The sequence below is a fragment of the Trachemys scripta genome, chromosome 12, assembly GCF_013100865.1.
Source record: "Trachemys scripta elegans isolate TJP31775 chromosome 12, CAS_Tse_1.0, whole genome shotgun sequence".
Taxonomy (NCBI): Eukaryota; Metazoa; Chordata; order Testudines; family Emydidae; genus Trachemys; species Trachemys scripta.
The window spans coordinates 19,411,997-19,483,879 of NC_048309.1; the positions used below are offsets into that span (position 1 = coordinate 19,411,997).

Genomic DNA, 71,883 nt, shown 5'->3' on the forward strand with positions numbered 1-71,883 from the left:
AGTGCTAATTCCGGGAAAGCAAATGGTTGTTGTGTGTGAGATCAAACATCGAAGACTTTGTTAAGTGCATGAAGAAGGGCCCTGCATGGGGACTGTTGCTGTCAGCTTGGTTTCTGTGAGAAGAAGCTATAAATATGGACACAAGGAAAAATTCTTCATCTCTGAACGGTTTGGATTCTAACAGAGCATTGTTGGAGACTCACCTGTACATATACTTTGACCTGCTTTAGCCTCTCAATAACTCTCATTCCTTTTTCTTAGCTAATAAATCTTTAGTTAGTTTACTTTAGAATTGACTACCAGTGTTATCTTCAGTGTGAGATCTAGGAAGCTAGATCCTGGGTGAGCGAATGGTCTCTTGGAACTGGGTGTAACCTGAATATTTTGTGATTTTTGTGTGTAAGTGACATTTATCACACAGTCCAGCTTGCCTGGGTGGCAAGATAGTCTGCAGTGTCTAAGGGGACTGTCTGGGACTTCATTATGAGACTATTGTAGTACTTTGGGAGTTCACATGTGGTACTGGGTTAGTGAAATCTAATTATAGAATGTATCCCCAGTTGGGGTGTCTGCCCTGAGGTAGGCACTCACAGTCATGAGCCACTCCAGACAACGTGACATATACCAAGCAACCTGGTGAAACTAGACCATTGCCGATGAAGGCAGTTGCTGGCTACAGCTACCCAGACGGCTGATCTTGTCCTGGGAAACAGACTAAGGCCATGTCTACACTACTGGCTAAACCACCACTGCTATGATCGATGCAGCAGTGTCGAATTAGCAGGTCTGGTGAAGACATGCTAAGTCAATGGGACAGTGCTCTCCTGTCGACGTCTGTACTCCACCTCCCCGAGAGGGGGAAGCACTCTCCCATTGACATACAGCCGTGTCTACACTGCACTAAGTCGTCCTAAGTTATGTTGACTTCAGTTACATAACTGAACTAGGATAACTTAGATCGACCGACAGCGTTAGTGTAGACCAGCTCTAGAACCCACCAATTCATTTACATGGAAGCCACCAAACAGCCATCAGATAACAGAGCTCTCACTCCCTATGAAGCTAGGTTAGATTTTTGCCACTGCCTTACAGAGGAAGATGCTCCACCTCCTATTCCCTCTCCCTTAGGCCACACAGTCCCCACATAGCTGGGTTCTCCTTTTAAATACAGGTTTGTGGAAAGCCACATTCAGCTCAGTGGCTATTTGCTGAAGAAGAGAACAAGCAGCAGAAATACCATGTGGTCCCCATTCTCCTAAGGTTGTTGCAGTAAAATGTCACTCCCCCATCCCGCCAAATCTCTTTTCTCTTTGGGGTCTGTTCTGCCACCCATCAGGAAAAAACAGCAGCACTCAGAGGGACCACTCTGCAATATTCCCTTCAGGCTTGCACTGGATGGATAAAATGACAAGTGGGAACTTGCAATGAGCCCAGATGGTGGAGAGCAGCAATCGCATGAGCTTGGAAACCCTCATTCTCCTGAACTAGCCCAAGAACAATAATGCTTCTGCAGCTGGAGCCAAGGACAGGAAATAAAATCTCTTCCCCAAGTGGCTGACTTTCCAACACCACCCCATACATATCTCTTGTTCTCCTCTTTCCCTTTCCTGCCCCTACTCTGAAAAGCCTCCTGTTACAGTGTCCTGCCAGGGAGAGCTGCCTGCGTCACTTTCTTTTTAACATCTCCACTAGATGGAGTATCACATCAGGAGCTAGGGTCACAATCTGCAAGGAGGTAACTGGATTGATTCACCTTTGTCAATTTAGGATACGAAATTAGGTGGATTTTATAGAAATCAATTTTATACAGTCGATTGCGTATGTCCACACTAAGTGCATTAAGTAAGCAGAGTGCATCTTCACTACTGTGGCTAGCATCAACTTACAGAGCGGTGCATTGTGGGTAGCTATCCCACAGTTCCCGCAGTCTCCGCTGCCCATTGGAATTCTGGGGTAAGCTCCCAATGCCTGATGGGGCAAAAACATTGTCGTGGGTGGGGTTTTGGATACATGTCGTCAGTCGCCACTCCCTCCGTGAAAGCAACAGCAGACAATTGTTTCGTGCCTTTTTTCTTAGGTTACCCATGCAGACACCATACCACGGCAAGCATAAAGCCTGCTCAGCTCACCGTCACCGCTGCTGTTGTGAGCATTGTAAACATCTCGCACATTATCCTGGAGGATATGCAGAATCAGGCTAAGAGACACCAGCATGAGAAGGATTTTGATGAGGACCTGGACACAGACATTCCTGAAAGCACGGGCTGTGGCAATTGGGACATCATGGCAGCAGTGGGGCTGGTTGATACAGTGGAATGCCGATTCTGGGCCAGGCAAACAAGCACAGACTGGTGAGACTGCATAGTGTTGCAGGTCTGGGATGATTCACAGTGGCTGCGAAACATTCGCATGTGTAAGACCCACTTTCCTGGAACTCCGTGAGTTGCTTTCCCCCACTCTGAAGTGCAGGAATACCTATATGAGAGCTGCCCTGACAGTTGAGAAGCGAGTGGCGATAGCCCTGTGGAAGCTTGTCACGCCTGACTGCTACTGGTCAGTTGGGAATCAATTTGGAGTGGGCAAGTCTACTATGGGGGCTGCTGTGATCCAAGTAGCCAAAGCAATCATTAATGTTCTGTTATCAAGGGTAGTGACTCTGGGAAATGTGCAGGTCATACTGGATGGCTTTGCTGCAATGGGGTTCCCTAACTGTGGGGGGCGATAGATGGAACACATATCCCTATCTTGGCACCGGACCACTTTGCCAACCAGTACGTGAACCGCAAGGGGTACTTCTCAATAGTGCTGCAAGCACTGGTGGATCACAAGGGACGTTTCACCGACATCAACGTGGGATGGCTGGGAAAGGTGCATGACGCTTGCATATTTAGGAACTCCAGGCTGTTTGAGCAGCTGCCAGAAGGGACTTACTTCCCAAACCAGAAAATTACCATTGGGGATGTTGAAATGCCAATAGTTATCCTTGGGGACCCAGCCTACCCCTTGCTCCCATGGCTCATGAAGCCATACACAGGTAGCCTGGACAGTAGTAAGGAGCAGTTCAACTATAGGCTGAGCAAGTGCAGAATGGTGGTGGAATGTGCGTTTGGATGTTTAAAAGCGCGCTGGCACTGTTTGCTGAGTAGGTCAGAGCTCAGCGCAACCAACATTCCCATTGTTATTGCTGCTTGCTGTGTGCTTCATGATATCTGTGAGAGTAAGGGGGAAACGTTTATGGCGGGGTGGGAGGTTGAGGCAAATCGCCTGGCATCCAATTTTGAGCAGCCAGACACCAGGGCGATTAGAAGAGCACAGCAAGGTGCGCTGCGCATCAGAGAGGCTTTGAAACCAGTTTCATGACTGGCCAGCTTCGCTGTGTCAGTTGTGTGTGTTTCTCCTTGATGCAAACCCGCCCCCCCTTGTTGATTTTAATTCCCTGTAAGCCAACCACCCTCCCCCCTTTGAAATAAAGTAACTATTGTTTTGAAATCATACATTCTTTCTTTATTAATTAAAAAAATAATAAAATAATGGACAAGGTAGCCCAGGTGGGGTGGGAGAGGAGGAAAGGACAAGGCCACATTGTTTATTGTAGCCACACTAAAAATCAAACTGTTTGAATTACAGCCTTCTGTTGCTTGGGCCATCCTCTGGAGTGGAGTGGCTGGGTGCCTGGAGTCTACCCCACCCCCATGTTCTTGGGCGTCTGGGTGAGGCGGATACAGAACTTGGGGAGGAGGGCATGCATCTATACAGTGGATGCAGCGGGGGTCTGTGCTCTTGCTGGCTTTCCTGCAGCTCCAACAGACATGTCATCATGTCCGTTTACTCCCCCAACAGATGCTTCATCATGTCCGTTTGCTCCCCCATTAGCCTCAGCATCGCGTCCTACCTCCGCTCTTCGCACTCACTTAATTCTTTCCTGTCCTCTGCCACTGAATGCCTCTATGCATTAAGCTGTGCCATATCAGTGCGGTAGGACTGTATGAGCTCAGAAAACATGTCATCGCGAGTGCATTTTTTTCGCCTTCTAATCTGCGATAACCTCAGGGATGGAGATGATAGGGGGAGCGTAGAAACATTTGCACCTGGGGGGAGATAAAAAGGGAGAGTAAAATTTAAGATAATACATTTCTGAGAACAAAAGGGAGACCCTTTCACAGTGAATCAAGCAATTCACTGCAGACAGCATATGTGCTTTAGGTACCAGGTCACATTTTGCCTTTTGTACTGAGCACCTGCCGGTATGGTGACACATCACACATGGATGGGCAACATAATTCAGTTTCCAGGCAGCCATGGTAAGCCTTTTGGTACGCGAGGTTGGCTTCTTATGCCTTCATAACATGTGGGAATGTTTTCAAACTGCAGCACCCTCCTTTCCCAAAGCAAGCAATGGGTTGGGTTTCACATTTAAAACGAGGGGCTGCGGTTTTTGGGTGGATGTGCAGCACACACCTACCTCCACCCCACCGCGTGGGTATTCTCTGGGATGATCCCTTCTCCCCTCCCCCCGCCACGTGGCTATTCTCTTTTAGCTAACAGCAAACAGCCCAGCATGAACGGAGTCCTTTTACTGTTCCCTTACAAAAATTCTCCTATTTCAACCAGGTTACCATGAACGATATCACTCTACTGAGGCTAACACAGAAAGATATCGACCGAATGTTGCTTGAATGTGACAAAAACCCAGGACCATTCGCTGCCATGCTTTGTGCTGCAATGATTCCAGAATACTTGCTACTGGCTTGGCGTGGTAAAGTGTCCTACCGTGGAGGATGAAATAAGGCAGCCCTCCCCAGAAACCTTCTGCAAAGGCTTTCAGAGTACTTCCAGGAGAGCTTCATGGAGATGTCCCTGGAGGATTCCCGCTCCATCCCCAGACATGTGAACACACTTTTCCAGTAGCTGTACTGGCCGCAAATGCATCCCAATCCTTCAGGGCAAATCAAACATTAAATACTATTGCTTTTAAACCCTGTAGTGTAGTTGCAAATGTGCACTCACCAGAGGGGCCTTCTCCAGCTTCAGGGTCAGGGATCCCGCCTTGGGAGGGTATTGGCTCCAGGGTGATGAAATGGTCCTGGCTGCAGGGGAGAACAGATTCACCGTTTGCCTGCTGCACATTCTCCTCCTCCTCCTCTTCCTCATCCACAAAATCCTCCTCCCTGTTGCGTGAGACTCCCCCCTTCCAGGTCCACGAACAGTGGTGGGATAGTGGTAGGGTCCCCCCCTAGAATGCCATGCAGCTGATCATAGAAGCGGCATGTATGGGGATCTGACCCAGAACGACCGTTTGCCTCCTTCTTTTGGTAGGCTTGCCTGAGCTCCTTAACTTTCACGCGGCACTGCTGTGTGTCCTGGTTGTAGCCTCTGTCCAACATGCCCTGTGAGATTTTGGCAAATATATTTGCATTTCTTCTTTTTGATCAGAGTTTGGCCTGCACCGATGCTTCTCCCCATACAGCAATCAGATCCAGTGTCTCCCTTTCGGTCCATGCTGGAGCTCGTTTGCGATTCTGGGGGGACTGCATGGTCACGTGTGCTGCTGAGTGCTGCTGAGTTCGCCACGCTGACCAAAGAGGAAATGAAATTCAAAAGTTCCCGAGGCTTTTCCTGTGTACCTGGCTAGTGCATCGGAGTTCAAAGTGCTGTCCACTGCGGTCACAATAGAGCACTCTGGGATAGCTCCTGGAGGCCAATACCGTCAATTTGCGTCCACACTACCCCAAATTCGACCCAGCAAGGTCGATTTTAGCGCTATTCCCCTCGTCGGGGAGGAGTACAGAAGTCGATTTTAAGAGCCCTTTAGGTCGACGGAATGTGGTTGGTTGTGTGGACGCAGTGATTTTTAAATCGACCTAACGCAGCTAAATTCGACCTAACCCTGTAGTACAGACCAGGCCTAAGAGCTCTTTGATTACTTGTTTGTGTTCCAGGCCCTGCTGATGGCTGCTAAGAAAGCCCTATGTGCTGGCTTAGCTCTGAATTATGTACATTGAGAATGTTAGGCTAGCTCCTGAACATAATGCAAACAGCCAAAAAATAAAAATAGAGAAAAAGTCTTACATTAATAGACATACTCCATGTACCTATCTCTCATCCCAAAGCTCTTTACCACGTAGGCATCTGGAGTGCACCTACCTCTGGAATGGGACACTGCAGCTGTTTAACAGCCCACAGTAACGCAACATGCTAGATTATGACAGGAAGTGAAGAAAAATACCCTATGTAGCTGCAACTATAGGAAGAATCGCAGCAGGCAGAAAGAACGGCAATTTGATCAAGAGACCCGAGTTAATAATGCAACTCCTGCGAAAGTTACCATGGGCTCTTCTGTCACCACACAAGGCCAGGACCTTGGTTTTACATCTCAGCTGAAAGACAAAACATATATTAAGATTTTTTTAAGGCGCTTACGTTTGATGATGTTTGGTAACAAAAATAAATTCTCAGAGGACTATAGCGTTTGAGATTTGAAGATTCCTGACACTGCTTACCAAACAATAGTGAAAAAGCCTCCTCTGACTGAAGTCTACAGGCACAAAAGCTTTGTTATACAAATTCCTATTCTTTGGAATATCTGAATATTGAATTTATGGCGACAATTATAATTATTTTTGTCTGGCCTCTAGCAAAAATCACACAGAATTACTGCCAGGATGAAATATCTACTCAAAACATTTTTATTATCCTTTCACAATGGTTGATCTATGGTTGGCTACACTGTAGCAGTAATAACAATAACCCCCCTGGGTCTGAATTATGAAATTTCTCCATGTATTTGGCTAAGCGAACTATTTTTTCCGTTTGCATTATTGAATTTTTTTCCCCAGTACAATCTCTTGGCTTCTTCTCCCTGGACATTTTAGAATTTGACAACAGACAATTGGAGCATGGGTACAGAGAGCCATTTTAAATATTTTTGTAATGGTGTCAGTTTAGTGCCTCTGACAGATGATGAACAGACAGCGCTGAGAAAAAAATACCTTCTCCACAGAATAGGGAGAGTATGAGCACTGGCAGGGCAAGCTAACCCTATCACTGTCCCACCTACGTGCCTCAAACCTGATCTGCCAGGACCATCTTTGGGTAGGCGGGGGTAAGTCACTGTCATTGCTCACTCACTCCTCGGCCTCTGCTAACATAGAGGGGGTCAATTGGTCCCAGATGAGCTTGTGGTTTTATGATGTGGTCACCTGAGCATTAGAAACTGGACTAAGGCCTACATTTTTTTCTCACAAGTCATTTGAACAGCCACCAGATGGTAAATACTTTCAGTCTCTACTAGTTTGGGCCTGGATTGGAATCAGTGAACCAAAGATAAAAGACTCCACATCCCATTCCCAAGCCCCTGGACTAGCCAGTCCTCCAACCCCAGACTTTATTTTTTAAGTGATGGCAAAAGAACTGGAAGAAGCAGAGGAAAGTTTCCAGCCCTGGGTGGAGATGCCTGTTATCGTGGCTAGTCTTTGCAATGCAAAATAGAACAGGATGGCCAAAGTGAACACTTGGAGCTACAGGACATAACAGCTCTAAACAAATGAAAGGTATTAGGGGAAAATGTGCTATATTAATCACAGATGTATGTGATTTCAGTTGAGTACAATGCCCTGAAAATATATGTGATGTTATCAACGATGGTATGTTAAATGGCTTTGATGTGAACAATAGCTGCATGAAATGTCAATTCATTGTGTCCATTTCTTCATTTCTATAGCAACAGCAAAACCTGCCAATGTGTTTCAAAGGAGTTTTATTCAGATCTTTGTATCAACTATTTTCTTGCACAACTGACTGCAAGAAGAGGCGCCAACTGTTTAATACCATGGAAAGTGCAGAGCATAACATATGGATTTAATTACAAATGATGAAATCATATGCATGGTACAGAACACATACGGGGCACACGCTCCAATGGGGAAATATTACAAGGACTTTTAAAACAAACCACCAATCTCCTTGTGTGCTGCTGGAGGTCCCTTTGTGTATCAGAGTCTGAGCATGGCCCATGTCATTCTCATGGGGATGAAGATCCCCCTCATTTTTTCCCTTAGACCCTTTATTCAGATGCCTCTGGTGGTCCAAGCTCCAGTTGCAGGCAGCAAGAGAATACTCAGCTTCACCCAAGGCTACCATGACTGACAGTCTAGGAATCAGACAGCAGAGACAGAGTGTGTCACTCATGAGAAATGCTATATTTTCACATGTCTATGAAGACATCTCAAGGCCACCCCCAATCAGCAGGGGCAGAGTCAGCATGGACCTTACAGGTACTGGAAACAGTTCAGCTGGGGCGGTTCAGCCATCAGCAGAAAATATTTTTACCCATGAAAAACCAATTTTTCCTTCCTAAGTCTGTAGTTGCGAGTCCCACTGGAAGTGAAGTGGGAGGCTGGGTTGGAATGCAGGCTTGTCCCATTCACGCACTAGGATTCCACTTCTGCAACTCAGGACAATCGTTTAGTGCTTAGGAAAAACTGACTGCCCTTTGCAGTACTACTAGAAGAAAGTACTGTCTTCTAGTCTACAGGCTGGTGCACCTCCCTAGAGCTGCTAAACAACTAGTCCTAGCCCCATCTCCAACAAGCATCACCAGCCAGTTGGACTTCCCCCTTCCATGCACAGGCCGGCAGCATTCAATGCAGTTGTAACAAGAGCCCTGCTTGGATCAACTGTAGGGATTGAAGCCAGGACCTCTGAGGCTGTAAGCATAAGCCACTGCCAGAGGAGAAAGTAAGCCGGTACGCCCCAGTATGGCGTACCGGCAAGAGCCGGTGCACCGTACCAGGGCGGACCGGCTTCCCCTGGTGGCAATTTAAAGGGCCTGGGGCTCCCAGCAGTGGCTGGAGCCCCGGGCCCTTTAAATTGCTGCCAGAGCTCTGCTGCCGGAGCCCTGGGGAAGCAGAGGCGGGGTTCCGGCGGCTATTTAAAGGGTCCAGGGCTCCGGCAGCTGCTACTGCCCCGGCCCTTAAAATAGTCGCCAGAACCCCGCCACCGCTGATAGCTGGTAGCTCCGGGGGTGTTTTAAAGGGCCCGGGGCTCCCAGCTGCTGCTACCACAGCCCCAGCCCCGGGTCCTTTAAATCCTGATTTAAAGCGCCCGGGGATTGAAAGGCCCCGCCTCTTCCGGTTGAGGCCCCTCCCCCTCCTAAGGACTCTGGAGTACCGGTAAGTCCTTTAAGTTACTTTCACCCCTGGCCATTGCTGTTTGAGCTAACGGGCCTAGTCCATTAGCACAGAGGCCGTAGCAGACTCATAAACCTCTGTAAATGGTCTAGACAACAGAAAGGCACCTGATGTTAGCATGGGTGACACAGGCATTTTAGCAAGTTTGCAGCTAACACCCAGGTTCATGATGTCGCCTGTTTTCCCTTTGACTATGTACATTAGATAGTTGCTCTAGTTGCTATGTAGCATCCAGTAACTGGCCGAGTTGTGTAATATGGTCAGCAGTGATGGGCACATATCTTATTAAAGTGTCTGATCACCCAGCTGCTTACTACCCAAATCTCCTCCTTCCCCAGTTCTTAGCTTCCCCAACATCTTTAGCACGGGAGCAGGCGTGATTCAGGTATTCAGTACCCAGCAACCACTGCAGCCTAAAACAGTGAAATAATCAGACATTACTGATGCTACGAAGAACCTCAGTCGAACTTCTCTGCCTGCCAATGTTCTCTTGGTGTTTTGAGTTTCTCATTCCATCTTACTCAGGGACAGATGCATATCCCACTGAAGTCAAAGCAAAGACTCTCGACTTCAGTGGGCTTTGGATCAGCTCAAGAGGTTTCTGAGCCAGTGTATTAAACTAAAGGCTAGACTACTGTAAGCATGTCTCCAACTGCCTAGCTCCCCCACCCCCTGTGCCCGATCGCCTTTCCTTTGCAGGATTTATTTCTTCGGGCACTTCTCTAGTTGGCAGGACTCTCCATGAGCAGCTGTTGCAGCATGTGGATAAGATCTCCAGAACCAGATACGGAGACATACATCTTTATGGATATTAATAAAATGCTGCCTCCCTTCATTCTTCAGTTTCATTAGGTAATTCCTGTGCTAATGAGTGGTGCCAGGCTGATGGTGCTGGACTCAGAGTTAGACTCAGAACAGTTACGACACGCAGCGGGGAGTAATAGCAGTGCAGGCTTTCCCTGCCTGCCCAGTGTCTCTCAGCCCAGCCCTGGAGAAGCCTCCTGTGTATGCTGGAGGGGAGTTCAGTTTCCATGGATCATTCCTTGCTTGGCGTCTCTGTGAGCACCAATGGCGAGGGACACCTGTTGCACTGGCGCTCTCTCTGTAGAAGATTCTGGATTTTTAAAAATCGTTTTCATTTTTGGGAGGAAATGACAGCTATGATCAGCTGGAACCCTACATTCCTGCTTTTCACACTCCACCCTGATCACAGGGGGATCGCCTCCAAGAGAGGAAACAGGACACCAAGGGCTAATCCTTGGCTATCAGTATATTTCTCCTACTTTTCAGTGCACCTGGAAAGGGGGCACAGTGTTTTGGAGGATCATTCATCATGGTCTCCTAGGTAAGATATGTTTCCCTCACAGGAGTGGGTGGCTCTCCCAATGCTATAGCAGGGCTGGAGTTGGTCCTTAGCGTGTGCTCCTTGGGAGCCCGTGATGCCATTGTACGCACTGCAGGAATCTCACTTCCTTTCATCTGAGCCTTTTGTGCTCACCGACAACCCCCTCTAATGCTCTTCAGAGCAGGAACCATAGGCGCCGACTCCATGGGTGCTCTGGGGCTGCAGCACCCACAGAAAAAAAGTAGTGGGTGCTCAACACCAACCAGCCAGCCGCCGATCCGCTGCTTGACAGCAAGCAGGAGGCACTGGGGGAGGGGATAGAGGCGGGACGGGGTGGGCTGGGAAGAGGTGGAGCGAGGGTTGGGTCTTGGGGAAAGGGGCAGAGCAGGGGCGGGGCCTCAAGGTGGAGCACCCGGAAAGAAGAAGGTCAGCACCTGTGGCAGGAACCCGCCACAGATCAGGGCCAGACGAGCAGAAACCTGCCAGGCCAGTAGATGTGGTGTTTTCTCATCGTGATCCTTTGGCAACACAAAACATCTCCTTTGGGGAATGTCTGACATCCCTGCAAAGCATGGGCAAGCACTTCCTGTGCCTGCTGCTGGGGCGCACGTGGGAGAAAACGCCAGCAGATGCTGGGGGGACAGGGAGAGGGAGAGGGAATGGCGTGCCAGGGGGTTTGCAGAGTTGTCAAAGGGAAAAGTACTGAGACTACTGATGCGGGATGTAGGGAGAGTGCGGGGGATGGGGGCGAGGCCTGGAGTTCATCCAGGTGCTGGGGTGGAGGAGTGGGAAGGCGACAGGAGAGGAAGGTTGAAGCAAACTGGGTCAAAGGGAAAATGGCATCATCCTCGAGGGGGAGAAGCAAGGAGCTTCAAAGCCAGATGCACCCACCCTGTTATGTGCTGATCTGATCTGACCAGGCTCACAGAGCAGAAGGTGATGGGAGCTGCTTAGTCACGTCTCTCTCTCAGACGCACCTTTTACACTAACTCCGTCCACTCCACACTCCCACATGGGCCCGAGGAGAGGAAGGCAGGCTGCATGCTCGCTCAGCCCACCCTCCCCCCAGCACAATGGCACCAGGCAGATGGCAGCCTCTGCACCACCTGTGTGCCTGGAGAGACCCTTCTGCAGAGCTGAGCATGGGAGCAGCGAGTCCTCCTCTGAGTGGCGTTTCACTGGGAACCAATCCAGCCCCTTGTCTCCACCAGCTCACCCTCCTCCTCACTGACACCTTGGGTGGAAGTTAACGGCATGTATCCCACTCCCTCTGCCAGCTCATAAGCAACCCAGCCAGTGCGGCAGCCTCCGTAAGGACCGGAGCCAGTGGGGTTGTGGGGAAGAAGCCCAGTCCCTGGACTGGTTCCCTCCAAGCAGCCAGGAAATCTAATGATGTTGGAGTGGCTCCTCTGCGGATACTTGTTCAGTAAACAGCCCTGATAAAATCCTAAGTATGGGCAGTTGGCTGCGCTCGGATTTGTGGTTTTGGCCTCCTTCATCCCTTGCTATTTTCTTTAACGCTGCAGCTTCCTCTCACTGCCTGAGCTCACCTGGGTTCCTAGTGACGTCACTTGTTATGGCAATTTCAAACTCTCCCTACTCCTTGAAGGGCTCTCTTCACATGTTACTTTGCGAACCAGCTCAGAGAGAAAGCAGGGGAAACTGCCATCCACTGGGCATTATTTCCCTATATCCACCAGCGACAGATGACCCAGGAGCTTCACAAGCAGGGTTTGCAGTTCAGCTCACTGTATATGTCGTTAGTCTTGAGAGGGAGATGATCATAAAGAGAACAGAAGACACTGTGTCTTGGAGTCAGGCATTCACCAGTGAACATGTCCTGATCGTGAGTGCCAGGCATGGTCACGTGGCTAGAGCAGGGGGCCTGGGAGCCAGGACTCTTATTCCAGGTTTTGCTAGTATCAATGATTTATATTGCAGTAGCACCTGCAGCGCTAAGCGCTGTGCACACATGTAGTAAGAAACAGACCTGACCCCCCTCCAGGCGTACTAGAGAAGCCAGACAAAGAACTGAGAAAGTAAGCTTTATTATCCTCATTTAACTGAGGGGGTACCTGAGATTAAGTGACTTGCCTGCAGTAACACCAAGAGTCTGTTACAAAGCCAGGAACTGAACCTAGCTCTCAGAAGTCCCAGTCCCCTGCCCAAACCACAAGCCCATACCACATTGCCAGGTCTCCCAGTCACTCGGACAAGCCACCTTGCTTGTCTGTGCCTCCCTTCCTCCCTGTGTAGCAACAACGCCCTACCCCAGGCAGGTAGCAATGATCACTAACGTCCAGAATGTGTGCTGGGGTGCTTGGCTCACAGGGCTGTATTACTGGCAGCAGCTCGCCTGTGCACAGTACAGCTATTTCCTCATTAACAGCAATACACGGAACATGGGCTGACTTTTATGAGGTGGGACACGCTTGATCCAGGAGAGGATCGTAAATCTACCACAGACAAGGGCAGGCTCCCCCTCCTTCTGTTGGCATCATAGCGAGTCTACACTCTGTGGCACGGTGAAGATGGGTGGAGGGGGAGCTTCACTGGCTCCCCAGCCTTTTCCATGCCTCTCTACTCTAGCATACCGAGGCAGGAGCACTCTTTAGCCCTGTCAGAAATCCAGAGGCTTTGTGCAGCCTGCTAATTGATTCATTGTAAGGAGTTGCTCTTGAAGCTGCTAATTGAAGAGAGGTACTGCAGAGATCGCATTTCCATTAACGCAGCTACAACTTAATTTCTCCATTGCAGCTGGACTTGTTGCCAGTTATCAGCCTCCCCAATAACGAACAGAGAGACGGGAAGAATTAATTAACTCACTGCACCTGAGCCAGGAGCAGACCAACCTTTCGGCAACTCTCAGGGAGTAATTGATGTGGGGTCCTCCTTCTGATGCCATTTCCAGCTGCCTGCCTGGGGCCCTGTGACGCTCAGCGCAGCGTAGCTTCTAGCCCACAGCATGTTGTTTTCCTGGAAGCTTTTGAGGCTTCACCAGAACTGCTCCCTCCAGACAGCTAGAAACAGGAGACAAGGGGGAACGCTTCACTTGGCTAAAGCCTTTTTACTGCAAGCTTCTACTGAAGGGTGCTAATGGAGCAGCACCCTTACTCCACCAAGTAACCTGGCTGCTTGTAAGGAGATAAAGAATAACTGGAACAAGAGCAGCCCAAGCCTCTACTGGACACTATGTGGTCTTCAACCCAACCTGCCCAGTTCACTTGAAAAAAGTGTCTCTGAGTGATGACGGATTTGAGAAAGAGACCCTGATTGTCTGACGCATCCTCTCCTGAAGTGGAGAGACTATCAGTTTTGCCCAGAATAATGGAAATTCCTGCCCTCTGTTCTGTACCATTTTACAGCAGCCTTTGGGAGGTGGGGTCATATCTGCACAGAGGACAAGGTCTCATCAACACATTGCTTACAATTAATGCTTTGCTGAGCTAGAATGTTGTACTACCACAGACAGCTGGGTAATAAGGAGGTGGAGAATCAAGTTGGCAACTGAAAATGTCTAAATCTTTTCTTGATCCACTCTCTCCATTCCTGCTCTTAAGTTTTAAAGAACAGATATGTTCCTGGTGGCGATTGTTTGTATATTCTTTGTAGCATCTGCTTTCAAGTACCAAGGAATGCAGAAGGCTTTTATAGCAAAGAGAGAGGAGCAGAGATCTAGGACTGACGTTACAGTGACAAAAATTTATTTTATTTTTCTCTTCCCTTTCAGGCAATCTCAGTGACACGAGGGCTTTGACAGTTTGCACCCAGGAAAATAAAGAAAAATGTCTTTTTCCTGCTAATTGTCATTTTAGTCCTCTACTTCACTTTAGAGTAAACACTGATCCAAAGACATACAAATAAAGGTTCCAGTGGTTTCCATCAGGCGCAGAGCTAGGGAGAAATCTCACCAGCTCCATAACATGACTGCAATACAGGGCATACCTAGAAGTAGTTAACACATGCAGCCCACACTGGAATTAGAATCACAGACCTTGAGGCCAGAAGGGATGGCCAGATCATCCAGTCTGTGTATCACAGGACCTCAACACCACCCAGCGCCTGTCCACTAAACCCAACAACCAAAATATCACAGCCCTCAGAAGAATAGGAGGAACCAAAGTGCACTAGTGTCTGATGCCTGTGCAATGGCAGGGAATTTATTAGGTGAAATACACCTAGATAATCCTGGCAAGTGACCCGCACCCCATACTGCAGAGGAAACCGAAAATCCCCCAAACTCACTGCCAGTCTGACCTGGGGGGAAATTCCTTCTCAGCCCCACATACGGTGTTCGGTTAGACTCTGAGCACGTGAGCAAGAACCAGCTAGCCAGCACCTAAGAGAGAGAATTCTCTGTACTACCTCAGAGCACCGGCCCACCCCATCCAGTGTCCCATCTCCAGCTGTGGCCATCTGTGGTGCTTCAGAGGAAGGAGGCAACAAAACAAAATAAAACCCCAGAATACAATGGGGGGGGGGGAATCCTTTCTTAACCCTGCTGTACCAGTGTTCCTCAATCAAAGGTAGGATACAGACTTTAGGAGATGTCCCCTACAAGCAGTAGTACCAGACTGAGGGCAACATATGACCCCTGGATGGTCCTCAGTGGGGTCAATGGGGCAGGAGTGGAACTATGTGGTTAGAGCCACAGGGGACTCGGTGTCATGGTGTATCTATGGCAGATTGCCTTAATCCAGTCTTGGTACGGTGCCCTCCCCTTTGGATTGTGGAGAAAATGCCATCATGCCCATCCCTCTATGCAAGGTCCTGTTAGAGGTGGCAAAGGGAAACACGGTACCCCCCTCCCCCGCAGTGTTGCCAACTCTCATGATTTTATCCCAAGTCTCGAGATAGTTGGTATTTTTCTTAAAGCCCCACCTCCTGGACTCATGAATTTCAGCTTTCTTTTATTTATTTTTTTAAAGTTAAGTTTCTAGCTCTTGTGGTTCTGGAGAAAACCTTGAGACTGTGACCCCCACCTCCCAAATGCTTTAACACCAGAAGGCAAATAAAAAGCACCCAAAACTTTGGCTTTAAAATCTCATGATTTTTTAGGGCCTGCCTCATCGTTTTTCAACACTAGGGATTGGCAATACTGCTGTGAGGGCCAGATTTTAGTCCCCCAGCCACCCCTTGTACCTGCCCTTTGTGGACACAAACACCCCGGCATGTAGTAAAAACTGAACACATCCTCTAAACATTCTCTCTCAGCAACAGAAGCTCCATGCAATAGCCTGGTGAGCCACTGCAACAAACCAGTTCTCCAGTTTAATACAACACCTGGACTTAGAGGAGATAAACCTGAAATTAGTGAGAGAAGCTCACCTTGCAAACTTTGTGTCCTCCGTTTCTGGGAGCCTAGAGCAACTCACTGAACTTCCATAGTGAGTGAGGTACATAACCCTGAGATATCTGTACTGCATGAGTAACCACACAGCACCCTGACCCTTTCCACTTTCAAAGTCCTGTCCCAGCATGTGGGCTCAGTGTAAAACTAGGATGGATTCCCTGAGGCAGGCTCCTCTCTGGTTGTTCCAATGTCCTGGTCAGGAGTTCGGAGGGGATGCCAGATTATCTGTGTATGTTGATTTTCCACTGGCAGGAAATGAGAGAATGGGGCAGATATTCCAGAAAAAGGTTTATAAAAAGTGGAATCACTTTTAATGTGCAAATCCAGGGATAAACAAGTCCTGCAGGCTAGAAATTCAAAATCTGCAGGGAAATAGTTCAGTAAACAAATAGGTTCTATTCATGTTGAGTTTGAAACAGCAGGGTATGGTAACTAAGCATGGAGCTTTCCTACCAACCTCAGCTATGGCCAATTTGCCATTCCCTACTGTAATCTCTCCGTGCTGTGCACACTTTCCTGCATTCTAGTACAGCCTATTCTCCCCTCTTCTGCTGCTTCTCCAAGCCCATGGGAGAATCTCCCTTCTCTTTGCTTTCTCAATGGGCTGCACATTCTCACCTTGAGGTGAGTGGAAATGTCAGCTGGAATGTGGGTTTGGAAAAAAAAAAATCTTGATGCTTGTCCAAACCTACTCATGTTTATATTGGAGCTTGTGAGTGACATCAGAGCAGGGAAGAGTATAAACACCAGCAGGACCTTACTCCGAGACTTTTAAAACTGCAAACACATTGCTGCCTCCAAAGTGCCTGGGGACTGATGTGCTGAAGTGCCAGAGAGTAAGGCAGCATGAGAAGCCAACTGGAAAAGCAGCTGCTCTTCTTCTCTCTTCTCTGCATCCTTTCCAAGGTAAGGAAGCTGGGGGCTTTATTCTTAGTCAAGGAAGCTTTTGGTTCTTACTTGCAAAACAACCTGTAACCAATAGAAACCAGCTTTGTAACTGCAACAATTCAAAGATCTTACCATGTTTATTAGTATGCATGCTGCAGAATGTATCATATTCATGCAACCCCTTGAAGGTAGAGGCAGGGAGTTCATGACTCTCAGGAAATGTCGAATTAAGTAGCAGTGATTTAAAATGAATGAGCCAAACGTATCTCTAGTGCAATTCCACTAAAGACAAAGGAATGACAACAAAGGTAAGTTTGGACCTATATGCATGACCCATCTTCATTATTAATTGTGTCCAAGGCTCTGGCATGCATACCTGCTACCTGCAGACAATTGTAGTAATGGTTTATAGACCTACTTCTCCAGATTCATTGTCCTGCACTGAAGCCTCTAGAGACACAGAGCCAAGCAACCGGCACTGCTTTTTCAGGATTACTCAATGATTATCCATTTTCACTCCCAAGATGCAGTGAAGCACATGTGCAGCTGATGCCTCCTACAGGATTTTGGTTGCTCTAAAACATTTTTTCCTGGATCTGAAGTGCTGTGTGAAACAATTCCCTTTGCAAAGAGCAGGAAAATTTAAAACTTTTGAATTTTTCAGTTGCAAATGTCTTGAAATGCTGCTTGAATTCCTCAAGTTGGACACATCACAAGCAATGAGATCATTGCAGTGTGATGCCTGTTTGAATTTTAACCTGCATACTTGTGGCCTATAATCATTAGGACAAATTGTCATCTAAGGACAAGCTAACTACAAAGGAACAGAGGAAAACAGGATTAATGGAACTGGATTGGATCAATCATCTGGATAATTTTTCCCCAGTAGTGGCCTATAGTAGATATTTCATAGGCAGATGAAAACCCATTATAAAGATACATCTGGCCAAAGCTGTACATGAAGAAAAATTTCTTCCTGACCCTTGTAGCTCTCAACTTATTTCCTGAAGAATGATGATTGATAGCCCTTGTTATTTCATCCTAGCCAGTGTAACTGTAGGTATTGTACCTATGCTTATTCCTGTAAATCTCACTACACTTTTTGTCTCCGTAATAACATAATTCAATAATAAAAGTGTATTAAAGAAGGGATTGTGCTAGCTATCTGGGATACATTTGACTCTCGTGCCTGCCACTGAAGTTACTACAGGGAGATAAAGGATCATCGTGTGAGTTGCACTGACGCCAATGAGGAAAATAAACAGCAGCACCAAGATCCATTCTGTCCAGGTATAGGCTGCAGAATGGGGGAGTGTTGCTATGAGACATGCTGCTAATGAAAGAGGGAAAGGAAGATGATGATTAATATGAACATTCCTGTGGAATCCACGGATTGCTCCCCTCATTGTCAGTCTCAGCAGAGAAGCCAAGGTCTGAATCAGCATGGAGACTGAACTCTGCTCTGGCTTCATTATGTAGGCAGGAATGCATGGCACACTGGTAGGGGCAGTGTGCGTTCATAGGAAATTTACTCTGCTGCTGTTCATGTTGTACACAAGGGGGCTATCAATCCAGCATCTTTCACCAGCAATGAATTCACTTGAAAAATACAAATGGAAAGCTACTGATATTTTTTCTGTGATAACATATCTATATTCACAGCCAGATTTGCAAACAGGGCCCTTCCTGTGTCTGCAAAATATATTTGCACACAGGTAATTGTGCATGCAGAATGGATAATCAATATTTATATCTATCTACCTACCTAAACTCCTGCAGGTCACTGCACTGCAAATCAGCTGACTGTCCATGCAAACAGGCATTTGTGCACAAACTTTCCTAAGCAATTATCCATTCTATCTGAGCAGCTATATTTTCCAAGCGCAACTAAGCGCCCATTGTTTGAAAATTTCAGCCAAGTGTGCCACTTGCACATCTGGCCAAATTGGTGCAGAGGCCACAGCAGCTGGGGCTCAGAGCATCACTAAGGACACATTATGGGCCAAAGCGAGAAGTAGTGACACTTACTTGGTTTCACTCATTTGATTAAGCATGCCTAATTTTGGGTACCCATAGAATATGGTAAGAAGTCCCACTGCTCTGATACGATGTAATGCCTGTAGGGAAGCTGTTGCATTGTACTACTGTATGTCAATAACTCACATTTTAGCTGCTCCACAAAATTACACAAAAGTACCGACTGGCACAGCCTATTAACAATGTAACACACTTAGGAGCTGTGGTCTAACACCTGCATCATTTTTTTGCACCACCACACTGTGTCGGTGTATATAATTGTTGTTGAGCCAAGTCCTGAGACTGTGACTCAGTTTCTGTTCATCCTTACCGCCTGTTCTCTGGCTAAACTCCCGTTAAAGTACCAAAATGGTAACAATACTTAATGCTTACCTAGTACTTTACATTTTCAAAGTACTGTGTAAAAAATAATTAACTCAAACCCCAGTTCCAGGGCAGGTCAGTATTATCAACCTCATTTTACCAATGGGGAAACTGAGGCACGAAGCCGTTATGTGACTTTCCAAAGGCCTCACTGTCATTAAGGTTAGGGGGAAAGAGAGGGAGACTCAGGTATTGGAGGAAATAAGAGACAATTCAGTAAGACCAATTCTCATTGGTTTGTTAAATCAAAACTGGACCAGTACATAGGGTGCCCCCCGCAGTTCATTCTGAGTAACTTCTAATCTAGGGCTTAATCCTGTGGGGTGCGGAACATCCTTGATTCTCATTGGTTTCTGGGGGGGCTGAAGATGCTCAGAATCTTGTGGTATCATAGGAACAGTTGTTTTCAGATCTATCTTGAAGCCTCTCTGTGGAATACAGAGTCTCCTGAGTCATGCTGGGAACAAAACCCTGCCCCCCATGAAACTAACCCCCCAGCAAGCCTGAGGTGAACTCAGTGGGGTTCACTGTAAGGTTGCAGCAGCAAGCTGAGGAAAAACCCCGTGAGCACTTATGGTTTTGCCTCTGCAGGTCTGTACTCAGCTCTGCCGGACACCATGCTACTGCCCCTGGATCCCACCCCGCTGCCCTCCCGGCGCCCCTCTGGTTCTGGACGGCTGCGGCTGCTGCAGGATATGCGCGCGACGCCTGGGAGAGCCCTGCAATCACCTCAATGTGTGTGATCGGAGCCAGGGCCTCATCTGTGATTACAGTGATGACCACCTGGGGAGAGGAGGAACCTGCAACTGTGAGCACATTCCTCTCACTCTTTTCATTAAGGCCTGGCTGACACCAGGGAAATGGCTCCCCCAAATCCCAGCCTGTTCAGCTAACCCCAAACTGTTGGGACCTACAGCCAGCCCAGGCAGCCTGACCCGCTCTCAGAGGAGTGGTTAATAAAAAGTGGTTCTGGACGCCTGGTGTCTACTCTGTGCTGTGGCTCAAACCAGTTTGTAAGATGGTTTTGCTGACCTGGTTTCAAAGCCGGTTAGAATTTTGAGGGAAATGTCGCCAGTATCGACCAACCCACAGAGCTAGCAAAGAAAACAACTGTCCCAGGGTAGAGCGGGCTGAAATGTATCTGGAACATGCTTATATGGAGCCCCAGATCCGACATTTAATCCCCCAACCAGGCCTGTTAAACAAAGGCTCTGACCTCAGGGCAGGGAACAGACACAGAACATGGACTGAGTTTTATGCCATGTCATCAACTTCTGTTCTCTCTGGAGTTCTCACATTAGCTGGCAGGAGCGTAAACAAACTCAACAAACACTCCTTGAGTTCCTGTCCTCCTGAGAGAGCTCAGGTCAGCTGACAGGGATGTGAGCTGAACAAACATCAAACCTTCCCCAGGTTACAAGAGCTAATGGGCAACAGATTCACTTCCTTCAGCGGGTTCCCAAGAAATGGTAGTTGCTGCTAGTTTGGAGACTTACCTGTCTTTTTTAGGTATTTCTGGGATGCTCAATACCATAGTACCTAAGCTCCCATACCACTGGGCTCTGTGCTGTGCTAGCGGGCAGTGGGGCTGTCGCAGTCCTAAAACTTTGCAGACATGAAGGACATTTGCAAAGTAAAGAGTCAGTGGTTCTCTTGCAGGCTGATGAACCTCTTCTCTGAGCAATTCACAAGGAAGTAGGCAAGAAGATTGGGAAGGAGGATGGGACCCCTATGGAGGAGAAGCAATAGACTCTATTGAGAAGCTCTTCTCTCTCCCTCTTTCTGTCTGTCGCTCTCTCTCACACACACACACACAGACCACTCTTCAGTCACTCTCTCAGTGGCCTTCAGTCCAGTTCAATCTTAGTTTATCCCTTCAGGACTCTCTCAGGCAAGAACACAGCTTCCTACGATCCCACACAGGGTACATCTCTGCCAAGGTACATTTTTCCTGCCGATGACACACCAGGCAGCAGGCAATGAGAATAGGGTCCCATCCTATATCTGCCCCCCTTCTGTCTTCTCAAATGAGACCTTCAAAGCACATGGGCTATGGGACCACGTGGCTGCTGCTCCTCAAAAGTACTTTCCATCCAGGGGAAGCTGGCACAGCCAGCACCACTTTCAAGGCCTAGTTTACACTACAGTACAAATTTAGGTTGATGTAAGGCAGCTTACATTGACCTAACCCTGTAAGTGTCTCTCCCACTGATGTAACTTGCCCACGCCACCAACTTACTAAGTCCTCCCCTGCGAGAGGCGTAGCACTTCGGTCAATGTAGTTAGGTTGACATGGTGTCAGTGTAACACTGTGTTGCTTACATCAACTGTCGCGGCCTTTAGAAGCCGTCCCACAATGCCCCACACTGACAGTTAAAGGGGCACAAGCGCTCCTGGTGAGGACGCATACCGCCAACACAAGGAGTGAAGTGCGGACATGCAAAAGCGGTTCAATTACTGCAGTGGCTGTACATCGATGTAACTTAGGTCGACTTAATTTTGTACTGTAGACTTGCCCCAAGAGGAAGTCTTTGGGGTTCTGACTCCACCCAGGACAGGGAGGCAGCAGGCTGAGAGCTTTACATTCAGTGTGTCGATCATATTGCGAGCGACTCCCACTCAAGAGAAACGCAGCAAGACTCCTGTTGTCTTGCTCCAGTGAGGAATCCCCTACAAGAGCTGCTGCCTGTGGCCCATGAGGGTCCAGGTTCCAGGCTCAGCAGAGGAAATGGGCTGGATGCACACAGAATGAGCTCAGCCTCTGATGAGGGATCCTGGTGAGCTGCCCCAGTGGCTGGCTGCTACCACCTGGCAGCTGAGACTACAGAGAAGGCTGGACTGTGAATGTCCCTGTGGAATGTGCGGACGGTTATTATTTATTTATTAGCTAGTGCTGGTCCAATGATTCATCGTGAATAAATTCTCCGACACATTTTGGCATTTGTCTCAGAATTAAGCACACGTCATTGTTTTCATTCTCTCACCAGCTCTGCAGAGGGACAAATGATATCCTTTAAATAATTAATCCAGGAATTCTTCGCACAAAAAGGTTTATTTGAAAATAAATTATGTCACTATTAGACCAGCTCTATTCTTATTTAACATTTGTATCCAGTGCATAGGCATGCACAGTGGACCACAGAGAGAATTCAGCTACTTCTCTTTGTCCAGGCACTTACATTGGGATCACCACCCCTGAGCCAGGAGAAAAACTCAATACCTGGTATGAGGAGCTCACCAGATAGACACTGTAGCTTATCATAGCCCCAGCAAAGCCAACCACCTGGATAATCTGGTCGGTTACCTCCTTCACCTGGCCACTCTGGGCCAGATGCAAAGTCCTTTGGAGTTAATGGAAAGACGCTCTGGTTTCAGTAGGCTTTGGACCAGGCCCTAAGTTGAGCCCACAAATGACCGATTCACCTTTGTAATGATTGTATGTTTGCCCTCAGTGGCACCTAAGTCCTTCTCTCTGCATTTGATTGGTCGCTTTGTTACTGTTGGGTTACTCTGGATGTTGATTGCAGTTGAGGAGGAAGACGACAGCTGCGAGGTGAATGGAAAGGTCTATCGAGACGGTGAGGTGTTCCAGCCCAGCTGTAAGATCCAGTGCCGCTGCTCAGACGGAGGCTTCACCTGTGTACCCCTCTGCAGCGAGGATGTCCGCCTGCCCACTCCGGACTGTCCCCATCCGAGGCGTGTGGAGGTCCCAGGGAAGTGCTGTCAGGAATGGATCTGTGAGAGGCGAGACAGTCACTTCCTTCAGGATGCCAAGCCAGGTAAAGTCCTGAGTGCCCTGGTACAATTATATAATATAATCAAGGTAAAGTAGCAGCCCTGGAAGGTCCATTCACCACGGAAAGGGTTAAACCAAATGGAACCTGTTCTTGCAATTGGGTTCCTTACATTGTGTAACCTGCAACAGTGAACAACTAAGCAACAGTACCTAAAAATGCCTTATCTTTGTTCTGGAGGGAGCCCTCTAAGGGTGAGATGACAGATCAGTCTACCTGGCCCATTCACTCATCAACTTCTGGACATCAAAAGGAGAAACCCCACCCCCAACTCATTTCACAGACTGCAGGCGCTCCTTGGTCACTACCAGCCTGGGCTGGATTCGTACCACTGGCCATGAGCAAAGTACATTCGTGTGTGGCTTAAAAGTCTCTTTCCATGCCTCTTCCTTGTGCAGTGCTTAGGCCGCCTGGGACAGCATCAGCAAGTTTTTCCTACCTCTGTGAAGAATGGAGCACAGAGTGGAGTGCCTGCTCTGCAACCTGTGGCATGGGGATTTCGACACGGGTGTCAAACCAGAATCGGTACTGCAGGCTCGAAACTCACCAACGTTTGTGCATGCTCAGACCCTGCCAGGCTCTCCCAGGAACATCTAATACAGTAAGTGTTAGACTTCAGCCAGTAAAACACTGCTAGCAGGTCTATAGTTGGCAACAGATTTTATAGAAAAAGGAAATCCTAACCACCACACTGACGTAAGGATCACAGTAACTCTCTTAGCTGCCTGTGTACACACATACCACTCACCAGCTAGCTGTGTGCCTGGGTGAGCTTCTCAGAAAGGCTTTCTCCTTTTTGCAGGCACAAACTGCAGCTAGAAAATCCAAACCTGAAACTAAATTGAGTGGTGCAAACCTGAGTTTTTGCCCCACTAACTATGTGACTCCAAGAGCAGTGATGGGTCCAACATGACCCAGCGACTGCTAATGGAATTGGCAAAGCCTGGACATACCCTCTGACTGAAGGTGCATTCACAACTCCCCCGGTCCCCTGATGATTTCCCCTTACTATCAGTGTCATCTACATCAAATCGGGACCGAGCCAAAGCCAGTTTGATCCCAGGAATAATAGAGGTTTTTATTAAACTATGAACCCCTTAAAGAATGTCTGTGACGTTCACTTGGCAGTTTGAAATGACAAACTAACGTGCCATTGTGGGCCTTTCCTTTTTTATCGGGCTCCTTTTAACACCTCCTGTGTGTAGCGTTAGCTGTCACCATCCTACAGGGTAAGTTACCTTCACACTAAGGACTGGTCTACCCGATGATTTTTGTACTGGTCTAACTAAGTCAGTTGTGGGGAGGGTTACCAATATACAGTATACTGCTGTTTATCCGAAATCCTATTATCCAAACCTCTGCATTATCTGAATTCCTTCCTTGTCCCCTAGCATGACATACATCAGTGACTCTCAACCTTTCCAGACTACTGTACCCCTTTCAGGAGTCTGATTTGTCTCACATATCCCCAAGTTTCACCTCATTTAAAAACTACTTGCTTACAAAATCAGACATAAAAATACAAATGTGTCACAGCACACTATTACTGAAAAATTGTTCACTTTCTCATTTTTACCATATAATTATAAACTAAATCAAGTGGAATATAAATATGGTACTTACATTTCAGTATATGGTATATAGAGCAGTATAAACAAGTCATTGTCTGTATGAAATTTTAGTTTGTTCGTTCTTGGCTAGAGCTTTTTATGTCTGTTGTAAAACTAGGCAAATATCTAGGTGAGTTGATGTGCCCCCTGGAAGACCTCTGCGGACCCCCAGTGGTACACGTACCCCAGGTTGAGAACCACTGACGTACATGCCCAGGTTGAGAACCACTGACGAACAAGGAAGGGACTTGGATAATGCGGAGGTTTGGATAACACACCAGAGACCTCCTGGCCAGGACTGTGATGAGGAAGAGGAGCACAAGCCCCTGGCCCCGCGGGAGGCCGCCCTGCTGTTGAATGGCTCCTGTGGCAGTGCAGGGAGCCCTCTGCAGCCCGGCCCTCATGGCCCCACTCATTCCCTCCTGTGCCAGCGGGACTGTGGAGGGCGCCCTGTGCTGCTGTGGGGCTCGTGATGCCCGATACCTGCAGGCACAAGGGAAGCTGCAGTCCTGGTGGGGCAGGGCACAGTCCTGGCTGGGTGTCTCTGCTCTGCCTCACCAGGACCACAGCCTCCCTCTCCCCCCAAGTATCACAGGGAGCCCTCTGCGGCCCCGCAGCCCTGGGGGGGGAGGGGGGGGACAACAAGCCCCCCCCCCCCCCCGCCTCAGGACAGGATAGTGAGGAAGAGGAGGAGGATGAGCCACCAGCTGCTGGGGAGGCCTTCTTGCTGCTGAATGGCTCCTGCTCTGTCAACTAGCTGAACTCCCGATTATCTGAATAAAATCCATGTCCTCCATGCTATTCGTATAATCAGGTGTATAGTATAGTTCTACTGGTGCAACCCCTAGTGTGGGCACACTTATACCAATACAAAGATGCCTTACAGCAGCAGAACATATTCCCCTTCCTGTCTGGGCATGGCTATCCCAGTATATAGCACCTTTATAGTGATATAGGTGCATCCACACTGGGGGAGCAGTATAGCTAAAGCAGTACAACTTTTGTGTTTAGAAAAGCCTTACATAGACTTAATGGTGTATACCCCTCCCCCACCCTCCCCCTGTTGACTTCTCTTTACATTTTGTGGGCCAGATTTCCAAAAGGGCTCTCTCCCTTTATGGGAGGAATTTGCACCCCCACTTCTATGTCTGCAATTGCATTGCAAACACAAATCAAGTAGTTAGAGGGGCAAATGCTCAGACTAGTGCCTGCAATTCATTTTGCAGGTGCAAGACTGGGGCCGCATATTTGGTGGGTACAGAAAGAAAAGGCAGGCAGCAGCCTGGAGCAAACGTAGGTCTGTCTGCCTGTGTTAAATGGTGTTAGTTCTGACACACATGTGGCGGGGATGGGGAAGCCTGACTCTAGGCATAGGTACTAACCAGTATCAATGGGCCATCCCAGACATCATCTACCTTTGAAGAAAATAGTATTCCGACTCCCAGGATGATTGCCGGATAAGAAACCCAGGTAATCTTTGATGTCACTGAGGTTGCCTTAAAGCACAGCAGTCATGTCTGGTTAGAACGCCATGAGAGATTCCTCTCTCGCTGCACAGGTCATTCTCACTCAGGTTTGAGGACATGTCACTGTTAGTGACACTAGAGAAACAATTCTAAGATGCTTTAGTCTCTGGGTTGGCTGTACAGTGTCAGTGGGTAAGAGAAAAGTTACACTGTCTGCTCTGTCTTTTCAGAGGGCAAGAAGAGGTCGTTTGTAGCCCCGCCCACACCGTTCAGTTTTTGGTGTCAAGACTTCATCCCAGCAGCCAGATTGACCCAAGCCCAGGTCGCTATGGTTGCAGCAGAAACGGGTGTTCTACCCCCAATGAAGCTAGGGAAGAACTGACTGACTTCAGCTGCAAAGGAGGATGAAGAATCTGGAACAAGATCCCTGCCCCCTTGCTCGTGCCCATTACGGTTTCTCTAGACAATGTGGGGAAATCCTGCCACGTGTACTTTAAACCGTGCAGTGGCAACGTAAGCTTATTGCCAGCTTGTGACCGCTGTTGTAGTATGTCCCTTGCAAATGATGCTGTATGGGTACAGTCACTCATGGGATCATGCATGATCCCCTCTGCGGGAGAGTCATTATAATGCCCCGGCAGGCCAGGCTGTCGCTGCTTTTCCAAGTAGGTTTTTATCATTCAGAGTTAAGCAATGGGGTTAGTCTGGGGTTAGCTTTGCACGTGGAGCCTGGGGCTGTCACTCTCAGGCAGGTTCTGGCTACCCCTTGTGTGAGGGGATCTCTTAGGAGTGCCGGGCTCCCCCAGGAAATGCTCAAATGGAGCAGTCACTGCAGTAGGGGAGGCAAGGAGGGCACAGTAAGGCTGGATCTTCAGACACAAATGTGCTCGGCGCTCCGGGCTGGCTCCAAGGCTCGCTGAAGTCGATGGACAGACTCCCATTGATGTCAGTGGGCTTTGGATCAGGCCCTGAGAGTGCTGTAGAGTGCAATTCCCTGTACATGGATTTAAAAGCATTATTAAAGGTTAGCGGATCTCAGCCTCTCCTCTGTCTGTATTAGGGTCCCATATGGAATGCCCGGCTATCAGCATTGCCCATGGGAATGCCTGGCTCGGATTATCCCGGATGCGTGCTCTAAAGCAGTGAATGCCTTCCCAAGCTCTGGGGCAGTATTCACAGCTGCACCGGTGCTTCAGGCCTTTGCAATTGGTACTCTAGGATCCCCTCTCCATCTTGGGATGAGTCTCTGTGCTGGGTCTGCCTTCCATTCAGTTGTGTGCCTTCCATAGAGCTTTGGCTGCTCACCACTGTAAGACAGGAGTATGAAGCAGGCCAAGCGCCATGGGGGTTAGAGTAGATACAGTCAAACGGAAGCAATCATTTGCTGGTAAAGTATGACTCAGAGTCCCTTAACTTGGCACAGTTTCCCAGAAAAAGTTTGGGAATCTCTATATTAAAGTATGAATAAAAAACCAAAAAGTTAGAACAAGTAATAGGTATGGCCACCCCAAATCCTTCTACTTCTCCAGATGCAGCCTACAAGGAAGGGAATGCTTCTTTTCAAGTTCTGGGAATGATTTCTTGATATATTTCTTGCTGGCCAGATTTTCAAAGGCCCAATATGCCTGTAGCCAACTCCTAATATGTGTATACATTAAGGTTTGTGCACACACAAGTGAGGGGTGCATCAAAAATGCTGCTCCTTCACCCAAATGTCACACATACTGCTCTGCTTTGTTTTAATTTGCCAGCTAATGCCAAGACATTGACTGTCTCAAACATTAGAAAAAACACTGTAGGGAACAATTCTGTACTGACCTTCAGGGAAAGGACTAGATGGCACCTAACACCATAAATTCTTATCTCTGATTTGTACAGTTCTATTATTCACATACAATCAGCTCATTATATCCAGCTATCACCACAAATAAACAGCACATATTCAAATTGTCATCAGAACAGGGGTCTTCCTTATGATAGTTTTAATTCACCTTCCCTGCTCTGAAAATACTTCCCTCTGAAAGTAACAGTGAAGTTCCTATCCAGCAGAAAGCATCTCTTTAGCATCGCTACATTCCGTCTACAATACCAGTGGCTTGGCATGTTTTTCAACCAGGCAAACAAGGAATTCACACACTGTTGATCCCATTCCGAAGCTCCGGAGGTGCCACCTAATATCCAAGCACAAAAACCTAAAGTCCATGGCCAAAACAAAGGCAGCAAAACAGCAAACGAACCGCAAAGCTGGGAAAGGGCCATCTTCAAATACAGAGGCGGTGTTCCAGCAGGAGCAGCCAAGGAAAGTTATTCTGCAGGCAGTCAGAGCTTTATTTTCTCACAGTGGTAAACTTTTAGGGTTATTCAAAACTGAAGTTTAAATGCCCTCTAATGGCCTCTATTTAAATCTGCAGAGGCAACACACTTCCTCATCCCATGGACAAATGTGAACTGCAACTAGAACGGAGCTGTGTTTTAGATTATGAACCCAGACAAGATCTGGCAATTTCAGTTTTCTATTTGTGAATTTGAAAATAAAAATGTGCTTATCTAGCTGTATAGATTGTATTCGTGCATCTCTTAAAGGGAGTGGGCCCTGTTCTGATCTTCACTAACATCAGTGGAGTTATACCTGATTTACACTCGGATAAATGAGATCAGAATCAGGCCCAAACAGCTTGGATATGTTTGCGGTTCAGGAAGATTAAATTTGGATAAGAGAAACACAGGCAAAATACAAACATTTGAAATTTCATAACATTTTGTCAGCTGTTCGCAGCCTCGCAACATTTCTTAAACACTGTTAAATCTTTTGATTACATTGGTTTCTATTTTAATTTGATGTATTTCTGTGCACATGCATATGTACCAGCTGGGGTGTACATGGATGAATAGTATTATTATTATTTGTATTACTGTGGCACTTAAGAGTCCCAGCCATGAACCAGGACCCCATTGAGCTAAGCACTGGACAAACACAGAACAAAAAGAGGGTGACGTGTGCATGTATCTGTATGTGTTGTACCTGTTGGACTGTGGCTACATCTTTAGGCATGCATACGTATGATTGACTTGTGTGTATATGCATTAGTTTGTGCCGCTGTACATGAGGATGCGTACCGCTTGGGCATGGGAGGGGGTTGTAGATAATTTAAATTACAGTATCATCTCACTCTCCCTCATTTCAGAGTAACAGCCGTGTTAGTCTGTATCCGCAAAAAGAAGAACAGGAGTACTTGTGGCACCTTAGAGACTAACAAATTTATTAGAGCATAAGCTTTCGTGGACTACAGCCCACTTCTTCGGATGCATATAGAATGGAACACATATTGAGGAGATATATATACACACATACAGAGAGCATAAACAGGTGGGAGTTGTCTTACCAACTCTGAGAGGCCAATTAATTAAGAGAAAAAAAACTTTTGAAGTGATAATCAAGCTAGCTGAGTGACAGTGACAGACCTGCGGGTGGCTATATTACAACAGAAAAACTTCAAAAACAGACTCCAAAGAGAGACTGGTGAGCTAGAATTGATATGCAAACTAGACACAATCAACTCCGGTTTGAATAAGGACTGGGAATGGCTGAGCCATTACAAACATTGACTCTATCTCCCCTTGTAAGTACTCTCACACTTATTATCAAACTGTCTGTACTCGGCTAGCTTGATTATCACTTCAAAAGTTTTTTTTCTCTTAATTAATTGGCCTCTCAGAGTTGGTAAGACAACTCCCACCTGTTTATGCTCTCTGTATGTGTGTATATATATCTCCTCAATATATGTTCCATTCTATATGCATCCGAAGAAGTGGGCTGTAGTCCACGAAAGCTTATGCTCTAATAAATTTGTTAGTCTCTAAGGTGCCACAAGTACTCCTGTTCTTCTCCCTCATTGTGTCAAGTTAACATTAATACACATTCCTTTAACCACTCTTCATCTTCCTGAGAAATTATGGGCTGAATTCTCCGTCCTTTACTCAGCACTTACTCAAGCTAAATCCCCACTGACTCCCTGACTACAGGATCTGGACTGATATTTTTCCACATTTTGGGCTGCATTCCCTAAATGTCATCATCATCTGAACCCCCTCCCTACCACACACACACACACACACACATGTGAACACAGCACAAAATACACACCTGGGAGTGTAGAAACAAAAGTCTGTACAACAGATGGTACTTGTCTCTCCTGCAGACAGAGCACAGCTGCCAAAGGTGAAACTGACCTGTGGTTGGCTGAGAAGTGTGCAATGCTAACTGAAGAATATGAATAATTCTAGTCAGACTCTTTGTTAACCAGCAGAGTACAGTGCATTTAAAGCCATGGAGTAAAGCTCTTTGGACTGCTTTCTTTAAACACCATTATTATGTATATATGAAATGTAAGTACTCTTTGTTCGTTAAGGTGACCCCCTTTGATAAAATATGTTGACAATTTTTCTCTATGTCCCTGTATATAGATAACTGGTGGAAAAAAGTCTGATGTTTTTCAGTCATCTGTACAGAAAAATGAAGCATAGCTCAGGCTGCACATGCAATAAGAACTTATAATTAATTCTCTTTGGTACCTTAATTAAATACTTATCAAATGTTGCTCAAATTCATTTCTTACACTGATAAAAAAGTCCATGACTCACAGTTTTTGAAAGGAAACCTGAAATTCTTATCTCAGCTACAACTGACAATACACATCTTTGCTATCCTTTATTTTTTCTGCAAGATGCCATTTCTCACTGATTAACTAAGCAGGAAACATCTAAATAATAAATGAATACATGCAAATGAACTGGAAGGATTGTTCTTTCCATAGAGTGTAGCATAACCAACTCTTACAATTTAATTGTGAGGGTCACAATATTTGGTGTTTTTAAGAAAGCCCTTTGCTCACTGGACATGTGATTAGGTGAGAATCTCAGGTCTCATTTTTTTAAAGAAGAGTAAGTTTCTAGTCCTCATGGTTGTGAAGAAAAGCTTGAAAAAGTCACCCTTAACGCTCAAAGCCAGAAGGCAAATCAAAACTCGAATGTATTTTTTTTTAATTCCCTGATTTTTGTGCCAGTCTCAGAATGGGGCCTGGCTTATGATTTTTGAACAGCTGGGGTTGTTCACAGAATCCTAGAAGGGGGAAGCCAAACCAAACTAACAAAAAGTCCCCTTTAAGAATACATCCAAACCAACCCAGCTACCAGAGTTCCTAGTTCTCTTATTGTTTTGGGACTGAGGTAGGCTTTCTCCCTTTCCTGTGGGTGCTGGGTCAAGCGAGGAGCCACTTAACCCTCTTCATAATGCCCTTAACTCAGAGCCACCAAAGTACAGTCAGAGAAACAAAGTATCTCGGAGCCAGGCTTATGACCTGTCTACACCCTGTAATAACAACCATACCCCTCTCTCACTCAGCTTCCTTTTCCTGTTTATATAGGCCAGCCCCCAGGGTGGGGCAGGGTGCTCCTTGATTGCACCCATGCAATGTTGGCTGTAAGCTTCAGACCATTCCTTAAAGAGGTAGCACACCCTGCCACAGTTTGGCAGTACTTGGAATGGGCTGGCACTGACATGCTCCCTTTATACCCCAGAGAGTTTGAGAACTCATGGACCCGCTGGATTGCCAGTAAAGGGGGTCCATATGAATTTTTAAAAAGTGGGGAAACATGGACTGGCATATGTAGAGCGATGGTAGAAACCGAGGCGCTAAAAAATCATAATACAAGTAAAAAAGCAAGAATTCTGCAACTAATGTCTATGGCAGTGAGATGGTTTAAACAGCACGCCACCCTACTGGCCGGACAGGTAATGGAAAAAACAGGGGAAGTAGAAGAGGCAACCCGGGCAGTAGAGCACTGGAAAGCCCAAGCTCTTTTAGCAGGGCAATAGGCAGTCCAGACTCACGATATGCTGGAGCAAATAAAGCAGGAAAATAAAAAATTGGAGACAGCTGTGGAAAACTTGCAGAAGCAAAAGGTACCGTCCCCGGGTGTTCAACGGACTTCGAGTGCTGTTACAGTGCCTGAAGTGTGGGGACAGAAATGGAAACATGGGACAATTGGAATGGATGCTGCAATGGGGACATGTGGAATGACCCAGTTGAACCATCCTCTCTTGACCCAGGGGCAGGGGCTACAGCACCGCAACCGCCACCTTATGATGCAAACCAGGTTCGGGGTAAACCCTCCCCAAAACCTAGATCAATTCCAGTTAAAACAGGAGGAATGGGGGAAATGGGAGAGAAAGCCCTATCGAAGACCCTGCCCCTAACACTCCAGGTATACCCCACTTTACCCTTGATGCTACCCTACACACGGATGGCCCCCTTGCATTGAAGTTATGGGATGCAGTGGAAACTGCAACGAAAAAATTAACTGATTGTTTAAGGGAGCCATGGCCCCGCAGTAATTATGCAGAAAGGGAAAGGAATCAGGCATCCAAAAGTACATATACCCCTCACCCACCTTGCATGAGCGGCTTAACAGCCAGGCTCGACGCTTTAAAGATTAATGAAGTAACTGCGCTAGCTGGAGCTGTCGGACCCCCCCCCTTCTGAAAATGTTAATGAGTTTATGGCATGGCTTCATAAAGGCTCGCAGTTATTAAAGGCAGTAGGAATTGACATGTTACAGGAACCAGTTTTGGTACAAACACTTTTGGGACCCCTGAACTGTCATACCCTTGGTTTTGATGACGATGTGGCGCAAATGCTTAAACGTGTGACTCAGAAGCATTTTAAGTTATCCAGTGAGTTATCTGCCCTTAAAGGAATTGCAAGAATGTCAGGGGACGCTCCAGCCAAGCTGGCTGACAGAATTCAAACATATACTTGATTAACAGCGGGCTTTACTAACCTGGAGGATTTGAAGCAACTTGTTCTGGAGGCACTGCCTTCTGGGGTGTTAGAATGGATGAATGCTTGGTGCGAGAATGGAGGCAAAGAGGTACCTTGGGATGAATGGATTGCAAAAGTGGAGACTGCAGTTAAACAGCAAGAAGGAACTCCTGTCAATGAGCTGTGAACTCAGTTAGGACAGTGGAAAACAGAGGGTCCTGGATACTCTCCTGGTGGCCATGGCCGGGGTTGGAGAGGTCGTGGAATGAACAGGGATAGAGGCATTAATAGAGAGAGTGAATGGGTATCGCCTGGAGTTCTGAAGCAGGAAAACTTAAACCTTAAAGGGGAGATTGAGAGGCTGCAGGCACAGCTGCAGGCATGTATGATTGGTACGGAGTCTCAACTGGAGAAAGATAAGACAGTGACAAAGGTAGCGAGGGCGACTGTCTTGGCGTCTGGATTGAATGACCCAATCGCTACTGATACAGTAACATAGGACAGCCCTCTTTGCAACTCGGAATGCATTTTTCAGCAACCCATGACAATAGATGTCTGGGGGCGCCCCCACTTAAGCATCCGAGTCGGGGATGGGCTTGTAGATTTTCTATTGGACACGGGGGCTGGAATTCCCATAGTAAAAGATGACTTTGACGTATATCCAGTTGGGGATTCTGTGCAGATCAGGGTATATCAGGAACTAACCAAACATATAATGTTAAAACCCTCCCTCTCCAGTTTGGTGTACATACCATTCAAGAGAAGTGCGCTATTGCAGGGAGAGAAAATCTAATTGGGGCAGAAACTATCAAACGATTGGGATTAATCCTAGATTTTCCAAATATGTGTATCGGACAAACTCTCACTGTAACGGAAGGCACAAATGATATTAACCTGATCCCCATGGGACTGGCTACACAGACGGTAAAAGCAATAAAGCCTAAAAGGCCACCCCCCCATGCCAAAAGGCTGGGAAGGCTGGTGGACTGAGATTCAAACCGTCTGGGCAGCGGACTCCCTAGATACGGGGAAAATGCAGACCTCTGTTACATTGGAGGGAGACATACCCCCATTCATAAAACAATACCCAATACCCCAGGAAGCAAAGGAATCTTTAAGGCAAGTGATAACAGAACTGGAAAAATGAAACATAATTAGAAGGTGTTCAGCGCCTAATGCGGCACCAATTTGGCCAGTTAAAAAACCTGATGGAACATAGAGGTTAACTATTGACTATCGGGGACTAAACAGAACTGCCAAACGGAGAGCACCAGTTGTGGCGGCTTACCCAGAATTGTCGGAGGTAGTAATCCCTGACATGAAGTGGTTCTCAGTAGTTGATGTGGCAAATGGCTTTTGGAGTTTACCCTTAGACCCAGAGTCTCAATACAGAAAATCTTTTGTATTCCAAGGTATGCAATACTGCTGGAATGTTTTGCCAATGAAGTGCTGTGACGCACCCACAATCTTCCATACTGTAGTGAGAAATATGCTGGAGAAAGAGGGGTTGTTACAAACGGGAAGAATAGTTCAGTGTGTAGATGACATTTTAATAGTCAGTAAAACAGAGCAGGAACGCAAAGTGTTAATGCAGCAGTTGCTGACTAGCTGCCAAGCCTACGACTTAAAGATTAACCCCTCTAAATCCCAGATTAGACAGCGAGAAGTGCAGTATCTTGGAATTCGGCTCAGTACTGGGGGAAGATCTGTGGATAAGGAAAGGATGAAGTGTATTGTTAACTTCCCTATGCTGGTAGATACAAAATCTTTGCAGTCTTTTTTGGGGCTCACTAATTTTCCAGAGAATTTATGGTTGGGTATGCAGAGAAGGCAGGTCCCCTGTATGAGGTACTTAAAAGACCACAGTGGACCTGGACAGAGGAGGCAACTAATACATGGGAAAGTCTGAAAAAGGGGTTAATGGAGGCACCTACCTTGGCCGCCCCTAACAATGAATTCCCCTTTGGATTGTACCCTAGTGTTAAGAATTTCAGTATGGTTGGTATGCTTACACAGGATACTGGTGTTGGGGAAAGACCCGTTGCGTATTATAGCAGGGCATTAACAGGTCCAGAAAGCAAACTGGGAAGTTGTGAGCAAACTGCTCTTGCTGCTTACTGGACACTACAAAAAGCCCAGGCAATTATTGGAGCAAGCAAGGTGATTATAAAAAGTCACCATGCACTGAGGAAATTACTCAGTCAGGAAAATCTGGCTAAAGGACATGTGAGAGTTGATAAAGCCATTCAATAGGTCTTTGCTCTCATGTCCAAGAATGTTCAATTAGTCCCACTAAAAGAACCGGAAATATCTACATGGGGATTGACTATAAATGGTCAAGAACATGTTTGAGAACCCCAACGGGAATCTAAGGCACACCCTGTATTTAAAGCAGCCCCAATTGACCAGGTGATTGGAAAAACCATTTGGTTTGTGGACGGTAGTTCGTATTATACTGAAGGAAAATGAGTCACTGGCTTTGCAGAGATTTGTTTAACTGGGAACATGCAAGGCGGTGAGTCGTTCCAGTATCAATTGGCCAAAGGAGGAACACAGGCTGCAGAGGTGTCAGCGGTCTTGTATAAGATGAAGGACAAGCAATCCGAGCTTATAATAGGAACTAATTCTGATTATGTTTACAAGGGCACCACTATTTACCTCCCATGGTGGAATAGTATGGGTTTTACGGGAACCGATAGATCGGGCATTTAAACACAAAATCCTATGGCAGCAAATAGAAAGATTGGTGAAGCAGTATAAAAAGATCCGGATGGTTAAAATAAAAGCCCATAAAAGAAAGGGTCCTTTACAGTGGGGAAATGAACCAGTAGATAAATTGGCTAAGGAGGCAGCCCTCACTGGCATACTATGGGAGCCGATGCCCGTGGCAGTAACCACCCACGTACAGGCAAAGCAGGAACAGGAAAGTGAAGAAAACAACCAAAAAGAGCTTCAGTTCTTACAGGAACTCAATACAGCAATGGACAATAGAATGCCCCTCACAGTGGCAGGGGGTTCAGCTGAAAAAAAAATGGAGGCCTGATCCTGGCTAAACCAGACGATGAATGGGTCCTGGTAATCCCTTAGCAGATGCAGTACCTCCTTTTAGGATGGATACATGGTTCACTTGTGGGGGGGGGGGGGAGGCACCCAAAACAGAAAGAGGGTGGGGTGGTGACCTGGAATGAAAGAGGATTTAAATCTGCATATTTATGGCTGTTTGACATGTGCTAAGCAGGACCCTGCTAGAAGGAAAAGAAGAGGAGAGTTAATGCATCAAGCATTAAAGGGACCCCTCCAATGCTTATAGGTGGACTTTGTAGGGCCCTTGCCTATCACCCCTATAAAAAATAGATTCTTGTTTGTAATTGTGGATAGCTTTAGTAAGTGGGGTGGAAGCATTTCTGACCAGAAAAGAGAATAGCTGGGCTGCAGCAAAAGTATTAATAACGGAAATTTTTCCACAATGGGGACTTCCACATAGTATTGATTCTGATAATGGCCCCGCTTTTATTGGACAGGTATACCGAAGTATGGGTAACTGGGCCGGTATTCCCCTACCGTTACACATCCCCTACCACCCTCAAGCAGGGGGACAGGTGGAAAGGATGAATAAATCTCTAAAAATTGAACTGTCTAAAGTATGTAATGAACTGGGAACAAATTGGGACATGGTTCTCCCACGGGTTCTAATGAGGATCCGAGGCCGCCCAAACCGCGTGACAGGATTCAGTCCCTATGAAATACTGTTTGGAAGACCTATGCCTGGTTGGGAAAACTTGTTGTATCCTCCAAATTGGGAAACAATTACAGCACTGGCAACTACCACCTGGATGAACAGCTTTAAATATTGGTTGGGCTCAGTTCAAGGAGCAGCTGCAGCACAGCAAAAAATGAATCAGGCTTTTGATGAACATAGTGATATCAAACAATGGAAAATCGGAGACCAGGTGATGGCTAAAATTGAACCAGTTCCCAAGAAAAAATTTCCAAAGGGAGAATGGTTCGGGCCGTGGCCCATTTTAGATAAATTAGGGCCCTCTCTGTACTTGGTTAACATAAACAAACAGCCTCGATGGAAGCATGCCATGCAATTGAAGGAATATGAGGGTTAAACATGCATGTTACATGTCTGTGCTTGCTTTACAGAAAAACACACAGGATAAGCGAATAAGGTAAGCACCATGGAAACCTTCCAATTAAATAATGGAAGTTTTACAAGCTTTAATCTTAGAGCTCCATTTGCACCCCGCTTACAAATTGTATGTTGCTTGTATGTCAATTAAAACGATTTGAAGTGTCCAGACCTGTCAGACAAATGAGTGCAAAAGGACAATTTACTTGGGGTATTGGTAATATGATCACCATCTGGTGGAATGACAAGGACACTTACCTGGGTGGACTGGCTTTCTTGGTATGCTGCCGTCTTTGTCCAAGGAGGCTTCTATTTGAATAGAATACTACCAAGGTTTAACGACCCTTCATTTCTAGTTCATTGTTAGTATTGTGTCACTACGCTTTGGATTTTTCACACCTAGATGGAGGTAAAAAGACAGCAGAGAGGCAGGCAAGTCTAACAATCAATTTGGAGTTTGCAGTGTGATAAAGATACATGCAGAGAGTTCATATCCCAAACTGGGATTCATAAATTGTACACAGATTCCCCAAAACATCAGGTGGTGTTTCTGTGATACCCAATGAAGCTGCTTCTTCAGGGAGGATGTTGTGAGATGTGGCATGACCACTATCAGTGTGTTCTGCTGGGCTCTGAAGCCCTGTCTGTTTTTCACTATTTCCTTCCTCTGCCCTTCATTTGGTAACTAACTTGGATTTTCTGAGATCCCTTCTCCCTATCCTACCAACATGTAACTCCTCACCAAGGAGTCTGCTCCTACTCAAGTTTCTGACCTCTCCTTTCTTGTTCCCAGATGGATCATCCTGGTAAATGTTGCTGGAACTCTGGTCTTGTCTATGGTACAGAAATTACTCATTGATGACAATGGGTGTTCAGCTCTGGCCGGCCGGCCGGCCTGCCTCTCTCACGCTTTCATTTTTATACTGCTACCCATCACCCTAGTATTTCAGCACCTTCCATAAAAACATAAGAATGGCCGTACCGGGTCAGACCAAAGGTCCATCTTGCCCAGTATCCTGTCTACTGACAGTGGCCAATGCCAGATGCCCTCAGAGGGAGTGAACCTAACAGGCAATGATCAAGTGAGCTATCTCCTGCCATCCATCTCCACCCTCTGACAAACAGAGGCTAGGGACACCATTCCTTACCCATGTAAAATCATTAGTGATAGTGAAGTCCCTAGTGGACTATATGTAGTTTCTGGCACTTCTCCCTTTCTGGGGTCAAGAACTGTTGGGGTAGGATGGGTTTTTTGGGTTGTTTGTGGTTTAGGGTAGGAGTTTGGAGATAAAGGGGGTGTCATTATTGTCATCTATTGTCAGCAATAGTGTCAACAGGTGCAGCTAAACCAGTTCTAAATATTGCAAAAATCTGTCTGGGGACTGGTCCTGCTTTGAGCAGCGGGTTGGATGAGATGACCTCCTGAGGTCCCTTCCAACCCTGATATTCTATGATTCTATGGTTTGTCCTTGTACACACCTGAAGCTAAACTGTGTTCAACACTTGTTCCCCTGCACCTGTCATTGACACCCACTATTGGCAATAGGTAATTGTTGTAGTGTAGCCAGGGTTGTGGGGAATAGCAGTTTCACGGGTAATTGATCTTTTGTCTTCCCCCCCCCCCATCCCACCCCAGTCAGTGCTACAGAAAGCTTTAAATATTTCTGGGCTATGTCACGCTATGATAGTGCAGTCTCGGCATTGCTTTGATACAAGGACACTTGAGATTGAATACCGGGAAACCTTCCCTGATGGGGAAATCTTACTGGCTGGTGGCATAGACTACCAGGTGACGTGGTGACTCAAGTCATTTAAAACTGGACTGGACAAAACAATGGGGAATAGACTGTAGGGAACAACCCTGCCCTGGCCCACAAAGGGGACAGACTGGTTGGGACCTAATGAGGCATCTCCATCTCAAATGTCTCTGGTTGTATGAGATGCTGATATGAAGGTCTAATTTAGAATAACCCTTTGGTCAGACTCCAATTCCTGCCCCCTCAGTGCTGCCAGGTGAGTGTTCGCACCAGAAATAGCTTCATGCTGTGTAGCTCCCTGGTGCTCCGATCAAAAATATCTCAGTGGGGAGGAGGCGGGGGCTGGCGCTGAATAACAGAGACAATTTATACTCAGCTACTGTGAGCTCCCTCTGCCTCCTTGAATTATTAATTCAAACCCCCAAATGAACTGGAGCAGCTTGGCATCCCCCAAACCCATCCCATGCTGGGTGATCCTTGGGCGCAGTGGTTGCCAGTGGGCAGCATTTAGCGGGCTATGACCCACCCCACCGCAAGCAGCGTAGCTCAGCTGGAGACTGCAGCCTGCATGTCACTAGTATGGATCATTTTTGGTGCCAATCATTGCCAAGAACAGAGCCGGCACTAGCCATAAGCAGACTAAGCAATGGTTTAGAGCCCTAAGCAGCTCGCTTTTTTAGTATGGGGGAGGGCAAAATATTTCTCCTGAGGACCCCCAATGGCTAGCACCGCCTCTGGCGAGAGTCAGAGTGAGAGACGAGCCGGACTCGGGGGGTGGAAGGAAATGGGGGGGGGGGGGGCGGAGAGCGGAGTAACACCTGCCTGTGCGGCTTGCAAAGCTCTTTGGGCTGGGAGGGGGGCGCAGCAGCTCCACTCCTGCCCCGGCTAACGGGGGTCCCTCCTGGATTACGCCCTATCTGCCAGTCCCCGGTGCAGCGCCCCACTCCCGTGGGGTGCCCCTTTCGGGGCATCTCTCCTGGGCTGCTCCCACTCCCGAGTCCCAGGTCCCCCGTGCAGCACCGACCCCTCTCCCCGGCCTCCCCACGCGGCGCCCCGTCCCGGGTCACCTCCCCACGCCGGCTACCCGTTCCCATTGCGAGCCTCACCCCGCCTCTCCCCGGCCCGCTCCGCCCGGCACGGCGGAGCTGCGCGGCAGCTTCGGACTGAGTCACCCCGGATCGACACGCGCCGGAGTCCGAGTCTCTGCGCCGGAGGCTGGGTAAAATCTGCGGGGAGCCGAGCGGATATCGGGGGGAGCCACCAGGGACCCGGAGTTTCCCCCTCAGGATAGTGACTGAGGTAGCCGCTCCTGCCCTTCCCCGAAGGGTTCTGGGGAGTCCCCCCGTCCCCCCTCAGGGACCTGGCATCCCCACCTCCCCCTCCTCCATAGGGTTCTGGGGAGCCCCACCTGCCCTGCCCCCCTTAAGGACCTGGCATCCCCACCTCCCTCATAGGGTTCTGGGGAGTCTCCCTACCCCCCCCCCCTCAGGGCCCTGGCATCCTCACCTCACCCTTCCCCTATAGGGTTCTGGGGATCCCTCCCACAGCCCCAATTGCAAGAGGATATTTTCCTGCAACCCTCTTAAGGACTCAAGGATTCCCTTCTGCACCACCCTTAGGACGTGGGAGATTCCCCCTTGCACTGACCCCTCATGCATCTTCCCTAAGGACTCACTTGTTCCCTGGCTGCAACAACCCCCCATCTGCTTCCCCTAGAACCCTCCGCAGTAAACGGCACCCATGAAGGTGGAGGAAGTCATCTCGGTTTCTGACACCACCAACTTCAGCTTCAGTACTGCCACCACTATCCTGTGCCCGGTTAACCGGATTTTCACCCATCGCTTCCTGCCGGCCGTGTACCTCATCGTGTCCCTGCTGGGGCTGCTGGGGAATGGGCTGGGGCTGTGGAATCTCTGTGCCGGGTCCCGGAGGAACAGCTGGAACACCCTCAGCGTGCTGATGTGCAACCTAGGGGTGGCAGACCTACTCTATGTGATCACATTGCCCTTCCTGGTGACCTACTATCTCCAGGGGGACGTGTGGCTCTTTGGGAAAGGCTGCTGCAGGCTGACGCGGGCCCTCTTCCACCTCAATCTCTATGCCAGCATTGGCTTCCTGACCTGCATCAGCATCCACCGCTACCTGGGCATCGTGTACCCACTGAAGATGCTGGGTAGGTGCCAAACCCTGGGGCCCCACTTCTTCATCAGTGCCTTGGTCTGGGCATGGGTCATCATCCAGGTGGGTCCTGATTTTGGCTTCAGCAAAACGGATAGCACTGGTACACAGTGTCATGATACGACAGGACATGAGAACCTGGGCATCTATCGGCACTATGTCCTGGCTGTAACTATGACTGGCTTTGTCATCCCCTTCCTCATAATCATTGGCTGCTACTGCCATGTGGTGGTGGTCCTCTGGAGGAATGAAAACGTGGACGCAAACCTCAAGAGAAGGAGCATCAAACTGGTAGTGTTAGTGATGGTCCTGTTCTCTGTCTGCTTCCTCCCATATCACATCTTCAGGAACCTTAACTTGCTGTCCCGAAGTTGGCAACTCCAGGGGTCCTGCACCCAGACGTCAAAAAACATCTATGTCTCCTATCAGGTGACCCGGGGCCTGGCCAGCTTCAACAGTGCCCTGAACCCTCTGCTCTACCTAATGACCAGTGAGGACTGCGTGTCACGTATGAGGACCTTCAGTCAAAGGTCTGGCCAGTCTCTGCGGTCTCTCTGGGAGAGGAGAACCCAGCGCCAATCAGATCAGAAGAAAACAAGCATCATTCTCTGTGAAGAATTTGAAGAGGCATGTGATGAACTCTGAATTGGTTGGTTAAAAAAATAAGAGCATAGTCTAACTAAGTATATGGCAATTTACTTGTGTGTGGTGCCCCATTCCCTGCCCCTCCAGCCATCTGTTCTGCCTTTTTAGAGTGCAAGCACATTGGGGCCTGGACTGAGCCTCCCTCTCTGTTTGTGCAGCAGCTAGCCCAATGTGGGAGTTACTAAAAGCTATTACTAAAAAAGTAGATACCAGCATTATAGGGCCTGGGCCCAGGGCCGGCTTCAGGCACCAGCCGAGCAAGCTGGTGCTTGGGGCGACAGCTTGTAGGAGGCGGCATTCCGCCCAATCCTAGGGCGGCACGACCGCTTGTTGTTGTTGTTGTTGTTCCGCTCCGGCTGCCCTATAGGGGGCAGCGGCATGGAGGACGAGAGCGCCCTGCAGTAAGCCCGGCAGGGCAGCCCGCGTCCTTCCCGCCCAGCTGACCGGAGTGGTGCGGAGCCCTCCCGGCAGGGGACACGGCGGGAGGGGCCACGTGGCAACACCCTGCTGAAGCCCTGGCCGCCCCCCTTCTCTCTCTTCCCCCGCTCCCTCCCCCCGCTAGCCGGGGCACATCTGCAGGGCAGGGAGTCCCCCTGCACCCTGGCTCTGGCCGCTCCGCAGGTTTTTTTTGCTTTGCTGTTCTGGCCGCTGCAGTTTTTTTTTTTTTTTTTTTGCTTGGGGCGGCCAGAAAGCCAGAGCCGGCCCTGCCTGGGCCAACCTGCCAAGCCCAGTTTTGTACTATATAAAAATGATGTGTATGTGTGTGTATATATATGTATATATTCTGCTGATCCTGAAATATTTGTCAGTTTCTCCCCAAAACAGATGGTAAAACATTGTTAAACTTCAACTTTTATACTGGCCCATCAAGCTAACAACTCCCCCATGCATTTAAGAACGCAGGTACCCCTGCCGCAAGAGCATGTGCCCTACGTCCCACTACTCTACTCGGCCGATGTGCTTCATCCTGTGAGCAGGCAGGGATTTGAAATACATTCTCTCCCTTCACCTAGGAAAGGGCATATTACTACTTACTTACCTACCTCAGAGGGCTGAGGACTGACTGTGGGCTTGTAAAGGGTTTTGAGGATGAAAAGGTCTATAGAAGCTCTGAGCAGTACAGTTATATCTCTTATTAAGTAATACGACAGCTCCTGGGTTAGTTGGTGATGGCTATACGGGTGGCAGCATGCCCCAGGCTCAATCACAGTAGGTTATATATCTTACTGGGCAGACATGCCTTAGGTCTTCGTCTCTCCTCCAAGATTGTGCAGCTGCTGACAGCAAACTTGTCCTTTAAAGTTTCAGGAGGCTGGTGCTCTATTAGGATAATGACTGCAGAATGCCTGGAATGATGCAGAAGCTGATTACAGAGGGGAATCCTACGGAGAATTTTTCACAATCTGTAGGCATATGATTGCATTTTACAATTACTATCGTGCACCGGTCCTACACCTAAATTTTCAAAAAAGTAGGTATTCAATTGCATGCCTAATTTGAGTGCGCATGTGATGTGATTGCATTCATCGTCATAGTCATTATACATGAAAACGATCCATTATGTGTGCAAGTGGTAATTTGCAATAGCAATTGCCACACTAGCACCTTCAATCATAGTAACTGCATACAGAATTTTTCTGGAAATTTTGGCCCTAAAATATTTGAAAATGTGGAAGAGATTAAAAATATAAAGTAGACAAAGAAATATGCATGCAAAATAAGCACACAGTTACATGCCCAATCTGTGTGCACAATCTTAATGACTGTATGTTTACAAACTAGTCAGACATTTTGTTGGTACTGTCACATGCTTAAACTTGATGAAGACCTGTCCCAATATTGCATTAAATAGATGGGCATTAAATGTAACATGCCGATGATGCTGATATTTAGGAAGAGAAGATTTAAGCCCACTGCAGTACAATGCAAGCAGGAAAAAGCCAAAGAGCTGATAGCAAAAATCGTATTTTCATTGTCTCCAAAGTGGATAGATTGTTATTGCTGGCAGCAGGTGTCCTCTGCATAGTGCAGAAGCTATAGCCACAAACTGGTATTTTACCTTCTTCTCCTCTCTGTCTTTTCCAGTTCCGATGGCTTGAATATTTCAGCAATTGTTAGAACATTAAAGGACATTCAGCAGTAGGTTTTTTCAATTCTGAAGAGAGCTTTAAACAATAAGAATGATCCAGATTTGTGCAGCTGCCAGAGTGAGAGAAACTTAGCTATTTGGAAAAATGCCTGATATTTATCACATTCAGTTGCTGTAGTGTTCAGATCCTCCTTTGATATACACCAAAGAAACCATGGCTAGTTTACATACTGAGTTAATATATCATGTTAAAGAGCAAATAAATACTTAGTGCTTCCAGTAATGAGTTGTTTGGTTTCTTTAAAACTTACAAGAACACAAGCCAGATGGCCTGAGGGATAGAGTTGGAAGCCTGCCTTGCCATGACACAGGAGAAGTGACAGGCTTTGGCTCTGGGATTGGCATTGAATGCAGGAGCTGCTGCTTACCCAGCTACCTGGCAAGATGAAGAGTGGCAGGACTCCAGCCATTGAGAAGGGGAGCAATGATACTCTTGCTGGTGGATGGACTAGAGGCACGATCCCACAAGATGCTTAGCACTCTGTCCCTTATCCAGCAAAGCATTTAAGCATATGCTATATTTTAAGATGATAAGTAGTCCCATTGAAGGCAAAAGTCATATTAGATCATCCTGATTTGTGAGGATGACCTAATACGTCTCTAATGTCAGTGAAGTGGGAAGGCCCAGGGGATCGCAGGACCTGCCCTGGACTAGCCTTTTGTCAGCTTGCAGAGTCCTCAGAGGGGCATATCTTCATGGCACTACACTGTTTCTCTCTAATGCTGATTTCACAGAATAAGTACCCACGGTGCCCTGGCCTGTGAGAGCTCTCAGTTGGCATAACTCTCCAGCACAGGTTTCAGATCCTAGATTCAAAGGCAATCCAGTTGGAAGGGATCCACTGGGTCAACTTGTCCAACCACTTGTCAGCCAAACAGGTCCCAGTGCTATCCTTTCCATACCCAGATTTCATCTCAGCTTGCAGATGCACTTCAGAATAATGCTTGTTTTTTGTACAGCTCTGTCACCCCCCAACCACACTCTTGTTTAAAAAAAAAAATTCTGTTGTTACTTCCACATCCCAGCTGTCTCCCTGTTTGCAGTGCTGCTTGGGAATAGGTTGATTTTGCTTTGTACATTCTTGGAAGATGAATCATGTTCTTCTGAAAAAGGGAGAGTTGCGTAGGAGGCAACAGTGAAACCCTTCCTCCATCCCTTTGAAAAGCCTTTGGAGACGCCACTGCACAACCTACCCTTTTCCAGTAAAGCCCAGTGATAACTCCTCAGTCATTTTAAGTGAATGATTAACTGATCTGAGTCCAAAGTCAGTTTATAGCACATTCTCATCGGCTATGGAGACAAGAAACCCACTAGCTCTCTACCGCTGCTTGTTATTGGGCAACTGGAAGAATGGTAAAGGTATTTACATACTTATGGTTCATCAGTTGCTAGACTTGCATCATAAGCAAAGGTTTTAGTGAACTAAGCATCCAAACTTTCTCTTGTGGTTTGGCAGGCCATGCTCATGGGATTTGCATAGTGTTTATATTTGCAGGGCTCTAAAGAGACTTCTATATCTCAAGGGTGAAATTCATTCCAGTGTGGATGATCCACACAAAGTCTCATGCACCACTTAAGTACACGTAAGCCCCATGTTAAGAACTCGAGGCCTCTCAGGGTATGTCTACACTGCAATAAAAGACCCTGAGCAGCAAGTGTCAGAGCCCAGGTCAATTGACTCAGGCTCTGACACTCAGGCTGCGGGGCTAAAAATTGCTGTGTAGACAGTCCCACTTGGGCTGGAGCCTGGGGTCTGAAACCCTGCAAGGGAGGAGGGTCTCAGAGCCCAGGCTGTGCCTGAATGTCTACACTGCTACCTTTAGCTATGCAGCTTGAGGCCCATGAACCTGAGTCAACTGACCTGGGCTCAGACTTGGAGCTGCGGGTTTTTCTTTGCAGCGTAGACATACCCAAAGACTTCCATAGACTACAGTGGCTTTTGGATCAAGTCCTTAAAAGGGTTTAAGTGATGCACTGGGCATAGTGCTGCCCTTGATCACGGGTGAATTTCACTCCAAAGTGTGTGATTTTGGTGCTGCTTGCGTATATTCATGCAAGGTGGTTGAAATTCACCACTGTGAAGAAGGCCCACACAGGCCTATGGGACATAAGTGGTGCACAGATTTTGTGCTGCACAGGATGAATTTCACCCTGGGCGCAAAATGCATTCTCACTAGCCCCTGTATATTTAAAGCCCATTCGAACAATGGAGAGCAAAATAAAACAAAAGTTATAGAAAAAGAATCTGAGAATAAAATGAAGATTTTGTAAGAAACCAGCAAAAATTCAGGAAATTCAAAACGACCGCGTTTGCTGAGCCCTGCTCCTACTGTTTCAACCGGTTTGAAGAGGATTAAGGCCATGAGTGTGTCAGGCTTAACTGCGTTTCTTGACTTTTATCACTTTGTGCCACTCTTGAGTTAATCCTTAGGGAGTTTGTTTCCTCTGAACTGCATAAGAAAGTCCCCTCCATGCATAGAGCCAAACACTCTCTATTGACTATGCACATGCCTTTGGCCCACCAGCCTGCCTTGCTAACCTTCATTGCCAAGTAAACAAGCAGTAAAACCTATTGTAAAGCCTGCACCAGAACTCATGTAAAGTGAGAAGGCAAAAGTGCAGGATAATCCTTTGTAAATTCAATACTTGTAGCTTTGTTTGCGCTTTCCTGAATAGCTCAAGAGCCGTTGCAGTTAATCTTTAATGTGTGTTGTGTCTTTCAGGCAATCTTTATCCCCCAAATGCCCTAAAGGTCTAAGGCCAGTTTCTTTAGGCAGGTTGCAACAGAAGGGGTCAGCTCCCTGATTTCCTACCAGCCCCAGTCCTAGCCCTGAGTGCAGGTTAGAATGGGCTTTGACTTCAGTGGTGTTTGGATAGGGCCCTACATTCAGAATGAAGTAGAGTGACCAGATGTCCCAATTTTTTAGGGACAGTCCCAATTTTTGGGTTTTATATAGGCTCCTGTTACCCCCCATCCCGTGTCCCGATTTTTCACATTTGCTGTCTGGTCATCCTAGAATGAATCTACTTTGACGCAAGTCCCTTCCTTTCTGCTGAAGGTGCCTTTTAATTCTTGGTTTCCCTTTACGTAACCTCACCATTTGGCATGATGTGAAATTGTTTTGAGGGCAGCGACTAAGGGTCTGCTGCGCAGAAGTGCTGAGAACCCACAACTCCAGTGAAAGCTAATGGGAATGAGGGACACTCAGACTTTCTGGAAATCAGGCACTGATTGTGGATTTTGATTGACTTGTCTACGAAGGGGTTTTAATCCACAGTGAGTTGACGTGCATTAGTTAACTCACAACATGCCAGCCGTACTAATGGCATACACACAGGACAGCTGTGCCCTCTTTCAGTTCATATTGTTGTGTAGACAGGGCTGGGATCCTGTGGTCCTTGCAGTGTGTACTCTGGGATGTCTCTCGCTGCGCATTGTGGGGTGCTTAGTGGAGCCAGAGAGAAGCCTGTGGAATTCTGGGACATGGAGTCAAATTCCAAAAAACTCCACGATTCCACTATCTCTGTCCTATGTTTCCTCTCTTTCTGGGTGGGATAGTGCCATTTTCAAATTGCTGTCGTGGACCCAACAATGTTCTGTGCCACTATGCTGGCAACTGCGCATACACAGAGGCTTCTTGAGCTGTATTTCCGCTCTTGAAGCCAGGTGGCTTCAGGTTTGGACTTCGCCAGCCACACCACCGAGCAGATGACGTGGCTGCAGGAGCAGTTCCTCCAGCAGCGGTGGTGGCAGCGGAGGAGGTAGGGCTAGGAAGAAGAGGATGACCCTGAGCAACTGCTACTACTGGAGCTATTCATGGAGCAGTTTCACACAGGGGTGGTCTACACTGAAAAATTACACTGGCATAGCTACAACTCCCCTGGGTGTGAAAAATCCACATCCTTGAGAAATGTTGTTAAGATGACCTAGCCCCAGCTGGAGACAGTGCGGGGGCGATGGAAGAATTCTTACCGCCTCTCAGGGAGGTGGATTAAGTTTCCTTCCCATCGCTGTAGTCAAGTGTCTACACTGAAGCACTGCACCTGTAGTGTTTTAAGTGTAGACACAGCCACTGTGCAGCTTCTGGGAAACCAGCATGAATTAGCATGAAAGCATCATTCTGCAGATCTGGGATGACCTCCAGTGGCAAGAGAATTTCAAGATGACAAAGGCAACCTTTTTTGAGATCTGTGCTGAACTCGCCCCAGAGATTCAGCGGCAGCTTACCAACATGCGGTGCCCCATATCCGTTGAGAAGCACTCGCCATTGCCAAATGTTACCAGTCCATAGCCAACCAGGGGAGATTGACTCTGTTGGTCATGCAGAGCTGTGCCACCATGCATAAGGTATTGTTGCCTCAGATTATAAAGCCTGGTAATGATCAGTAGATTACTGATGGCTTTGCATGCATGGGGTACCCAAATGGGATTGGGGCAATTGATGGGAGCCATGTGCCTATCATTTGCCTCCCGCACCAGGACCCAGGGTTTATAAACAGAAAAGGGGTATTTCTCAATGATGCTCAAAGGGCTGCTTGACCACCGTGGTAGGTTTACAAACATAAATGTAGAGTAGTCTGGGAAGATCCATGATGCTAGGATCTGTTAGAACTCAGCTCTGTGTAACATAATGAATAAAGGACAGTTTGCCTCCCCCGCAAGATCACTATGGACTTTAATGGTATGGCAATTGCGTTGGTTAGCCCAGGAGAACCTCTGCTTGTCTGGTTAATGAAGCCACTTGGACAGAAGGGAGGAACTGTTTAACTATCGCTTCTGTAGCTGCAGAATGACAGTGGAGTGTGCACTTGGCCATCTGAAAGGAAGGTGCTGCTGCTTTTGGAATAGCTTAGAGGCTTCAGAAAAAAAACAACCCTTGCCTAAGGTTATAGCTGCATGTTGTATTTTGCACAATATTTGTACAGCTTTGCTATCCGTAAGGAAAACGTCTTTTCCTGTAAGAATGTGTGTCACAGGGCATTTATACTTCGGCAGGGAGCTGTAGACTTAGTATCTTTATTGGCAAGCAGTGCCAGTGTCTACCTTATGTAAACAGAGAATAGTGATATGATGGAGGGGTATAAACCCTGCCCTGCGAGGGAAGGGGCTGGCAGGGCTTTGTGTGCTAAGGTAGCCTGGCCCTCCAACCCTGCCAGTGACGCGTGGTAGGGAGGAAGGCTCTAAAAGGAGGAAGCTGCAGTCAGCGTGGGGGAAGCCCTGAGCGGGAATGGTTCCTGAAGCAGCAGAAGGAACTCCCATGCCTCAGACCCCTCAGCTCCGCAAAGAGTCCAGCGAACCCCAAGAGCAAGCCCGGCAGGGAAGAAACTGATTTGGCTACCCGGCAGGGATGGCTACAACTGTTTTTTGCCGCCCCAAGCACGGCAGTCAGGCAGCCTTCGGCGGCACGCTGGTCATGCGGATTTGGCGGTGTTTCTGCAGGTGATCTGCCGGTCCCGTGCCTTCGGTGTACCCACCGCTGAATTGCCGCCGAAGCCGTGGGACCGGCGGACCTCCCACAGGCATGCCGCCGAAAGCCACCTACCTGCCACCCTCACAGCGACCGGCAGGCCACCCCCCACGGCTTGCCGCCCGAGGCATGCGCTTCCTGCGCTGGTGCCTGGAGCCGCCCCTGCTACCGGGCATCCCTGCAGGAAGGTGATGCCACTGACCTTTTATCTTTTGGCTGACCCTGGGAGGGGTTTATTCTCTGCTGAGTTTGAACCCATAAACAAAGTAAGAAGGCACCCAAGGGCCGGGCCCACTGCAAGGACCAAGAAGCTTGGGCCTGGACAGGGCTGTCCCTGTGGTGGTAACTGGGCATGGCAAGGGGCCCTGCCCCTGCTAGAGTGGCGCCCCGGAAAGACTCTTTTACAGGTATCCAAGCTTCTTTCGACGTACCCAGCATCTCAATGAAGCAACATTTTGCAGTTGAATGTTGCTGTTATTCAGGAATGCTGTGGCGGGGCAGCAGTGTAGTCAGTGGAAAACAGAATTTACCCGTTTTTCATTCAGGGAACATGGAGGTTGGTTTAGATTAGTTTCCCCACTTCTTTTGTTACCATTTCACCACCGGCAGGAGGGGAGGCAAGATGGGGTAGAGGCTGCGGATGCCATTTTGAGCTAACAAACAGGATTGGTGGGCGGGAAGGGGGGGTATTCACTGGGCAGGACAGATGCAGGGAGGGGAAACGAAAATAGGAAGCTGGGAATGTGCCCTCAGTGACACGGGCTGGTAAACAGACAATGGTCAGGGCTTGAGCAGAAGCCAGTTGCCTGGCCAGAGCTGACACCATTTTGAAAACGGACAGTATGGGCCACGGAAGGGAGAAGGGAGGCAGGCCTGGAGACTCAGACAGGCTAATGGCTCACATCCCCCCAAAATGGCTGTGGGGCACCTGGAACAGAAACTAGTACAATAATAAATTGTAAAGAGAGATGCTTACATGTCCAGCTTCCCTCCATAGGGTTTGCCTCCTCAGTCCTGGCCTGGGTTTCTGGCTGGGAATCGGGCTCGCTTCCTACATGGCTGGAATTGGGGGAAAGAGATCCTGGCTTTCTGGTGAAAGCTCTTCACTGGCCTCCTTGTGTGGGAGGGATGGGTGTCGGTAACAGTGTCTTTAATCAAAATCCTATCCAGCTCCTCCAAAAATGGACAGGTTATAGGTGCATGACTGCACTGTTTCCTGGCGTCCCTGGTTTTAATGTAAATCCTTCTGAGCTGTCTGCTCTTTATCTGGAACTGGTCGGCGTTGCAGTTGTAGCCCCTCACATGCAGACAGCTGCTTATCAAGGTCCACAAAAAGATCTTTAGTGCGGTGCTGCACTGATGCTTGTCTCCAGATGGTGAGGAGATCTGGGGTTTCTGCGTGGCTCCAGGCAGCTGCTCAAGACATGTTGTAAGGCTTCTGGAGTAACATCGCAGCAGTGCTGATATATTCTAACCCAGGAGCAAATGGGCAAACTCTGACCCCACGCCAGTTTTTAAATGGGGGAGGGGACATCTGGTCAACTTGACCCTAGAGCACTGGAGGGAACACAGGTAGACAAGTCAGTAACAGACACCTGCAAAGCAGTGTAGGATAGCAGTTGGAGGACTGACAAAGTAACGCAGCAGCATCGCATGCACACAAACAATACGTCACACTAACTCAATTTGCAGCAAACTTAGTACACTTTGAAAGTGGACTCCAGAGTTTGCAGTAAATGTGGAGTTACTGTGCTCTAATGAATTGCGTCATGTGTACACAGGCATTTTCATATCGGACTAATGCGAATTAATGTGGATTAAACCCCCCCCATACATGAGCCTTAAATTACACGTGACGGGACCAAACCATCTTTCAGTGAAGTCAATGAGAGTTTTATTGGAAGCAAGAGCAGGCCTGGAATTTTGTGGCATTACTTTCCTGGCTCATTTAAATAAACATCTCTCACTCTATGATTTTTTGCAAGTGTAATTAAAACTCATTGCATCTGATCAGAAATTCTAAACTACAGGCTAATAAAGCCAGTCCTGCAAAATTAATGTGGATGCACACATACGCATGCACAGTTGGTTCCCCTTGAAATGAAAACTTGCTTTAAAAGAAAGCACACACCCCCAAAACCCCAATGTTTTGGTTGGCATGCAAAACAACCTACAAGAATCAACTATCACTAATTCCAGAATATTAGCAACAGGCTAAATACACGACTCAAACAGATGCTGGGTTTTTTTTGTACAAACAGCACAAATTTATAAAAACAGACAGCAGGGTGGCTATGGAAACACAAAGTCCTTTAAAGCATGACCCGTTTAGACGTCAAAACAAGGTACTGTGATTACCACAGACGGTCAAAAAATGCAAAAACACTGAATGAAAGGGTGGAACCGTGAATGCAGCATGAACTACCGAGACTCCTTGCCTTTCAACTGAACTATCGCCGAAGTGCATTTAATAGTTGTTGGCTACATAGATGGGAGTCTATTGAAAAGTGTGAGTAGGAGAGATCTGGACCCAAAAGGCAGACAAAGTCCATGGCATAGAACACATGGTCTCCAGCTGAAATCTAGCGCTGACAAAGTTCCCCACCCCACTTCAGAAAGTTTGGCTACAAAATGTGTCCAGTAAATCCTCATTCGATAAACAAAAGTGGGCTGGCTGCCCTGGACTGTACTAGCTGGCCTTATAAATGTCTCCATGTCAGAGACTTCCAGTGCTCTGGGAGAGAGTTGGATGTGGTTTTTAAACAAGTGCTCGTGCTGATGGCGACATTCCTGCAGGACTTAAATGGTGCTAAGGGTCAAAATACCCCATCTAGCCAAAGTTTCCCTGTGTGACTGTAATGGCAGATGGACTCCCTTACATGGTAATGTAGTGTCTTCCACTTCAGTCAGTCACCCACTGTAGAGAGTTGCCATTTAGATAAGAGGAGATCCAAATTCTGACTAAGATAGAAGAAGACGGAGTCGAAGGAAGATCCATGTGGTAAAGGAAGATGACTACAAGTAGAAAATTACATGATTCACCTATCGTTACTGACTATTAAGAGCCATCATGTGATATGTGAGCTGGGGTCCATGTTGTGGAGGTGATGAGGGATAGAAAATCACCCACGTGTTCTGAGGTAAAAGCAGATGAACACAATAGGAGGACGGCACCACGCAGATACAGTCTGGAGAGAAATGACGTCTAAGATACGAAATGAGGCTGTTCTGAGGGGAGGAATTACTCCACGGCAGGAACACAAGCCAGAAAGGTAAGCTTGAAGCTGATTATCAGGCAACGATTCTGATTGGTGAGGTCAGTATGGCAGCTGCAGAACCCCCTCATGCAGGAGCGCTGCTAGCTTTTCCGCCGCCCTAGGTCCCACCCCGAAATGCCGCCTCCCCACAGAGGCGGCGGAAGGTCCCGCCGCGGAAATACCGCCGCGGTCGCTGCCCCCCAAATCGCAGTGCCCTAGGTGACCGCCTAGGTCGCCTAATGGGTTGCGCCGGCCCTGCCCTCATGTGATGGGAAGTCGTGGAGCTTCCATCACTAATGGTGTCAGGGGAGATCTGGATATGACCCCAGAGCAGTCAGCCATTGGCCCAACCCTAGGACATTTTTACGTGGAGGTGTAAGAGCCAAAAGCAGCTTTAGAGCTGCACACTGGGATGAGAGCAGAGGAGATGCCGTGCAGAGGGGCTGTGCACTGCGCCTGCACCATGGAGAGGATCGCCATGTCCATGACAATGGGTCGGCCAGTGGTTCCACATGGGCACAACTATACTGCAATGCCCATTGCTACCTACACACAGCTGGGCTGCACCCTGCTGACCAGATGCCTTGGACTTTGCTCTCAGTTTGGGCGTTGAGGAGTCCTGTTCTGTTAGGTTTACCACAAGATTTACCACAAGCAAAGCCCTTGTCCTCGGGCTTTGTCTGAGGAATTACTGTTGGGTCTCTCGTGCAGGCAGAGGCATTAGATCACCCAAGTGTGGCCCTCCATTCCTGCAAAAAAGGGCCAAATTTTGAAAGGAACAGATGAATCTACAAAAACTCCTGGGTACCCACAAAGAGCCGCGTTCACTGACACAATGGCTGTGTGTGTAGTTTTGCAAATGCATCTGTTGCACCCACTGGTCTGGAAGAAAGCCTGGAGAGTAAACCCTTGTTGGTGTAAAGGTGCAGAGACTGTCTCTTATAGTAAACCAACACCTGGAGAAATGAAGACTAGTAGTGTATTGTTAACGCTGCATCCAGCTAACCCTTCACCTGGAGTTGTCCAGGTGCCCATTTCTCAGATTCTGGGAAAGAAGGGAGGCAGTTGAGCAATATCCTTTCTTATGTGATTCTCCGGTCTTTCTTCCAAACCTCGCAAGGTGCTCTGACATTCTGAGGCTAAGTGTCATTGACATGCACATACCAGTGATCTTATCACAATGGTGTCAGACCCTGGCGGGCAGAACATGGGGCCAAGGTGCTGGGATTCCTGCAGATGTCAGCTCACAGCTATACAAGATTCAAGAGAATTTGGTTTTATGTTGTGTCTTTCCTAACATGCCATTTGAGAGATCGCATTAAAAAAATATGATCAGTGTATGATCCACTCCAATCAGTAATTAAAGGTCACAACATCCTGTAATTTAAATTAGAGGGGCATTTATTTTTTCAGAGTAGCAGCTGGGTTAGTCTGTATCCACAAAAAGAAAGGAGTACTTGTGGCACCTTAGAGACTAACAAATTTATTAGAGCATAAGCTTTCGTGTACTACAGCCCACTTCTTCGGATGCATATAGAGTGGAATAAATATTGAGGAGATATATATACACACATACAGAGAGCATGAACAGGTGGGAGTTGTCTTTTTTCTCTTACTTAATTGGCCTTTCAGAGTTGGTAAGACAACTCCCACCTGTTCATGCTCTCTGTATATATATCTCCTCAATATATATTCCACTCTATATGCATCCGAAGAAGTGGGCTGTAGTCCACGAAAGCTTATGCTCTAATAAATTTGTTAGTCTCTAAGGTGCCATAAGTACTCCTATTTATTTTTTCATCACTATTATTTCATCCTTCAAAGTACCTCTCTGACATATGTACATGGCAGGATAGAGCCAACCTTATTTATAAAAATGTAGGCCAGTTTGTTATAAAATATTTGGTGCATAAGCAATTACAACAATTTGTATGGGCAAATGTAGTAAATATACATAGAGAGTGGGCAGCATGGGTGAATATTTGAGGTCTAAAGGTTTTGAAAATCTGTCTCTTTGTTTATGTGACGCCAAATGCCTAGGCATCTAGGAACCCAACAGTTTGTTAAAAACAACAGCCAATCATTTAAGGCAAGTCAGATCTTATTTAACTCAGATCCAGGACACCCCCTCCCCACCCATTGTGCTTTTATTATTATTCGCATCTATAAGCCATAGAGCTGTAAATACATGATAGCGTATAATGTAGTGTGTAGGAGTGAGTGAGGTGGCCCTTAGCTGAACTCACGGAGATCGGAGATCGTACAATCAGCAAGGCAGCTCTCCCTTAGTTCAAATGGTAGAGATGTGTGTTGTGTAAGCAGAAGGAACCAGGTTGTAATGTGTGAAATTTACACTGTAATAATGCCTGTTGTTTGCAAACATGGATTCATTACAACAAGGCCCTACCCCCGAGAGCACAATCTTTTCATTATAATACAGAGCAAAGGAAGAATGGGGCATAACCCACAGAGCCAGGCTGCTCCCTGGAATACATGGGGCTTGAGGAGTTTGTGGAAGGAGGCTTCCAAGCTAAGCAATAGCTGAAAATGAAACGAGCTCTTTGAGGACCCATTAAGAACAAAACCACATCACGCTGTCTCCTAAAGGCTGCTGGACTCTCACTCTGGTGGGTCTTCAAAGGGAGCAATGTTGCACAGATTGCATCCCAAATGGCCAGACATTGGGAGCTGACAGCAAAAGCACATCAGGAAATCTGAGTTGTTGCAGTGGGCATGTTATTTATGACATGGGAAATGAAATACCAAGGTCAGGTTTTCCAAGGTGGTTGCAAAGAAGTATACTGTATGTCCCCATTGATACTGCAAGAAAATTGCATACCCACTGTGGGTAATGCACACTCTGAAGGGTGCAAGTACTCATTTCTCATGCACAAAGGAGTCGACAGATGCAGTGTCTGGATGACTAGGTGTCAGGCTCTCTTTCTGTGTAAGACTTTGGGCCTGTCCCTATAAATGTCTCGATTCATTCTTTTTTCAAAGCAGATGCGCTAGCACGGAAAATACAGGAATGACAAATAATTCCTGATACTTTTGAGCAGGTTTCCACGCAAAATTCTTTACTGGCTTTTCTGAAGCCAGGGAGAAAAGTGTGCCTTGCACCCCTACCCAGGAAACGGCTGGGTCATTTCCAGCGCTCGGAAGGGAACTTTGTGTGAAACAGCGCAGGCCAGAGACCTCCTTGTTGTTCACCTTCTGCTCTTGATACAATGTGGAATTCTTTGGGTGGTTATTGCGAGAGGTCAAACCCTGATTGTGAAGCTCGGGCAGAAGACTACCTGCGATGAAAGGAGTGCGTTACTGAAAAGCCGCAGCACACACTAGGCACACTTCCTCTGACTATGGTGCTGCTGTGAAGCCAGGAGCTGGATGCAGATTAACACTGCCCCACTGACGAGCTCCCTATGTATCTGCTATGCAGCTGTGCGCTACAATCAATGGAATGTTAGCACGTGCCTGGTAAATCCAACACCACGGCAGCTGCATTCTTTCTGGACATGCCTTGAACAGTCAGCAGCAGCTGCACTCCCCTTCTGCTTGGATGTACGTGGAATGATAAGCACCACAGCAGATGTGTTCAGCCTGGATATAGTGATCTCTGTCTCCTCATTGAGGGCCTGCTCCTGCACCACTGAAGTCAGGAGGGCCCAGCTCCTCAAAGATATTTAGGGGCCTCGCTCCCATTGATTTCCAATACCTCAATACCTTTAAGGATCTGGGTCAAGGAGCTTTGCCACTGATTTCAGTGAGCACAAATTGGGTCCCTATAGCAGGTTTGTTGTTGGTGCTGAAAAGAATTAGACAAACTGACTCTAATAAATAACCGATGAGCATGATTAAGAGACCCCAACTGGGCAATATACCCCTACTGGTGTAATGTGATATTGCATCAAGTAAAATGTGTGCGCAAGTGTAATGCCTCTGCAAACAGACTAGATAAGAAAAGGGGACAGACGCACTACAAATTAGCACAATAGGTGCATCCTCCTGGGATGTTCCTGGAACATTCACCTGCACGCTGGTGCCGTCAGCTTTTGTAGAGTGGGGCCAGGGGCATTCATAAGCACAGCAGCACGTTTCACCTGAGTATACCTGGAGTCTATCAAACACCTATTCATCTTTTGGAAATTCCTGGGTTAGTACATCATTACTCACACAAAGCAGGAAGGTCAATTACATCACTACAGATTATTATAATAATGTGATGCTGTAGGAGTAAAAAAACTATCAGGCAGATACATTCAAAAGCATCATGCAGAACAGTCACTGGGATACACAGCATCAGGCATGAAGTAAAGGGAAATGTTTTACTGGGCAAAAATATTTCTTTTGGGGAAACCTATGTTTAAATCGGCTAGACTAGCTGGTGGGGGAAGCTCAAACCATACGTAGCAAGGATGTATTTCATTGTCATTATATTAATTGTAGGAGCCAAGTACCCTGGTATTTTGATACCTCAGCTGTGCATTATTACCCCAGACCTGCCTTAATTTAACATTTTACCTCTTCACCGCATCTTTGCTCCTGAAGAACCCAGACTAACTTTACAGAATGTACACAACCCAAAATGCAGCCCACTCTGGGGTGGTGTGTGAAATCGGGAGATATTCTTTTTTGGTCCCTGTCATATGACACGGGTGAGGGTTACACAGGGGTCAGCCCCCACTGACTCCAGTGGTTACTGTTACAGAGGTTGGAAACTAATGGGGGGGGGGACAAAGCAAACTACACACCAACAGGGAGAATGAAAACTTTGGCCAGGCTCCCCAAAACAAAAGGTTTATTAAAAGTGCCCTATGGAATAATTAATGTTTAAGCGGCACAGACAGGATCTCAACTCATCCCTCCAAGAGACTCACACGTTGTAATATGAGCAGCACTTTTTTTTACTTAGAGCTAACTGTAAAACGGTTTAAACACCCTCCTCACCCCATGCCTAAATAAAGCCCTTTCACAGGTTTCTGAGCAGGTTACACACGTCTGAGCCCTCCCTGGAGTACAGACAAGGCTTCCTGCTGAATGCGTCTAATTCCAGGAAAGTACGTTTGCCTAATTCCTGGCAGCACCAACAAATGGGTTGAATCACTGACAACACCCACATCAAGGGTAAAGTCCTGGCAAGGCAATCCTAACCACTCCATGGTCAGGGCGGTGCCCTGAGATTGCAGGTGTGGTAGGACTTTAATCGTGAACATATGGTTGTTAACTGATGAGCATGATTCATGGAGTCAACAGGGTAACATGGGAAAATGTCCCCCTACTGGTGAAATGTGGTATTGCATTAAGCAAAGTTTGCAGAGGCAGTACGCTTTTTCTCAAACGTACTAGCTAAGAAAAGGGGTCAGTCAGACCAATAAGAAACAGTATAGACAGGGCAGACACTGTGAAAAGCGAAAGCAGATATTATGCTGGAGGCATTACAATCTAATTTATTTAGCACACGCCTTTTAGAATATGAGTGAAGATCAAGAAGATCAGTCCTTCTACGTTGTGCTGGACAAAGGACTAGCAACTGTCATTACCTGTTGTTTCTGGCCCAGAAGTTTGATACACTATCCTGAAGAAGAGCTCTGTGTATCTCAGAAGTGTGTCTCTTTCCCCAATAGAAGTTGATCCAATACAAGATATTACCTCACCCACCTTGTCTCTGTAATATAAGAACTAAGTTACTATAATTATTATTATTATTAATTCTAATTTTTAAAGGTGCAATATGATCAAATATTGGCACAAGGTTTTTAAAAAATAAAGTTCCTTAATGAAACCAAATTATTTTCACCGAATGATACAGGAGAATTATGTTGCAGAGGCTTGTATATCCCTGCCCTCTAAGGCCTGATCCAAACCCCTTGAAGTCTCCCATTGACCAGTGTGCTTCGGGTGGAGGCTGGATCTGCACATGCCTAACAGTTCTCGCTTTTAGCTGAGCGAGTGGCAATGCCCCTTTAGGCTAGTGCTTTTGAAGCCAAAGGAGTTGGGTCTGCAGAGTGATACTGTAGTGAATCTTAGTGACAGGCCAGCCTCCAAAGAATCAGACATACAGAGATGGCTTGGGGGAACCTCATCCTCCCTCTGTGCCCTTCCTGCCTCTCCAAAACTATTCAATTCTTAGCCACTACTGCTGCCAACAAGAAAGCAAATTGGTGCACAGCCTAATTAGTATTTTCTGCAGAGGCTGGTTGGTTTAGAAAACTGAAATCCTTAAAATTAATTGCATTTCCCCAACATACGCTTTGAATTGTGGCTGTATTTATTGCTGATACTGAGCACTTGAAAATTTAGTCTATAAAAGGCAGAGCTAAATCAACACAAAAGCCAGTACAACACTACTGTCAGCTGTTATTAGGTAAAAATAGTTTGCTTTAGTTAAGAATGTTATTTAGAAGAAAAAGAAAAAAATCCCAGCATTCTGGGTTTGCACGTTTGTTGCATTAGCACCGTCTCAGTAAGCTGTTTGGGGCAGGGATCATCTTTTTGTTCCATGTTTGTACAGCACCAAGCACAATGGTTTCTTGGTCCATAACTGGGGCTCCTAGGTGCTATTACAATACAAAATAGAGCAATTATTAATTATTATTAAGACTCCTACTGAAGGGGAAACATTCAAAGGTTCAGAGAGAGGCTGGTTTTGAGAGGCATCTAAAAGGTTTCAATACTTAGCAGAATCTTCTCTGAACCGCTTGGGTCTGCAGAATCGGCCTGGTAACCTCACAAAAGTAGGTTCTGTCATGAGATTCCCTGCATTCCTGCTGGAGCTGCCCAAAAGAGCATCCTCTCTTCACTTATTGCCATTCCCTTTTGCTGCAGGAGGGACAGAACCTCCTGGAAATGAAAAATCATGGAGAAAAGTAAAGTTAACCAAGTGTTCACGAACCTCAAATTAGGTTCACGCTTCAGTTCTTATTTGGCCGAGCTGCTTTGCCTTTCCCTAATTAGGCCTCATCTTGTTTTATCCCCTAAGATTGATTCACATATTTTGTGAGTTTTGCAGAGAGGAGCAACTAGGACATCAGGAGCTGCAGCCTGTGTGGCCATTTGCTGTGTCAGAGGAACACGGCTGAAAGGAAAGGATCAGGACTGGAATGCGGCACAGTCACACTTGTACAACAGCACAAAGGATTTGGCCTATAAAAATATGAACACTCCTTTAAACACCTTTAATTTACAAAGCAGAGAGGATGTGTCTGGTTCCTCTCAATTCATCATTCAGGAGAAGAGCCTGGAGTAAAAGAGTTGGGAAAATATTTTCATGCAAAGCAAGACCAAAAGATTTTGCTATATTTTGCGGGGAAGGTGGGTGGGTGGGGAGCTGCTTTTACCAATACGTAGAAAAAGTTGCATATGTTTTGCTGATTTGTTTTTATTCTCTTCTATCCTAAGCAAAAAACACATTCTTGCCATGCTCAGAGCTAATGGGAGAGTATTCATGTGGGTAAGTTTTATAGCTGAAACTTATCTAGGAAATTAATTGTGATCAGAGGAACTCTATGTGTTATGTTGGAGACTGAATGTTCAGACTGGGCTTCATAGCATTAATAATGGAAACAGATGAGAAAAAACAGATATTATCAAAGGGGTACTGGTCCCTAACTAGGCTCCTTAGTGCTATGGTAATAAATAATAATAATAATACTAGAAGACGATCAACACTGAAATAAGATAGAACTGAAGAGACTCCATAAGGGATCTGCCCGAGAAAAAATAGTTACCTCCTTAATGTGACAATATTTATATGCCTTAGTCTGTGGCTTCAAGTAGCATCAGAGAGCAGAAAAGTAACAAGGCCCTGTTGATAACCCATTAGATGTTCTTGAGGTCATTTCATTTGTATCTAGCTATTTTCAGAATCAATGGTGTCAGTCACTGAAAGCTGTCAGCTTTGGAAACCAAAGCTATGCACTCAAGAATGTCTCTGTTACTATCCTATTGGACGCCCAGGGAATTATACTCATTAAATCACGAGCAGCACACAGAACTATATGCAATATTCAGCCTCAACCCAGAAACGATGACTGAGTTTTTACTGACCTTGTACACTGCCAGCTTATAAGGAGGGAATGTGAAGCTGCTATTGACCCGAAGCAGGAACCAGTTATTCCATTGTGTCCGCACTTCAGAGAGTTCGCAATGACTGAAATCCTGATGCTGCTGTGTTCTCAGAGAGTAACTGGAAAGCAAATTGATGACACTGGCTTTCTGCTTCGCCGAGCTTCCAGTTCCATTCCATTAACTCAGGGGTGGGACGGGGGTTAATTTCACAGTTTCATCACTTCTAATTCTGCTAACTGGGGCCATATATTAACATCTGGTGAGGGGATGTCAGAAAAAAGCTGAGTAAGGGCTTCTTTGCCTCCCAAGTTGCTAACAGGCCATTCTGACAAAGGCAGTGAGGGCATATGGTCATTACAAGAGGGAAGAGACCCTTCTGCAATGATGCTACACCAAATGAGGAGGGCAGCAATTAAAATAACACCAGCGTTAAGCTGCCAAAGAAAACCTCTCTTCATCACTGTAAAAGAAAACAAGGCATCTCTAGAATGTTTGTGCCATTAGTGAAGGAAATGGTGTTGCTCTAATGCAGCTAAAATATGGTACAAGGAGAAGAGAAATATGGCCATATTCTCTGCTGGTATAAATAGGCATAGATCCTTTGATTTCATTATTGTAATAATAATATTATTTGTATTACAGTAGCATCCATGATTGGAGTCCCATTGTGCTAGGCCCTGTATGGACACATAGTGAGACGTGGTCCCTTCCCTGAAGAGCATACAGTGTCTAAGCAGACAAGAGGGACAGTGGGTGGGAGGGGAAACAGAAGCACAGAAAGGTGAAGTGACTTGTCCAAGGGCACACAGCAGGATAATGGCAGAATTACAACGCAGGCCTCTTGACTCTCAATCCCTTATCCACTAGATCAGTGGTTCTCAGAGCTGGTCCGCCACTTGTTCAGGGAAAGCCCCTGGTGGGCCGGGCCGGTTTGTTTACTTGCCGCGTCCGCAGATTCGGCTGATCGCGGCTCCCACCGGCCGCGGTTTGCCGCTCCAGGCCAAAGGGGGCTGCGGGAAGGGCGGCCAGCACATCCCTTGGCCTGCACCGCTTCCCGCAGCCCCATTGTCCTGGAGCGGCAAACCACAGCCAGTGGGAGCCGCGATTGGCTGAACCTGCGGACACGGCAGGTAAACAAACCGGCCCGGCCCGCCAGGGGCTTTCCCTGAACAAGCGGCGGATCAGTTTTGAGAACCACTGCACTAGATCACACTGCCAGACTTCAAACCATTTACACCGTCAGAAAACTGGTCTGATTGTAGGCTGTGTGACCCTCTGAGACAACGCATGCCTAGAAGACTGTGCGTTACAGTTTCAGTGAGAAGGAAAGCATAACAAAAGAGGCGACACTTGGCGAGCTGTACTGTAGCTAAGCAGAAAGCCGTAATGACTTCAAATGATTCCTGTGGCTCTAAGGAAAAGGAGGTGGGTTGGTGTGCACACCAGCTCTTCTGGAGTGAAGAAAGTTACTCTGTAATCTTCATTCAAAACAAACAAACAAATAAAATATAACTGGTTTTTCATTTGCATGACTGGACTGATTCTTTCCCTAACTGGACTGATGATTATGGGATAATGTGTTACTACAGGAGAGCTATAAGAGAAGATGTCAGCTGAAGAATGCATAGCCCTTGGCACTCTCACATTTCATACCTGTGTACTGCAGGAGGACACTATAAATTAATGATTAAAGACCAGATTTTCAAAATACCCAGAGACCCAATTGCCTATGCAAAATGCAAGTGCAGTTGCACACCTAATGTGTACACACAATCACCATGAATATATTCAAGTCAGTAACTGTGCCGTCAGTCTAGTGTGCCTAACTAGCTATTCATGTGTGCATCAGAGGCACAAATCTAAGCAAACTAAGCTGTTTTTGAAAGCAATCTGGCTTTAATATAACGTCTCCAAATAAGGAGTGGGAACATATTAGGAATGTAAAGAGAGGAGTCTACTTAGAATATGGCAAACTCCCCCCCACCCCATTCCATGGTTTGTTTATTCTTTATTACAGTGGTGTCAAGGGAAGCAGCTGCAATCTAAACAGCAGAAAGGCTACACAGACATAAGCACATATTTATACTGTATGAGATGCTCTTTGTTCTGCACAAAACAAAAATTAATCAAAGCGAAATCATAAAAACTCAAATCCCATCTCCAGCTATTTAGCTTCTTATAACCCACAAGGAGAATGTCAGTAAGTGGCCTGTTGGCCTAGCCTGGCTCAAAAATGTAAATTGCTTACATATGCCAATACTATTAGTCTAAAAATGTTTTCAGAGCAGGATGCAGCATACGCAGGATGCCCTGGGAACCACAGAACACTGCGGCAGCGAGTGGAATCGATAACTATCCAGGACGCAATGTGATCATGACAACATTTTCTGGTTACTTTGTGGGTGAAATTGATCCAGTACTGACCAGGCTGCGGTGGCAGGGCAATCAATATCCTGCGGGGATAAATGGTACCATAGCTCATTTCTGCTTGAATTGTCGCCAATACCACAGCTAGAGGTTCTAAATCTGTTAGGAGAACTTTGAGCCATGACCTGTGGTTTGAACACTTGTTCCTCCTGGCTGGTGAAGGCCAGTTAAAGACCTTTGCTGGGAGAGACTGTCAACACCTCCCTTGAGGGGTGAGCAGGGTGCTGATTGCTTTAGAGGAAGGCTGTGTTTTGCCTCTGCTCAGAAAACCATCTCTTGATGCTGACACCATATCCCGATGGGAACCAGCATCTAATCCTCCATTCTCAGCTCAGATTATGGAAAAGCTGGAGGCAGGACAACTCTCTGAGCATCTGGAAGCCTCCATCTTGACCCTGGGCCATCAGGACTTCAGTCTGTTGCATTAGTTGATGATCCTCTCCTGGCAATGGAATCTATTCAGAAGCTGAAGAAGGTGGTGGCCTGCTTGTTGCATGGGATAACCTGCTGGGAGCTCATGCTCTGGGATCTGCCTGGTGACTTCCGGGTGGAGTTTAAAGTGTCACTTCTGACCTACAAAGCCCTAAGTGCCTTGAGACTTTTCCACTTGAAAGATGCCTCTGTCCCCACTCTGTACTGCTGCAGCTGAGATCAGTTGATGTACTCAGGTTGGAACTCGCTTGCTATACAGGAGAAGGACCTGCTGCAACTCTCAGAGCGGCCTCTCATATTTGGAATTCATTCCTACCTTTTTCTGTCTGAAATAGTCCCAAGCCTCTTGACCTTTCTGGGCAGCCCTGCAGTCTGAAATCAACACTTCCCACTGGCTGGAGAGTGAGTTAAAACATCACAAAGTGATGAGTCATGGAGCGCACCAAGCTGGCCAGAATGGGAGCCGAGGGCACTCAGCAACTTGCTGGTTTGGACTGCCGCCCTGCGCTTACACAGGAGTTTGACATGTCACAATTCGGGATGGCGTTTCCGCAGGACTGCTGTCTATTTTTTAGATTGTAAATTCCTTGGGGCAGAGACTGCCATTTATTATATGTTCGTACAGCACCTGGCACACTGGGGCTCAGTCTTCCATTGATCACAATGGCCTTCCATTGTTTCTTGCAGTACAAATGTTAAACAAGAACAATAAGGACAATGAAGAGAGAAAATATTGTTCTGGATTTGTTTTCAGGCTTGAATCAGAAAGCCTGAGGTTCTCAGTGTGTTTCCAAATATTATAAATAAATAAATATTTAAAAGTGGTGCAAACAAACAAAGAAACAAATAAATAAAAGTCACTCAGATGTGAAACTTGGTAAAGCAGATCAATAATTATTCCAACTTAGTTAGGAATGCAACCCATCCAGTTTATTGCAGGCACTTTGAATCTGGCTGATGTCAAAGTGACAAGCTTATAAAAAAAAACATATTAAGCTGAAAATAGAGTTTGTGAACATTAAATGCCAAGAACAGGCAAAGACAAAGACGTGCTGTCAGCATTTCCAGTCCAAGTCTCCTTCATAGATCAGCATCACAAATTCACGCAACACACGGAATGATTGCAGCTGCATGGAAAGGGTTGTGTAACAACTTGCAGTCCTTATTTTCAGTCAATAAGGGAAATGTTACAAGGCAGACAACTCAAAACCAGTCAAACCAACATGGACAGAGATCAGGTGTGCTCATTGCTAGGTGCACGGAGAGGAAACCAGATAGGGCTGCTCCTGCTATCTCAGCATGAGGGCTGGTCATGGGATTAAGGAGTTTTTACACACAGACTGAAAAGAGAAGATAAAGTTAGCCATGGCATGTGGCTAGTAAAGCCTAGGATGAAACCCCATACTCTAGGTGTCCCTAAACCTCCAACTGACAGAAGCTGGGAGTGGATGACAGGGGATGAATCACTTGAAATTGCCCAGTTCTGTTCATTCCCTCTGAAGCACCTGGCATTGGCCCGTTGGAAGGATAGTGGGCTAGATGGACCCTTGGTCTGACCCAGTATGGCTGTTCTGATGTTGAGGGAAGGGCTGGGAAGAACATAACACCTTTTTCGCCTCCACACAATGTGCTGCTCCAGTCTAATCAGACTGTAGCTGGTCAGCTGTCAGGAGATAAACCTGTCCTATTCCCTCTCCAGGGATGACACAGGGATTTCAGGTACATGGATCAAATCTCTACCTGCTCTGGAATTTCTAAGTTTAAAGTAACAACTGGTGGAGGAGTTTTTAAGGGTTTTGTTGTCATGACTCAGAGATGCCCCCTCACAAACTACTCCCCTTCTACTTTTCTCTCTACTTACTTCCACCCTCCCACCTCGCTGTTTCTACCTCCCCTTCCCCATTTCTGCTTCTTTTTTCTCCACCTCCTAACCATTGAGAATCATAAAGTACTAACACTCCCATTACTGCAACCGTTGCAGTGCTGCTGAGAGCTGTGGACAAGTCACAACTAACATCCCCAAGGTAATTGGAAAAGACCATCTAAACCCCTTGTTTGGATCTTAGTTGCCTTAAGGAAACCAAAGAAGGAGATGCAATTGAGATGGCCACCAAAGGTCTGCCAAGTTTGGTCTATACGGAGCCTTGCAAAAGCACTGAGGATGACAGCAACTGGAAGAAAAGGAAGCTGGGTGAATTCATAATATGTGGTGGTGAGGTTGTATTTTATGTCTGAAAGCAATTTCCAGGTTGATAATTCTACGGTAATCTGCATTCATAATATGTTTATACACAGCACCTTCTTTATTAACTAGTTGGTCTTTCCGAAAGCTGCAGGCATTTTGCTCAACGCAGTAATCTGGACTAAAGCTCATGAAGAGACAGCAGGAAAAACCCAGAGGTGACAGTAAGTTAAGAGGTTCCTTGAGAAGGCCACTGCAGTGACTTGGTGCCAAGAAAAACCTATGAAGGGTAGTGCATCTCTGCAATAGTTGAAGACAAGTATAGTGGGAGCCTAAAGTGACCTGGAACATGGCCTCTAGGGCAGAATGTAAGCCATGCCCAGACATGTAAGCCTAGGACAAACAGGAGGTTGGGATGTCAGATTCCTGATCTGAAGACAAGAACTGCTAGGCAGTATCAAAACACTGATCCATCTAGTCTGGTATCCTACCTCTACAAGTGGTCTATCTAATCCAGTATCCTGTGTCTGGGTGCTTCAGGAGAAGGTGCAAACCCAGTATAATACACTTCGGTATAATAGACTTCAGTATGCAATACTACCCATTGGGGAAGAAGGAATTACATCTTGTGCCCCCAGCTAGTGATCATCTAATGTCATGTAGCACAAGCACTGCCAGCTCTTGGAATTTGATTGGAGACAGTGTAACTGCAGATGCAATTGTTATTCATATGACAGTCTAATCCTTTTTTGAAATTTACTAATCCTTTGTTTTAATAATATCCTCAGGCATTGTGAGTATATAATCTCAGTATTTAATTCAGAACTGCTGGTGCTTTTGCTAACATTAAAAAAAGCAGGCATTTGTGCACAAAAATCAAACCATGCTGAGACAGGTCTTTAGCTTGCTTTAGAAAGACATTCAGGACTAGACTTGCATGGAACTCAATGGAGCTATGCCGATTTACTCCAGATGAGGATCTAGTCTTCATAGTATAATTCAAATATCAGTGTCTGGTCTTCAGCTCATTGTAACCTCTCCCATTGACTTCAAATGGAGTTGCAGATGCTTAGCCCTTCTGCAAATTAAGCCCTAGGTGTTTCACATTGGGCATCCAAAAACAGAGACAGCCAAAATTAGAGGTCACTTGAGAAAATTTGGCCCTGTGCAACTCGACTAAGGCTGCATAATGTGTTAGGGGCAGAACTGATGGGGACTAGAACCCAGGACTCCAGCATGCCAGTCCTGCACTGCACCACTGGGTCTGGCTCTACCTCAGCCACTCACCTCCATGGGGCATTTAAAATCAAAGGGGAGAGCTTTCTGTAATGCAAACCACCTACCTGTTTCATTATGCTGTGTAAATAAGTGAAGGAGAAAGAGCTTCAGGGGTAACATTGATTCAGAGTTCATCTTTTATTCTGTAGCTACCTATTAGTCAATATGAACATGTGCCTTGTACACATATCCAGCTCTCCACGGAGTGCTGGTGCTGTTCATGCTCTGAACCTCCTAACAGCCCAAAGGGGAGATATCCATCATCGGCAACTGCCAGGGACTAAATTTAAACAGATGCAATTTTGGCCTATATTTAGAATGCATCAAATTAGCATCTTTCAACAGTGAAGGTTAAGCAGCTTTGCTTATTCCAATCCATTAGAACCAGTAGAGCTTTTTAATAAACTCGCTGCCAGGACAGAATTATTAGACACATTAATTAGATGTTGGTTTAAATACAAATGGAGGTTTGACCTTGTCTTCCATCTCCCCCTTCGTAACTAACAGGTTTTTCAAAATTCATCTTACAATGACTGGGAAAACAAACTAACTGTGTTCACTAAAACCTGTCTCATTACAACAATAATACATCATTTATTCTTCTGTTCTACACTCAGAGCTTGCTCTCTCCCTCCCTCTCTGTGTAATAAAAAAATAACAGCCATTTAATCTCAGAATGAAACAACTTGTTGGAAACCAATGATACCATGCTTTACCTTGCAGGGCCTGATTCCACCAAGTGTGTATGAGCCTGATCCAAATTCCATCGAAGTCAAGTTGACTTAAGTGGGCTTTGTATCAGGGTCTGAGTGTGAAACTTCCATTGAAAGCAATGGGAATTGCAGCATCAAACCCATAAAATCAATGTCGTGCAGAATGCAATTTAAGCTAGGTAACGCTGCTATTTTCCCCTCATAGAGAAAGCGCAACTGCATTGCACTCAGGTACTATTCTTGTATCACAAAGGTTTCAGAGCTTGCAATCTTCCATGCTATTTTCAAAACAAATGATACAGTGAGAGTGATGCTGATACAGTTCAAAAGACACTACCAACATGTGTTACACCTTCTAAAAACCCTTGTTTCTTCTCCCTCCCTGGCACGCACTACCTGACTTGTTATGGAATGGTAGCTCATAGGAACAGGTATGTGTGGGTTGTTCTTACTGTGGGGTTGCTTATTATGGGCCTGATTCTGCCACTCTGATGCTGAGTAGTACCTTACTTCACAAGCAGTCCCACTGATTTCACTGAAGCTCTATATGGACTGAGCTAATGCAAACAGGACACTGAAGAAAAAAACCAAACTGCCCCCCACCACTGTCAAAATGGCTGGAATGTGTATCACGGGGTTGATTACAGAGTGGTCCTGAGATTATCTTCCAAGATTATACATTACATCACTGGCTTCTGTTTTTAGCAACCAGAAGTATAATTTCTTCAATTACTAACGCAACAAGAAAGGGCCGCACAGAGCCAGAGATGTAGGCAGGGCTTACGTAGCACAAGACATTGTAAAAACTGGGATTTATTTAGTGTGGTCAGGAGAAGATTTAGAGAGGACATTATACAATTCTAACTGAGAACTGATCAGAACTGGGTAAATGCAGATGCTTGCCCACAAGACCAACGGTCTTAGCCATAAGCGTGTCATAAGGAGGAGAGGGGATCGCTGTGCTTTGAAAAGGCCATACTTCAATAGCGTAATATCACTAGCCAATCAATGTTGGCTATTGTGGCAACGGACTTCTGGACACATAGAACACAGATCTTTAAGCAGTGATGTTACTGAACCAGTAGCACTTTTGGGGCAGCACTTTTGGGGTGGGTGGGCAAAATCTTTTACAGAGCTATGGTAAAGAAACCCACTTCAAAATACTGATGCTTTCTCAAGAAAGCAGAACAAATGGTAAGGGCTCAGATTAGCCCAAGACAACCTCGAATGTGACACTACTATTAAGGCAACCATGAAAGAAAGGTAACTTTCTTCATCAGGGAGGTGTGGTGTATGTGTGTGTCTCATAACACTTTACCAGCATGAATGAATGAGGCTTTGCAGCACTGAGAGAGGGAGGAAAGAAATGTGCTGAAGGCAGCCAGCTCTGGGGTGGAATTCAGCAGCTACTTAATAGCACACAACAATACTAAATAGCAATTATAGGCAAGAAGTGAGGAACACCAAATACAAGTGAGAGTGCAGTGTATGGGAGTGAGGGGGGAAATCTAGCACTAAGTGGACAATATGTAATTGTTCACAGTGCAATTTGCCCAGGACACCAGGGATAATGGGGTCCTAAATAACCAGCAGTGCTCCAAGATGAGATATTAATTTATAACTTGACACTGAGAAAATCACCACCTTCTGAACCAGCAACATCTCGGGTATCTTCCGTCCATCTATGGGCTCAGCTCAATATTGCCCAGGTTGTAAGATCTGACAGGCTCCTAGCACATACTGGCAAGTCTGCACCGCAGAAGAAGGTGAACGTAGAACAGACACATTCTTCCAACAGAGGCTTTACTTTTTTTTACCTAAAATGTGGCAATGTTTCAGAGTTCATGAGCCAAACAGCACTTTGCTGATGATTTCTGCACCTGTATTCCCCCTCTATGGTCCCACAAGTCCACCAACTCTCAGGCTTCCAGCTCCCCAGCCATCACCTCTCCTGGGCAGAGACCCACATCTCTCTCCCCCACCTCGCAAAGGTATTTCCAACCTGCAGTTTCCTGACTACACTGTGAATTCCTCAGCAAGGCAGACTGCCTCCTCAGAGGCTATAAAGAGCGTAATTGCCATGGCTTTAAATTACTGCAGAGCTTTTCCTAAGCAAGCACATTTATTCTTAAGCATTGGCAGAAAACATTAAAAGAACCTATAAGCATGCTAATAAACTTATCAGAGATCACCCCCACCTCAGTTTCCACTAGGGCTGTGGTTGGTGTCAGTCTATCCAACCCTTCCCTAAGGATTGGGGCCCTCCCTTTGGACAGACGGTCCTGTCCATTTGCTGTATCAAAGAGAGGGCCTGGGTGAGTTTAAACTCAGGCGATTTATCCTAAAGTCCTTTCTTTGTTTGTTAGCCTCTGGAAAATCCAGACTGAATTAGTATAGGAGAGCTCCCAAAGAGGCGGTACCTCTCTGGAGGTGTTACAAATGAGTGAATTTACCTAAACATGCCCCACTGTTCTTAATTCCTAGCGGTCTGTACTTACCCTTCCCCATGGAATTACACACAACCCCTGGACCACAATGATACGTAAACTTAATACAGTGAAATCTCCCAAAGACATTGCAAGAAATTGTCGTATCTGTCAGAATTAGTCACACAGCACTTTGCTGATGGTTTCTGCTTGTGATGGGAAATGCCGGAGCCCGTATTTTTCCTCAGTAAGGTATCTCACTAATGGTGCTGGTCTTGGATGTGGACGGAGAGGAGTGAAGATGGCAGGTGTCCGGAACCCAGAACGATTTTTTTAAAGGATTGCAGCTAGAAGTTGTCTTCTGAACAAGGAAATTATTCTGAAATTTAGCATTGCACCTTTAACACTGTAAGTGGAGTAAGGAGGATTTAAAACCTGCTGGTTTATTCTAAGCTAACAAACGAGAGTTTATTTCTTGGAGAAGATATCTCCAATAGCATGAGATTGAGAAAGAATTATCTTTCTATTTTTAGAAGTGAAACAGAAGGAATGCAGGAAGGCTCAGGAAATGGAGCCCTTTTCCTCTTGCTTTTTAATCCATATGCTGAGCCAGTTCAGAGTGGTTGGAATTCATTCCCATCTTGCCTCTGTCCTGAGGCTTATGTGAAATGAGCTGGGGGCTTCAGTCCAGTTGCCAGCAGACAAATGTCCACAAAAACTAAATCAACTCTGTCACATCTAGCACTTTGTTGGCAGTCTCAGCCTAAGGCCAAAGGCAGAGACTGAACTCCCCTCAGACCCTCTAGAGGTGGGGTATCACTGTGCCTCAGTGGGTCACAATTGAGGATGCCAAATGCAGGACAAACTGCTGAGAAGCAGGGCAGATTCACCCTAAACTGGTGGTTATTCTATCTTTACATTATAACAAGCCAGGAACAAAAGTAAATTTCTGTCTCGCCACACTGGTTAGGGTGACCAGATGTCCCAATTTTATAGGGACAGTCCTGATTTTTGGGCCTTTTTCTTATATAGGCTCCTATTATCCCCCCACCCCTGTCCCGATTTTTCACACTTGCTGTCTGGTCACCCTAACACTGGTTAACAAAAAATCAAAAGTTCAGTCTCCTTAGGCATTCCAGCTCTTGGCTCACCACCCAGACACTGGACTCTATGATGAGTGGTTATTGAAAACCAATTTAATCAAATATAGGGTCCTCTAATCCCAAAATATGAGCCACTTAGCCAGGTCAATATATAACTCAGATTTTACCTAATGATCATGCTGATGCCAATCCTTTAGTCACTAAAAACTAAAGAAATAATAATAAATAATAAATAATAACAATAAAAGGAAAGAAGAGAGTTAATAAATCATATACAGACAAATACTTGCAAAGTCCTTATCTCAGGCTTATAGCAATGATGGAATAAACTGCTGGCTTGTAAAGTCTCTCTGGTAACTTCCAAAAGATTGGAAGGTCTTCAATCCATAGTTCAAAAGGCTCCTTTTTGTTGTAAGTCCAGAGAATCACGGTAGGAAAGAGACAAAATGGAGATATCTCATGGGCCTTTTATATCCTTTGCCGTGTGCATGGAATTTTACTGTCTCAAACACAGCTTACAGCCTAAGTTTGTGGAAAGTTTTACTGGCCCAAAACGGAGCCCAGGGTCACCTGGGCATATCACATGTTTTTATATACTTCGATGACTCACAGGGACAGCCATTGCCCATATTCTTGTTGAGGCATCCACAGGAAGAGCTATCTGGGCCTATTGTTAGAATGAAGTGTCCTTAATGGACCATCAACACATCGCTGTCTGGCTCTAGGTCACTTAACTGGGTGTTACTCAGGAATGCAACACATATGTAAGATACAAATCCACAGCCAATATTCATAACTTT

At 46.6% G+C, this 71,883-nt stretch overlaps 2 protein-coding genes and 1 long non-coding RNA gene across 3 annotated transcripts; 2 read left to right on the plus strand and 1 right to left on the minus strand.

The window, feature by feature from the left end:
* Window positions 1-5,837: 5,837 nt before the first annotated feature.
* LOC117886133 lies at window positions 5,838-33,273 on the minus strand. The gene is made up of 4 exons (XR_004647885.1): window positions 32,885-33,273; window positions 15,862-16,855; window positions 13,386-13,553; window positions 5,838-6,377 (listed from the first exon to the last, which is right to left on the minus strand). It is a non-coding gene; the product is annotated as an uncharacterized LOC117886133 (long non-coding RNA).
* CCN5 (cellular communication network factor 5) lies at window positions 16,667-28,909 on the plus strand. The gene is made up of 5 exons (XM_034787773.1): window positions 16,667-16,792; window positions 19,766-19,982; window positions 22,702-22,953; window positions 23,367-23,569; window positions 26,275-28,909. The coding sequence occupies exons 1-5, from the start codon at window positions 16,733-16,735 to the stop codon at window positions 26,296-26,298; spliced, it is 756 nt and encodes a 251-aa protein (XP_034643664.1). The 5' UTR covers window positions 16,667-16,732; the 3' UTR covers window positions 26,299-28,909.
* Window positions 33,274-39,894: 6,621 nt separating the features above from the next.
* On the plus strand, window positions 39,895-41,846 carry LOC117886134 (P2Y purinoceptor 1-like). The gene is made up of 2 exons (XM_034787774.1): window positions 39,895-39,976; window positions 40,474-41,846. Exon 2 carries the CDS (start codon window positions 40,498-40,500, stop codon window positions 41,578-41,580), a length of 1,083 nt encoding a protein of 360 aa, XP_034643665.1. The 5' UTR covers window positions 39,895-39,976; window positions 40,474-40,497; the 3' UTR covers window positions 41,581-41,846.
* The last annotated feature ends 30,037 nt before the right edge of the window (window positions 41,847-71,883 follow it).

Excerpts from the sequence above, each read along its gene's own strand:
- LOC117886134 (XM_034787774.1), top strand. The coding sequence starts at position 40,498 with ATGAAGGTGGAGGAAGTCATCTCGGTTTCTGACACCACCAACTTCAGC.
- CCN5 (XM_034787773.1), top strand. The coding sequence starts at position 16,733 with ATGAGAAGCCAACTGGAAAAGCAGCTGCTCTTCTTCTCTCTTCTCTGC. Across the intron at positions 16,793-19,765 it reads TTCTCTGCATCCTTTCCAAG|GTCTGTACTCAGCTCTGCCG; the intron begins GTAAGGAAGCTG and ends TTGCCTCTGCAG. Across the intron at positions 23,570-26,274 it reads TCCCAGGAACATCTAATACA|AGGGCAAGAAGAGGTCGTTT; the intron begins GTAAGTGTTAGA and ends CTGTCTTTTCAG.